Here is a 72,089-nt window from a genome sequence, read left to right on the forward strand (position 1 = left end):
AGGTAAATTATGTACAAAAATTAATCTTAACTTAATCACAAAAGTTTAGTAAGGTTGATGACAAAAATATTACTTAGTTTAGAATTATTTTTACTAATTGAATCATGAAAGATAATTATCAATTACGCAGATTCAATAACAGTATCAATATAGTATATTTCAATCAAAAAATTCCTATGTTAATAATGGAAATAGCATGCAAAGACTGGTCATAACAAACACAATTTCATGTCATCAATAACTAACATAAACGATGGAAAAACGATGAACACAGATCCACATGACTAATTCAAAAGTAAAGGAAGGTTTAGTGGGCACTGACCTTCTGCATAGCAGCAAACCAAGTAAGAAGTGTTCTATAGCCATTTAGCACTACAAGAAATCTGTCTTATTGTGGCGACTTAAGTCGCTACAAATGCCCCAAAAGTAGCCACAAAATACCTTTAGTGGCGACTACAAGGTTGTTGCAACAACAACCGTAACTAAATGTTCAAGTATTTCAACAACCGTAACTAAATGGGACATATTTGTAGCGACTTTACCCGCCACTAAAACTAAATAAATATGCTACAAAAGAGTTTCACAAAAAGAGATGTTAGAAGAATAACCTTTGGTGGCGACTAAAGTTGCCACTAAAACATTATACCTTCCAGTAGCATCTTTAGTCGCCACAATTCTTGATGTATAGTGGCAATCTTAGTCGCTACAAAAACTAATAGCATTTGTGACAAGCTTCAGTCGCCACTGAAACCACTTTTTCTTTCAAACTACAATAGCCAAAATTTCTAATAGATTTCAGATGCGACCTAACTTCCGAAAACCAATACACAAATAGATTTCTATTAATTGCCTACAACACCAAAAGCATCCATATTATTCGACAAACACCAAAAATATTTCTCAAGCTAAATATTATAAATACTTCCATTACTAAAAAGTTAATAAAATACTATACAATACTTTATTGTTCATATTGTCATTGTACGCATATAATAATGTCTAGAAAATAAAACACTAAGCGCCTTCAAACTCCTTGGTCGACGACATTTGTAATATTTGAGAGCCTTGTTCCTGTTATGAAGGGAAAAAAATACATGATCACTTTGACATTTCTCATAATATAATGTCAAAAGGTGTCCAAGATAACATTATTGTAGATGATTATGAAACACATTTAATAAGAGTGCGAAGGACAATATGACCAAGCAAAGTTTATGTTAAAACAATTAACATCTCTATATAATATAGTCAATCGAGTAGATCCACCCTTATCAAATTACTTTAATGAAATAAAAAACAGAAAAAGAAAATGGTATTCCTCAACAATAAGGTAATTATTTTCTACAAGTTGTCCATCTTCGGACATGTTACTAGTGTACAACATTATTACTTGTGTGCTACATGCTATTTATGCGATTTATCATAACTTCAGCACATAAGCATTTTTCTTAACTTTCTAGACAATGTGACACACTCTAAGACAAGCAATTCATAAAAGTAATGTTATCACACTCTCATTCAATGCTTAGGTACTCTTGTGTCAAGGTCGTTGTATAAAATGTGTCACGAAGTAGCTAGGCACAAAATAAATGCAGCAAGAAATAAAATTTCACATAGCTAGAGTTATTTTTTATTTTCTTACGCTCATAGCAGAAATAAACCATAAAGTTACCCTACACCCACTAGACAAGAAGCTTAATCCCCCACGACTAAAATCATTGGAGTCAATATTCAACCCTTAGTTGCCACAATATCTACAAATGGACCATGTTACATGGACTATAAACAAGGATGTATTACAAATATGCAAAAATATTAATTATACTAGTTGTAATTCAATCAACTCCGAGAAAAAAGAAATAAACAACAAGAATGTAATCCACACTTCCCTAACTGACCAAGCAAAGGGACAATTTGACCAGCAAAGATTTTGATAAAACAGAAGTTAGTAATAGGTTACGCCATTTCATCAAACTCGACTAAACCAATCCACAAATCCTTCAAAATACTATGCGATCAATTGAAATCAGTAGTGAGATGCACCGCAAATAGAGTATCAAGCATTCACCATCAAAAATGACAGATTCAAAATATTATGGTGGAGGGTGTTCAGCAAATGCCATCAACACAAAAGCAAAAATCATAAATATCATATGGTGGAGGGTATTATAAACAAGACCTTACTCAAGATTTTTCAAGCTCACAATTAAATCATTAAAGAAGTATTACAATTACGTGCCTATTTCTCATTCTTTGTTCCTCAATAAAGAATGATGCAAATTGTATATTTCTTGTTGATAAGGATCTCGAGTGATTAACTATGTAACTCTGACTTCTAGGAGAAACAAAGGCTTATCAGTTAGCTTAACCATATATATTCATTGCCAAGAAGAGCAGAAAACTACAACACAAGAAAATAAATATCCCCAACAACTTACTCGTAAATAATGGAGGAAAATATTATATCACAAATAATGAAACAGGTTTGTGTCCAAAATCAACTAAAGAAGCACTGATTTCAAGTCCCATACCCAGAAAAGAACCAACATAGAATAAAACACCACAATAAGACAGACAGAGCAGATTAGACATCAAAGTACATGCAAAATAAAAAACTAAAGAATCAAAGGGTTAGACAACATGGCATTCTAGTGAATTGAAAAACAAAAACTTTCAAAGGGGTAACTATGGTTTTATAGAACTTTTCAGAATATCAAACATATTAGTAGGATTTCAGGTATTGACACCAAAATATAAAAAAGAAATATATCAAATTAGAAATCATGACAAGAAGAAAGTAAAAAGGACCTTGAACAACACCATTCTTTCTCAACTTTGGCTTGCATCTCACAGGGAGCAGCAACTTCATCTTCCATTTCCTTTAATCGTTTCATCATCTCATCCAATTCCTGGTAATTAATCAGATCCACTCATAATCAATAATAATCTTTGTGTATTCATATATAATATGAAATTTGATATCCATGTTTTTGGCATAGGAGGATAGCAATTAATTTAATACACCAAACAGAATAAAACAACAATTAGGCTTCAACCCCAAACTACTTACGATTGTGTAACGATCCGACCGGTCATTTTGAGCTCTAGTGCGTCGTTCGGCGGTTTGAGACCATGAGTAGCTTCACTTCGAGTATTATGACTTGTACGTGTGGTCGGAATTGAATTTCGGGAAGTTCGGAGTTGATTTGGAAAGAAAATTCTAATTTCGGAAGCTTTAAGTTGGAAGAATTTACTAAGGTGTGATTTTTGAGTAAACGACCTCGGAATTAGATTACTCGCCACTAAATCCTTAATTTTAGGTGTGACTTCTATAGTCTCCACCAAATGTTGCCACTAAAAGTCCCTTTTCTTGTAGTGTAGGGATCCAAACTCAAGACCAATACAGCAATCGAACTCAACCTGAAGAAGAGAAAGAAAACAGAAAGATTAGAGAGTACTTAGTGAGGAAACCTTAACCTTTAATTCTTTTCTTTCTTTCTTTCGTGTTTTCAGATAGTATTAGATGTGTGTTAGGTGAGGATATTTAATGCCCCTTTTATAGTGGCATTCAAGTCTTAGGGTTCGGGTTGATTTCAAATCAGTAGTGGAAAGTGACGAAAGTAAGATGATGATAGAATAGGGGTGAAATCAGTGAAGAACGGAGGTGAAAACATCACAAATTACCTAGACACCAAGGTCGACCGTTGAAGCCTTTGGACTGCCGGTCAAGCCCTAATATCCAGAGATCACTGCATTTGACCTTTGGATAAAGAATGACAATGATGAAATCGGAGATGAACAACCATGCATGCCATTGATTTGAAAGATCGAACGAAGAACATGCGATTTTCAGTAGCATCTTTTAGGTCTAGGGTTCAATTTGGGGGATTTGAAATTTAGTGATGAAAACGGAAGTAATCATCTACATTCACGGATTAGGGGACAGATTGAGTGATTTGGGGTTTGAATCTGTAATCTTGCACAAATTTTTTCTAGGATTTATGATTGACGGGGTTGATGGGGATGAGAGAAAAGAGATAGAACTGGGAAAGAGAGGCGACCGGTTGGGTTGTGAATGCATAGGGTTTAGGGTCTCTAAGTATTAAAAATGAAAGATTGAATTTGAGCTGTTGGATCTCTTGATCAACGTCTCCAATTTTTTAGAAGGTGAGAATTGATAAAAATGATTATTAGGGGAAAAATAGAGACCGTTGGATATGTGTGATCCAACAGTTGAGATAAGGTCTGGCAAAAGGTCGTGATGGCACCTAACCCAACCCGCTAGGTCAATAAATTACAGTAAACACAATTCTAATAAAATAAAAGTGATCAACAAATTATATATCTGGATTCCATACAACATCCCAAGGACTGGGAATATCAATCATGAACTTTTAAGACTTAGAATTTATAAGCTGGTACGAAATAAATACATCATCTGTTCGAAGTCTACATAAACAAATTAGCGAAATCTAAAGCTACCAAGGACAAATGGAAGTTATAGCCGGAACGCAGGTACATCTTCAATGCCAGCTCCCACTTTACACAACAACTCCAGCTCCAAAATCTGCACGCAAGGTGCAGAAGTGTGGTATGAGTAGAACCGACCCCATGTACCCAGTAAGTATCTTGTCTAACCTCGGTGATGTAGTGACAAGGCTTTTTAGTTAAAATATACTCAGTGGTATAACCTGTGCAGTAGACTAGCAATAGAACAATACTAGAATGTAACATTAAAGAGTGCAAGAAACAAATATGTGAAGCAGTAAATGATTACTAGAATAAATCACAGTCAATTTTCCTCAATATCACGAATAATCCTTTCCTTAAAGCGATAACCAAAAATCCACGGTAGTAAATTCATAACTTTTATAGTGTGAGAAATGTACTCAATATATCAAATCAAATGGCACGGCAACACCATTCATGCAGTTATCTCATCCTCACCAAATATATGAATGTAAGTCAAATCAATTGGCACGGCAACACCCTTCGTGTATTTATCTCTTCCTCACTGAGCATATATATAACAGTAACAACCAGGTGAAAGAAATACCAATAACAATAACAATAAAGTGGGATATACACTGGAAGCAATAACGAACAACGCAGTGCATATGGGAAACAGTAACAGACTTGATAGGAGACATAGAAGTAATGATAGCATTTAAGATAGAGGGACATAAATTTGAATAACTAACATGGTAGTACGCTTAGATACAGATATAACAAACATGAAGGAAAGCATGATCTTTATAAGCTAACAAATGGAAGGCATGAATAACTAACATTGTAGAAGGCTTATACGAAAGTGCAACAAATGAGAAATGACATAGATGTAGATATGACAGACAAGAAGGAAAGCATGATATTTGCAAGTTAAACATATAGAAGGCATGGACAACACAACAACAACTGAGATAGAGGACTAAGACAGAACAACAACGACAAGTTACATAGAAAAAATAGGTGTGATAGTAACAGCTCAAGATAAAGGCATGAATGTATACACAAGGAAAAGATATCACAACATAATACATGTCTCTCTTCCTCGCCTGCACGAAAACACCCTTCGTGCCATGAAGACGTGATAATATAAAAACAATGGCACAATATCATCCTTCGTGCTTTTACTCTCATCCTCATATGATAATGTAAATAAAATGGCACGGCATCACCCTTCGTACTTTACTCTCCTCCTCACATGATAATATATATGAAATGGCATGGCATCACCATTCGTGCTTTATACTCTTCCTCACATGATAATGTATATGCAATGGGACGGCACCACCTTCATTCTTTACACTCTTCCTCACCAAGCACATGTATATCAATAACAAGTAAGGTAGGAAGCATGAATAACATCAAGAAGAGTTATTAAGCGAATATTCCAAATGAACATCAATCACAGCTTTCAAGCCCATAACAATTCAATAAACCGCAAGAACCTTATTGTTCAAGTATTTCAACAAGTCTCAAAATAATCTTCTACTCAAGTATAGAATCCAATATCTCAAGAATAACGGTTGTAGCGATATATTTATGATTACGTATAATGATGACCAAATTTAGCACCTCCATAATTTCAAAAAAGTCCGTCAAATATTAATCAAATTATAATAAGCTAAATCATGGTTTCTAGCATTTAACTTCATATTCTTAGAAATCTAGAAGTCAAGTAAGGCATGAAATAAGAAAGTCACATAATTCTACAAGGCACAAATAATCGTCTAATTTACCCCCGAGTATGTTTAACCACGGCACATGCATATACGCTCGTCACCTCATATATGCATCACCCCGCATGTAGCAAACAATATCAATTATTAGAAAAAATTCACCCAACAATGTTAGGCAAGACACTTACCTCAAACAAGCCAAATCGATACACTAGAAATACCATCCCGTTCAAATCGACCTCCAAACGGCTCAAAACTAGCCAAAAGCAACTCAAAATCATCAAACAATGCAATAGGAAGCAAACACAAACGATAAAGGTTGAATCTTTAATCAAATACTCAAAGTCAACCAAAAGGTCAAACCCGGGCTCACACCTCGGAACCCAACAAAACTCACAAAATCCAACAACCAATTCAATTATGAGTCAAACCATACTAATTTCACTCTAATCCTAGTTCGAATCGATGTTCAAAACTCAAAAATTCACTTTAGGAAAGTTTAGACAAAAAACTCCCAATTTCTCTTTAAAATTCATAATCTAAATGCCAAAATCGAAGATAGATTCATGAAATATAATCGAAACCGAGTATAAAACACTTACCCCAATCCATGTGGTGAAAATCACCTCAAAAATCTCCCAAATCCGAGCTCCCCAATTCAAAATGTGATAAAATAAGCAAAGCCTTCGAAATAGAGTACCTTATACACTGCTCCAGGTATACACTTCACGAACGTGGACGGACTCTCACATTCGCGATGAACAAACACTTACCTCCACAAAATGACCCTATGCATTTGCGGCACAGACCTCGCGAACGTGATGCACAGCAGAACCAGACCTTCGTGTAATTGAAGACATGACCTCCAACTTCAGCTCCACAACGCGAACGTGACACAACATTGCGAACGCGAAACACAATCACCTAACCTTTCGCAAACGTGTTCCATATATCGCGTACGCGAAGAACAAATTCACAGTAGACCAAAACACACTTCGCGATCGCGGCTGAACTTTTGCAATTGCGAAGAACACCAGAAGCAACAGGTAACAGCAAAAACCAGCAACATAAACATGGAGAAAAATTGTTTGAATTATATCTAAAACACGCCCGAGACCCTTGGGACTCCGTCCAAACATACCAACAAGTCCCACATAACATGGACCTACTCGATGCCTCAAATTACACATAACAACATCAAAACTCAGTACTGTATATGGCCAATCCATCCCAGGGAAGATCCATCCCAAATATATATGTATCGACTGACAGTCAGTCACTCAGTACTATATAAGGCCAATCTGGCCCAGGGAAAATCCATCCCTAAATATAAATGATTCGGGCAAGATCCATGCCCAGGGAAGATCCATCCCTCAATATAAATCCATTGCGCTCACTGTGGGTGTGCAGACTCTGGATGGCTCATTCAGCCCAAGCGCTATAATAAGCCTATCATGGCACAAATCAATAAAACATGTTGCGGCGTGCAGCCTGATCCCATAATATCCTCACAAAAATCGGGCCCTCGGCCTCACTCAGTCATCAACCTCTCCAGTCTCTCGGGCTCTCAGTAATCATAATAATCAGCCCAAAAAGCAATGATATGATGTATCAATAATGAACAATAGAGACTGAGATATAATATGCAAGTAAAACTGTGACTGAGTACAAAACAACAATTTAGTAGATGATTCAACATGTACATGACCTCTATGGGTCCCTACCGTGCCAACACATAGTATAAACATGATTTACAGTTCAATTTCTATAACACATGGAGAATATACGGATAACAACAGATTTTCCAACTATTCAGCTCCATGGAATTTACTAAGTCATAATTCCTACGGTGCATGCCCCGAGCCCACGTCTCGAAATCCGATAAAGTCATAAAATCCGAAAACCTATTCAACCACGGGTATAACCATACCAAAATTATCAAAATCCGACACCAAATCATCACTCAAATCCCCAAATTAAACTCTCCAAATCCCTAGCCTCAAATTTCTAATTTACACCTCAAAACCACACAATCTAGGTGGGAAAATCAATGGGGAAACATAATTATTTAACAAATTAAACTACAAGTGACTTATCTCAAGAATACCTTCGGAATTCCTCTCAAAATCACCTAATCCCTAGGTTGGAATGTTCAAAAATGAAGAAAATCTCGGAACCCTCATTTTAATACACAGCCCAGGCATTTCTGCACCTGCGGAGCCTGGGCTCGCACATGCGCTTCCGCTTTTGCGGAGCAAAACTCACTTCTTCGAAACTCACTTAACAGCCGAACCAAGCATACTTGCGGTCCCAGCTTCGCACCTTTGGTACCGCATATGCGAACCATTCCCCGCTTCTGCGACTCCCATGTTGTCCGTCCAAATCCGCTTTTGCGGTCGACCTCGGGCAGATACGGATGCGCATCTGCGGAAAGTTTTTCCGCGCCTGCGACCCCTAGTGACTTTCCTCCCCTTCGCAGCTGTGCAAGCTTAGCCACTTCTGTGGCTCCGCACCTACGGCCAATCCCACCGCAGGTGCGATGACACCAGATCTGCAGCACCTCAATATAACACTTAAGCCAAATTCAATCTGTTAACCATCCGAACTCCACCCTAGGCCCTCGGGACATCAACCAAACATACCAACAAATCTTAAAACACGATACGAACTTAGTCGAGCCCCCGAATCACCTCAAAAAATATCAAAACACGAATCGCACCCCAATTCAAGCCTATTGAAACTAAGGAGATTCCAACTTCTACAAACGACGCCGAAACCTATCAAATCACGTCTGATTGACCTCAAATTTTGCACACACGTCACAAATGATGCCACGAACCTACTCCAACTCCCAGAACCCCAATCCGAGCCCGGTAACCACAAAGTTCACTCTCGGTCAACCTTTTAAATTTCAAACTTTTGCCATTTCAAGTCTAATTCAACTATAGAAGTCCAAATCACAATCCGGACATGCTCCTAAGTCCAAAATCACCCAACAAAGCTAACGGAACCATCAAAACTCCATTTCAGAGTCGTTTACACATAAGTCAATATCCGGTCAACTTTTTCAACTTAAGCTTCCAACCTTGAGACTAAGTGTCTCAACTCTTTCTGAAACTTTTCCAGACTCGAACCAACTACCCCGGCAAGTCACATAGCAGTTATAATGTACAAAATGAGTAGTAAATGTGGGAATTGGGATACAACTCTCAAAACGACCAGTCGGGTCATTACATATAACCCCATGAGTCCATATATGTGTTTTGTTTTCAAATCTTAGTCCAAATTGACTCTCAAAACTCAAATCTTCATTTTTCAAAACTTTGACAACAATCCCTAATTTTCCTCATTGATTATCATAAATTTGATGTTAAATCAAAGATATAATCATGAAAAATAATTGGAAATTAATTATAATCACTTACCCATGTTTGTAGATGAACATTCCCTCTCCAAATTGCCTCCTACCGAGCCTAGGTTCTAAAATGAGAGAAAATAAGATACAATCCCGACTCCCAGCCCTTTTTTTCAGTTGTAGGTGTTGTATTTACGACATTGGGTTCGCAATTACGAACACTGATAGACTCTTCATAAGTCACAATTGCGACAATGTCTTTGCAATTGCGAGGCTGACATCTTTCGCAAAAGAGACCATGTGGTCGACCCCAACTCGGGCATGCTGACTTTGCAAATGTGAAGGGGGAAAGTCACATTTGCAACATCTGACCACCCCTTCTCACTTCGTAATTATGAGGCTGGTGCTTTTAATTGCGATATCAGAGCACCAGCACACCAGCAATTCTATTTCAACTCAAAAATCTTTCCGAAACACGTTTGAAACTCATCTGATCCCTCGGGTGTAACGACTCGGCTAGTTATTTTGAGTATTGTAGCCACGTTCCCCCATGTATTGCTTATTCTATGTTCATTTGTTATTGTGTGATTTGACAGGGTGGTTAGTTTGGTTCCGGGGATTTTTTGATATGAAACACTTATTCCCAAGGTTGGAAGCCAAAGTTAAAAGAGTCGAGCGAATATTGACTTATGAGTAAACAACTCCGGAATGGAGTTTTGAAGGTTCTGATAGCTCCGTATGGTGATTTTGCACTTAGGAGTGTGTCCAAATATTGATTTGGAGGTCCGTAGTTGGTTTTGGATTGAATTGGCGAATGTTGGAAAGTTGAAGGTTTGGAGAGTTGGTTTCGACATTTGTTTTAGAAATTGGAAGATCAATAGTTCATTAGGCTTGAATTGGAGTGTGATACATGTTTGTGATGTGATTTGAGGCCTCGAATAAGTTTGTATGATGTTTTAGGATGAGTTGATATGTTTGGATGGGGTCCCGGGGGCCTCGGGTGTGATTCGGATTGAAAACGGATTGAATTTTGGACTTGTGTAAGTGCTGGTGTGATCAGTTATGGTGCGTTCGCACCTACGGTAGGAGTGGCCGCAGATGCAGTACCACAGGTGCGGCGCTTGGGTAACAAAAGCGTTCTAAAGGGTAGGCAGTGAAGACCGCAAAAGCGGGTGATTTTCCGCAGAAGCGAAGGCGCTTCTGCGATGAGGAGTCTGCAGGTGCAGAGCTTGGCGGCTTGGCCTAGATCCGCAGATGCGGGCTAGGGGCCGCAAAAGCGGTCTCGCATGTGCGTGATTTTGGGCCGCAGATGCGGCTGGTCGAGTGTCTAGTGTTTCCCGCAGATGCAGACGTGTGACCGCAGAAGCGGTTCTACAGAAGTGGAGGTCATGACCACAGGTGCGGTTTCGCTGGCATAATAGATATAAATGATAGTTGGAGTATTTTCTTCATTTTTAGACTTTGGGAGCTCGGATTGAGGCGATGTTTAGAGAGATTTTCACCTAGATTGAAGAGGTAAGTATTTTTGATCACTTTTGTCCATGTATTTTGAATACCCATTGATTATTTCACCTATTTATCATGAATCTAAGTTAGAATTTGGGGATTTTTGACCCATGTATTGGAGAGTAAGATTTGAGGTTTGATTTGTGGTCGGAATTGGATGATTTTGGTATGGTTGGACTCGTTATTGAACGGATGTTCAGATTTTGCGAATTTTGTTGGGTTCCAAGGCATGGGCACGGGGTTGACTTTTTGAATTTGGTTAAAGAACTTAGCTTTATCATATGGGATCGATTCCTATAGCTTGTATTGACTATATTAATTTGTTTGTGGCTATATTCGAGTCGTTCGGAGGTCGATTTGCGAGGTAAGGGTTTGTTGGAGCATTGAGTTGCGCACTTTGAGGTAAGTAACCCTTCTAAACTTAGTACTGAGGGTATGAATCCCTAGATTTCATGTCATATGGTTGGTGTTGAGGTGACCCACGTTCTAGGTGACGGACGTGTGGGCGTGCACCATGGTGTTTATGATTTGGTTGATTTTGTGGTATTGTGTAGTTACCTAATCTTGTTCTATCCATGTAACTTCTACGTGTTAGAGTAATTAAGTTGTGATTCATGCTAGAAATCCTGTTTAGGCTATGTGCTTATTCTGTTGGGACCCATTGAGGTCATTACTGATGTGGATTTAATAGCTTAAGTTGCCATTTTGTACTCAGTCATATTCATTAAATTTCATATCATATCTTAGTCTCTGTTATCTTTCACAGTTACATCACGTTATCATTGTTTGGGGTGAGTGACATGAGTTATGTGACCCCGTGGGACTGGAGAGATTGATGACCAAGTTGGGGCTTCAGAGCAGTGTTGTGAGTGATGTTGTAGATCGGGTTGCACGCCAAAGCAGGCCTTATTGGCTTTATATATTATTATTATGGATTGGGCTGCACACCGCAGCAGGCCTTATAGGCTTTATCTATTATTATGGGATCGGGATACACGCCGCAACAAGCCATATTGGCTTTATATTAGCTCTTGGGCGGGATCCGCCTCTCCGGAATCTGACATACCAGCAGTGAGCGCAGGTACTGTACAGTGCTGAGTGATTGAGTGTGCTGAGTGATTGAGAGTGATGAGTGGGAGTGTGAGACAGTGAGGTTGAGTACTCTGAGAGTGTGAGTACATGAGTTTATCACTGTGATGCATTACATGTGACATGTAGACATAGAGATGTAACATTCCTCATGCTAGCTATACTTGGCATATTTTATCAGTATTGAGCATAAATTGTTGAACTTGAAAGCATGTCTAGATTTCTGTACTGTGTACGGATTGATTATAGGATTTCTCTGAGTTATTACTGTTATTTCCTTATTATATATGTACAATTATTACCTTGATTTAACTATACCTTTCTGAGCTCTTCACTACTTTCAGCCCAAGGTTAGTCCTGTTGCTTATACTACACTTTGCACTTCGTGTGTAGATCCAGGTACATCAGGATACGGCGGTTGCTAGACTTGGTGAAGTATCTACTTGGAGATTATTGAGGTAGCTGCTATGACGCCAGCAGATCTCGACTCTCATTCCTTTCAGTTTATTTAGTATTGTTCTATCTTTCAGACAGTTGTATTAGATATTTAGACTTTATTGACACTTAGTAACTAATGTACTCGGTGACACCCAGATTTTGGGGATTTTGTAGTTGAGTCGCAGTTATTCTTATCGATTATTTATGAGTTTTTTCTCTGTTAAGCTTATTACATCTTTCTTTAATTTAAAATGCGTAGTTATTTTGTGATTGTCGGCTTGCCTAGTAATATGATAGGCGCCATCATGACATGTTAAGATTTGGGTCGTGACAAGTTGGTATCAGAGCCTAGGGTACATAGGTCTCACGAGTCATGAGCAGGTTTAGTAGAGTCTTGCAGATCGGTACGGAGATGTCTGTACTTATCTTCGAAAGGCTACCAAACCATTAAGAAACTTCACTATCTTGTATTCTTATTGTGCGGATTTGTTGATTCAGGAAACTAAACTTTGATTATTCTATTCTCTCACAGATAGTGAGGATACGTGCGACTAGATCGGGCGGAAGGCCACTAGTACCACCAGCGAGGGCCGCGAGAGGCCGGGGCCACGGTAGAGGAAAAGGTGCAGCTCGTACAGTAGCTAGAGAAGCACCTGTGGAGGCACCAGTTGCTCCAACTCAGGAGCAGATACCAGATGTGGTTGAGCTGGTGGGACCAGCTCAGGCACTAGTTGTGCCCATTGTGATTCCAGGCCTTCAAGAGACTCTGCCCCATATATTGATGGTAAGAACTAGCCTTGCTAAGGTGGTTTCAGTTCTGGCTGCACCATCCATTTCTCAGGCCGGGAGAGGTGCTCAAACTCGTGCCGCCCGTATTCCAGAGCAGGTGGTTCAGAGACTTCAGACACCAGGGGTACTACCAGCCCAGCCGGTCGCAGTTGCTCAAGCCCAGGGTTGTCCACCTATGAGTGACGAGGAGCAGAAGAGGCTAGAGTGATTTTGGAGGCTCAGGCCTCCAGAGTTCAGTGGGGCTGAGTCAGAGGATGCTCAGGATTTCTTAGACAGATGCCAGCGGATCCTTCACACGGCGGGTATTCTGGAGACTAATGGAGTCTCATTTACTACTTTTCAACTGCCGGGGGCAGCCTTCAGATGGTGGGAGGCCTATGAGTTGAGCAGGCCAGCCGACACTGCACCACTTACGTGGCATGAGTTCTCAATTCTCTTCTTAGAGAAGTTTGTTCCACAGACCCGCAGGGAGGAGTTGTGTATGTAGTTTGGGCAACTACGCTAGGAGGTATATATATCAGTGACCCAGTATGAGATGAGATTTTCAGAGTTGGCTCGTCATGCGGTATGGTTAGTCCCCACCGAGAGAGAGCAAATTAGGAGGTTCATTGATGGCCTCAACTATGGACCGTGCTTCATCATGATTCAGGAGGTTGCATCAGGTGCTAGGTTTGACAAGGTGGTTGACATTGCTAGGCGGCTAGAGCAGGTTTGTAGTTAAGATCATTAGGAAAGGGAGGCCAGGAGGCCTCATGGTTCGGGTAGTTTCAGTAGTGCCTCATCTGGAGGACTGTCCCACCACAGCAAGGGTTGTCCTTATAGACCCGCTCAGATGGCTCGTCCAGTTCATCGTGGTGCATCAGCTAGCCATGGTTCATATAGTGCTCGTTCAGGTCAGTCATCTCTCAGTTCCCTCCCAGCTCAAAGTTCATACCGTGCTCCATCAGTTTAGAATTCATCGGTACCAGTTCCTTCTAGCAGTTATTTTGGTTCTCGGGGTCCGATTAAGTCTCCACATCCATTGATGGATCGGAGTTTCTTCGAGTGTGGAGAGTTTGGACATGTGAGGAACTATTGTCCCCATCTCTTGGGAGGTCCAGTTTAGCATAAGGATCAAGTTATGACTTCCGCACTAGTTACTTCACCACCCGCTCAGCCAGCTCGGGGTGGGGCTCAGGCAGCTAGAGGTTGCCCTAGAGGGGGAGGCTGATCAGGTGGCGGTCATGCTCGATGATATGCTTTTCCATCCAGGTTAGAGGTCGTTACTTTAGATGCAGTGATCATAGGTATTGTCTCAGTATGCCACATGGATGCTTCCATATTATTTTACTCTGGTTCCACTTATTCATATGTATCATCGTATTTTGCTCATTTTTTGGATATGCCCCATGATTCCTTAGTTTTGCATGTTCATGTATCTACGCTGGTGGGAGATTCTATTATTGTGGACCGTGTGTATCGGTCGTGTGTGGTGATCATTGGGGGAGTGGAGACGAGAATTGATCTCTTATTGCTTAGTATGGTTGATTTTGACGTGATTCTAGGCATGGATTGGTTGTCCCCATGTCATGCTATTTCGGATTGTTACGCTAAGACCGTGACGTTGGCGATGCCGGGGTTGCCTAGGATCGAGTGGAGAGGTTCTCTGGACTACATTCCCTGTAGGGTGATTTCACATCTGAAGGCCCAACGGATGGTTGGGAAGGGATGTATGGCATATTTGGCTTTTGTGAGGGATGGTGGTTCTGATACTCCTACTATTGATTCTGTTCCGGTAGTGCGAGACTTTCCGGATGTGTTTCCTGCAAATGTCGGGCATGCCACCCGACAGGGACATTAATTTTGGTATTGATTTGGTGTCGGGCACTCAGCCTATTTCTATTCCTCCGTATCGTATGGCACCAGCAGAGTTGAAGGAATTGAAAGAGCAGCTTCATGAGCTTTTTGGTAAGGGGTTCATTAGGCCTAGTGTGTTGCCTTGGGTGTACCAGTTCTGTTTGGGAAGAAGAAGGATGGTACTATACGAATGTGCATTGACTATAAGCAGTTGAACAAAGTTACGATTAAGAACAAGTATCCTTTGCCGCCCATTGATAACTGATTTGACCAGCTGCAGGGAGCTAAAGTGTTCTCGAAGATTGATTTGAGGTCTAGGTATCACCAGTTGAAGATTCGGGATTTTGATATTCTAAAGACGGCATTCAGGACCCGCTATGGTCACTAAGAGTTCCTAGTGATGTCTTTTGGGCTGACAAATGCCCCAGCAGCATTCATGCATCTGATGAACAGTGTATTCTAGCCATATCTTGATTCGTTTGTCATAGTATTTATTGATGATATCCTGGTGTACTCACGTGGCCAGGAGGTGCATGCACAACATTTGAGGATTGTACTATAGACATTGAGGGATGAGAAGCTTTATGCTATGTTCTCCAAGTGTGAGTTTTGGCTCAGTTCGGTGGTGTTCTTGGGGCACGTGGTGTCTGGTAAGGATATCAAGGTGGATCCAAAGAAGATTGAGGTGCTTCAGAGTTGGCCCACACCATCTTCAGCTACTGAGATTCGGAGTTTTCTTGGCTTGGCCGGATATTATCACTGCTTCGTGGAGGGTTTCTCGTCTATTGCTTCACCTTTGACTAGGTTGACCCAGAAGGGTGCCCCATCCAGGTGGTCCGATGAGTATGAGGAGAGCTTTCAGAAGCTCAAGACTACCTTGACCACAGCTCCAGTTCTAGCTTTTGCCTTCAGCATCGGGTTCTTATACATTGTATTGTGATGCTTATCGGATTGATATTGGGTGTGTGTTGATGCAGTAGGGTAGAGTGATTTCTTATGCTTCACACCAGTTGAAGCCCCATGAGAAGAACGACCTCGTTTATGACTTAGAATTGGCAGCCATTGTCCATGCATTGAAGCTTTGGAGGCATTATCTCTACGGCGTGTCTTATGAGGTATTTACAGATCAATGAAGTCTACAGCACTTGTTCAAGCAAAAGGATCTAAATTTGAGGCATTGGAGTTGGTTGGAGCTGTTAAAAGACTATGATATTACCATTTTGTATCATCCTGGGAAGGCCGATGTAGTGGCCGATGCCTTGAGTAGAAAGGCGGTGAGTATGGGCAGCCTTGCATATATTCCTGTTGGTAAGAGACTTCTTGCATCAGATGTTCAGGCTTTGGCCAATCAGTTCGTGAGGTTAGATATTTTGGAGCCTATTCGTGTTCTAGCTTGTGTGATTTCTCGGTCTTCTTTATATGATCGCATCAGAGAGCGTCAGTATGACGACCCCCATTTGCTTATCCTTAAGGACATGGTTCAGCATGGTGATGCCAAAGAGGTTTCTATTGGAGATGATGGGGCGTTGCGGATGCAGGGTCGGATTTGTGTGCCCGATGTAGATGGGTTACGTGAGTTGATTCTTGAGGCCCAAAGTTCATGGTATTCCATTCATCCGGGTGCTACAAAGATGTATAAGGAGTTGAGGTAGCACTATTGGTGGAGGAGAATGAAGAAAGATATAGTGGAGTTTGTATCTAGGTGCTTGAACTGTTAGCAGGTGAAGTACGAGCTTGTTTCACTCCAGGAAGAAAAATTTTCTTAGCCAAATACGTAATTTCCCTCTCGCTCATATGACTCGGTCTCTTGTGCCACAATTCTGATAAAATGTCACTTTCCACCAGATTTATGGATTCACTAAGAATAGAGTCTTGCGTCACATATAAATGAGAAGACTTGACTCCTCGAGCCACTATTAATGAGCCCTTGGTGAGCTTCCATTGGCCATTAAAGAGGGCATTATGATAACCTTCATCGTCTTATCTTCCTACGGAGATCAAATTGAAAAGAAAGTCTAGAGCATGCTTGACATTCTGAAAAACTAATGTTGAACCATTACTAGTTTTCAAACAAACTGTGCCAACACCAAAGACCTTAACCTCACTGGCATTGCCCATCTTTAAAACTCCGTAGTCGACATGTGTATAAGATGAGAAAAAGTATTTTCTTGGTGTGACATGTGAGGTAACTCTAGAATCTACTATTCAGCTCATTCCATGGGATACCAAATTGATGACGTTTTCATCATAAGCAAAAAAGAAGGTCATCTCGAATAATAGCAGCAACATTGTGACTTGCAAAATTTAAAATTGTAGGCAATCTTATATGCTCGCCCAGCCTTTTTGTGATTTGCATCAACTAGGATAATGCTAATTGTCTATAAGATGATGTGAAAAATGGTGGATATGGGGCTACTGGTTTTCACCTAAAATGTATGCACAGAATGCAATTACTGTCAATGAATTTCTCGTGAAGAGTTAGGTAGGGCGCATGTAAGTAAGAGATTATGGACTTGTATGAAAAAGAAGATGTCAAAGGTTTGCAGTTCACCTTTTCTTTATTTTGCAGGTTCCTCCAAACTCCACGGATAGCTTAGGCGAAACATTCTTACAATCGCGTGGACTCTTTCCATATGCAAGCGGGTGTTAAAATGGAGTAGGGGCTCTTCTCGGATATGTTTTGCTCTTTAATTTCTTTTTCTCTGTGGCCTTAACTTATCTCAATCGTAAGAATCCAGTTAACTCATGTTTTGCAATCTAATCTCTATTCCATATATACAAGGACAACATGTTAATTGAGTGTTAGTGCTGTTTGTGCAGCATTTGGGAAACCTCGGCCTTTATTTTGCAAAAATGAAGAAAGAGCTGGCAGCATCAACGAGGCCGATGCAAACAGGAAGAGGAAAAGAGGAATGATTCTTCCTATTGATCCCCTCAGTTTTGCTTTTGATGATATTAGATATGCAGCAGGTAGTCATAGCGAAGCGATGATTATTGTTCATTATGTCATTTTTGATGGGCCCACAAAATTTTATTGAAACTTTTACAAAAATAATATACATGTTCGCAAGTAATACTCAAGCCAATGCTACAGATGATAAAAGCTAAACTCTTTTTGCTATTTAAGTTTATATGGTGCACAAAATAAAAGCAATGTTGTGACTCCAGAAAATGAAAGCTCAAGGAATTACTGAGGATTGGCTTGAACTCTTGAAAGGTGTAAGTGGTGCTTTTAGGACTGGAGTTTTGACAGCTCTGATGGGTGTTACTGGAGCGGGTAAGACGACCCTAATGGATGTCTTAGCTTGTAGGAAAACTGGCGGATACATTGAGGGAAGCATCACTATATCGGGATACCCCAAAGAGCAAGAAACATTTTCTCGAATAGCACGATACTGTGAGCAAGTTGACATTCATTCACCATGTGACAGTAAATGAATCCCTGCAATATTCTGCTTGGCTTTGATTGCCTCGGAAAGACTGCAACTAGAAAGATAAACTAGTAATGCTTATATAAACTGGCTGCTAATAAACTAGATACCGATGCTGCAGATGTATATTGAAACGGTCATGGAACTTGTAGAGCTAACCCAATAAGAAAATCAGTAGTCGGGTTGCCTGGAGCGAATGGTCTACCAACTGAACAGAGAAAGAGACTTACTATTGCAGTTGAGCTTGTTGCCAATCCCTTCATTATAATCATGGATGAACCAACCCCGGGATTAGATGCTAGGGCAGTTCCAATAGTGATAAAGACAGTTAGAAGCACAGTAGATACTGGTCGAACAGTTGTATGCACCATTCATCGGCCAAGCATTTTTTATGAGGTCAGAATATTTACTTTAAATAGATTTTAGAAATTATAAGTAATCTTCTTCCAAGAAAAGAAGGCTAATTATCCTAAAACAAACTGCAGCTGCTTCTCCTGAAAAGAGGAGCTGAAGAAATATATGTCAATCCATTAGGACGCCATTCTTCTCAGCTTAATTACCAAGTATTTCGAGGTGATAAAATAAACCTAGGTAGAATAATTGGCATCATAATGCCGGCTAGGTACTAAAACTAAGGGCTCTTTTCTTATTTGCCTCAGGGAATAAAAGAGTCCCTAAAATCAAAGATGGTTATAATCCTGCAATATGGATGTTGGAGATCACTACAGCAGCACAAGAAGCATTTCTTGGAATTGACTTTGCAGAATTGTACAAGAACTCAGAGTTGAATAAGTACGAAATCTCTTGAAACAAAAATCAAACTCTAGTTGAAACTGTGGAATTACAAATATTTAATCATGATTCTAAGCTAGATTGATTTACAATATAATTCAGGAGAAATGAAGCATTAATCAAGGAACTAAGTGTGCCAGCCCTAGTTTCAAATGATCTATACTTCCCTACAAAATACTCTGTCTTTCTACACACAATGCATAGCGAAATAGCACTGGTCATACTGGAGAAATCCTCCATATACAGCTATCAGGCTTCTATTTTATGATCTTCGTTGCTATAATGTGTGGCACAAAATTATGGAATCTCAGCTCCAAGAGGTAAAAAATAAATACAAGATACACTACAAGAAATGTTCCTGATTTTCAAGATTTCTGTTTCTCTTAGTTTCTAGACTAATGTTTGCTTGCACCATATTTTAGGAGATGGAAACAAGATTTTTTCAATGCAAAAGATTCTCTGTGTGCTGCTGTATTGTTTCTTGGCGTGCAAAATTCTTCAGCAGTGCAGTCTGTTTACCCTTAAAATTGGATAATAATTAAACTTCTAATGTGGTTTTAAGAATACGTGATTGCACTTAATACTAATTGATAAATATGAAGATTAATAACAAAAATGAACTATAAAGTAAAGCAAGCTAGTGTTAGAATGGAACTCATCCCTCGAGTTTGGATACCTTCGAACTGGTTAATGCGAGAACAATTAAAATATAACAAGCTGATGAACAATAGTATAAATGAGAAAGAGAATTATATTGCTTTGATATCTGTGAACAATGTGTGTTACAAATGATTAGAACTCCCCTTTAAATAGTAGAAGAATTCCCCTTATGGTATAATTCTAATTACAGAAAGAAATCCCATGATAAGCTAATTAACCTTTTTCTGATTTGATCCGTTTCGAGATTTACGCCATGATCCTTGACCAGTCACGGATATCTCGACTTCCTGTTATTGTGCTATCTTCAATCTTGCTCGATGTCTGTCTCATTTGGCTTCGATCGCTACTAGCCTCGATCTCGATAGGTACCTCAATTTTGAACTCGGTACCTTATCCTCGTGATTTAGTCTATTCCGTTACGAGGCCATCCTTTGATGCGACCTCCCGGTCTTGGTCAAATAGTAAAATCGGGTGGTCCCAATTTTAACCGTATACAGATAGTCCCCTCGTTTTTTGGAGTGAAATGACAAGAAACGAATTGAGCCTTCGATTTTCTATCTCGACATGTCATGACGTCATCCTCGTGACATAAGCAACGGGAGTGATCGAAACGTCCCGTCGGTGCAGTTCCCTAAGTCATTAATGAATGTCAGTTGGTGGTCGGCCACTACTGCCTTTGAACCATCACCGTGAATCCAATAAATAGACCCCTTCCTCATTGATTCAAACTTTACTTTCACTTTCTTCTAATCTCCAAAGCTTTTACATCTCCTAAGTTCTTCCCTTTTACAAATCTTCAGGTTTTGCTATTAATTCTTTCTCAAACGCCAGGTCCTATTATCTTCCTCTTCTTCAAACTTACAAAACAATGGAAAAAAACGTCGAAAACAGTACCATAAAAAGAAATTGCTTCATCTTCTCAATCGGCCGGCAGAAAAATACCGGTGGACCCCTCTTGAGGAATGCATTCCTGGGGGGTGCGCTCTAAACTTTGATTTCAAGACCGATAAAGCCTCGTCGATTCCTGGTCGATGCGAGCCAATGTCGAGGTATATATGCTCGATAAGTGAGGGATACCTTAAGTAGGTAAAGAAAGACTGCAACTGGGAGGGCAAAGAGGTGGTGATCCCGACCCCCAAAGAAGACATCACCACCCATGTGGAAGGGTTTCTAAGTGTTTACACTTACCCTTTCACGCTGGTCCCCCTCAACCCCGTCATTGTTGATTTTTGCCATCAATATCAAATAACCCTAGGCCAAATCCATCCTTCCTTTTGGTGAATTGTTATTCTTCTCTGATTCTTCGTGAGCAAAGTCGAGGGGCTCCCTTTCACCCTCGATCACCTTATCAGATTGTATAGCCCCTGCCTCTATCGAGGCAGGTTAATAAAACTCTAACATCGGGCTACCAAAGTGCTATTCTTGAGCATAGATGAGGACAAGGATCGAGGCTGGATGGGCCGGTTCATTCGAGTGAGGACTTCTGACCTAATCCCAGCCGATAAGATGCCATTTCCTGAGAAATGGAACATGAATCATAAGTACCGTCTCACTGTTAGCTTCCATGTATTATTTGTTCCTTTATATTTTCTCATTGATGTCTTTTTCCATGATTTAGCAGTCGCTTGGATGCCTCGTGCGATTCCCAACCTCGAGAGCTGGGTTCGGAACCTAGTCTCGACCTCTACATGCACCGAGCGCTCATGGCGCGATTTAGCAAAGGGCCAATGGGAGGCCAAGACTCATGGTAAGCCCACTTTTTGTGTATTTGATGATTTGATTAAGATGCCCTTCTTCTACTTATTCAATTTTCTCGTGTACAGGCTTGGGCAAGGATGCGGTCATGAGGCCTCCGTCTGATGAGGAGGAGACTTCGACCCCGGTCATGAGGCCACCGTCCATGTATTATTTGTTCCTTTATATTTTCTCATTGATGTCTTTTTCCATGATTTAGCAGTCGCTTAGATGCCTCGTGCGATTCCCAACCTCGAGAGCTGGGTTCGGAACCTGGCCTCGACCTCTACATGCGCTGAGCGCTCATGGCGCGATTTAGCAAAGGGCCGATGGGAGGCCAATACTCATGGTAAGCCCACTTTTTGTGTATTTGATGATTTGATTAAGATGCCCTTCTTCTACTTATTCAATTTTCTCGTGTACAGGCTTGGGCAAAGATGCGGTCATGAGGCCCCCGTCTGATGAGGAGGAGACTTCGACCCGGATAAGAAGAGGAAAAAGACCTCAACCTTCGAGGATCCAAAGTCTAAGAAGAATCTGGTTCGTAAGCTAAAGAAAGACATCGTTACCCTGCCTTCGGATGTGATTCAATGGCTAAGGGAGGAAGAAGAAGAAGATGAAGACAATGGCTCAGAATTGGTGGCTCGCGTGAAGAAAACCATCGAGGCCTCAAAGTCCACTGAGTCGGTGGTGGTCGAGGAGATTTCGCCTCGAGCCGAGGGGGTCTTTGAAAAGGACTCTGGCAAAGTCCCCGAGTCGTCGAAGATCGAAGATGCCTCCCATCGAGGTGAGCAAAAGGCGGGTATGTCTGAAGGGGCCAGCTCCAAGGCCCTTCGCAGTGAGGAAAACGCCCCAAGTGGCTTACTTGGGGTAATAGATATTGGAGACTCGCCGATTCTCCCTGCATTTTCCGAGGAGGCAATTTGGGAGGCCCAAGCTATGAGGACTCCCAAAGTAGACAGGGCCAATGGAGGGGAGGACCCCTTCCGTGGTTACTTTATCGGGGTCGAGGATGCTACCGACCTGAATGAAGCATCAAGTCTCTTCGATGAAGCTCAACAAGCCTTGAATTGGGTGAGTCTCAACTTCTTTTGTCGATATCATACTTAGTTTATTTCTTCTCTTCCTGTCTAACTTCCCTTCTTTTTTCCGTATAGGCTTTGGCTCTCCATCAGGAGGTGTTTTCAAAGTCCCGAGCAGAACTGAGCCGATGTGAGGCCGACCTCCGAGGGCTCATGGAGGAGAGAAATGACCTTAAACTCCTTAGTGGGCAAAAAGAAGAGGAGATCAAGGACCTCCGAGTCGAGTTGGCCAAGGCTCACCAAGATCAGACCGACTTGATCGAGCAGGTAATGAAAATCTTAAAAGCCTATGAGCTTGATTCGGGAACGGTGGCTAACATATCAATCTCACAGCTCTAGCAAAAGGTCGAGAGGATCGAGCAATTCCGCGAGAAGGTCGACATGATGAAGGCGGAGAACTTGGGATGGAAAGAAAGCATGGACCGCTTTGCTGCTGAAAAAGAGGCTGCTCGAGCCCAATTGTCATTGGTCGAAAGTCAGCTTCGATGCATGAAGGATAAGAGCTCAGCTCAGGCAAAGAAAATAAAGGAGCTCGAGGCTCGATTGGCTTCCAAACTTGCAAAGGCCCAATCTGAAGCCGAAAAGGAAAAGGCCGAGGCAGAGGCGATCGTGGCCGTCTACCGGGACGATGCTGAAGCCGCTCAAGTCCAAGCGAGAGAAGCAGCCGATACCACTCAAACTCGAGCACATTGGATTGCTGAACTCGCCAAATGCCAATCTCGGAGGGAAACCCTCGAGAAGATCCATGCTCGAGGTTTCGATCTTACCGACGACATAATAAAGGCTAAAGAGCATGAAGCTGATGCTAGAGCGCTGGCCATTTCGATGATGATGATGATGGCAGCAAGAGCGGGTCTGAGAATGGGGAGGACCTCGATGGAGAAGAAGCTGCCCCTGAGGAAAATTAGGAATCTTAGGCTTTTTTATTTTTTGTGTGGGACCCTGATCGATCTTTGTAAATATTTTCGTATAGATAAAAGATCTTTTTTCTCTCTGACTTGTCTTTATTCTATTTCTTGCCTCGTGAAAATTCTATTTCATTCATGCCTTTATGCCTTATGGAGATTTTGCTCACAAGTTTAGGACTTTAGGCAACTAGACCGAAGTCGGACCAGTGTAGTCTTTAAAATTGAGTGAGTACTTGCTCGAACTTGAAGTAGAATGACCCTTAGGTTTTAGTTGAGTAAGGAAAATTTCTCGAACTCAAAAAATAAAATGGCCCTTAGGCTCTTGAATTAGGCCGATATGGCCTCAAAAGAATGGCTTTTCCCCTTTTTCGGCTTAAAAATTAATCATAAAAATTTGTCAAGCCTTAGCACGAGATAAATTTGTACCCATTAGGTTTTTCGAGGATTGGTGTTATCGAAGTCCTTTGCTTTGTTATGCCTTAGCACAAAATCGTCCGGGAGTTCGAAAAATTCGCTACCCCTTAGGGTTTTTTGAGGGTCGATATTATCGAGACCCTTAGTAATTCAGCCGAGGGTTGCCTTTTTTAACCGGTTTATGAGAATATTTGAAGGCCTATTTTATAACGGAATTCGGACGTCTCCAAACCGTGTTAATTTGGCCGTAGCCTTTAGTTTGGGATTTGCCCCTTAGGCTTGTTTCCCTGCTATACTTCAAACTCGTTCGAAGTGTTAGTCCCTGAGTGGGGTGGCCGTGGCCTATAAAATCGAGGATTGCCTTTTTAAGGTCTTATGATTTCGAGGTTTAGTAATTCGATCATGTCGATTTTTTGGACGGCAGTCCCCGAGTATAGGGTAAATTGCTTGAACTTCAGTTGTGATCAGCCCTTAAGCCAGTTTCCACAATAGATCATAAGTATGAAATTGTAAAGTATAAATTTCTCTAAAGCATGGAACATCTGGTAAGGAAAAGTACTTCTTTCAATAGATTATATATGCGTACATATTTTGCCATTAGGGCTCGAGTAATCTACATGGACACGGTTCATTTGACCGTTTGGTCCTTTACCTATCGAGACCCTGTCGACATGAAGTATTTTCCTTGTAACTATCCGAGGGTGATGCCCCCAGTATTCGAGGTTGATTGTAAAGGAGCCTCGGATACTGTTGAATTGCTCTAAGATAGCACGAACAATGGTTTCCTCGTTAAACACCTCGCCGGAAAAACCCATTTGGGACAAAAATCGGTCTAAGGGAAAAAGAGTGCAACACGTACATTCATACCTAGGGACTTTGTGTTTGAAGAATCCTTTGGTGTCTTCGATTAAACACCTGCAAATGGTTAGTATAAAATATAAACGAAAATGGAGAAGGTCGTACCTTAGCAGTATTATCATTTGAGGAGTGATATGTTCCAATTGTTTGGTAATTGTTCGTCGTTCATCGTGCCAAGTTTGTAGGATCCCTTTCCAATGATATCGAGGACCTGATACGGTCCCTCCCTATTCGGGCCAAGTTTTCCTTCGTTTGGGTCTCGAGTATTGAGGGGGACCTTCCTTAGAACCAAGTCCCCAATTTTAAAGTGTCGAAGATTGGATCTTCGATTGTAGTACCTTTTGATTCGTTGTTTCTGTGTGTCCATTCGAACGAGGACGGCTTCCCTTTTTTCATCTAGCAATTCGAGGCTTGTATTCATAGCCTCGTGATTTGACTTTTCCATTGCGTATCGAAACCTAACGCTAGGTTCCCCGACTTCAACCGGGATCAGAGCTTCGGCACCATATACTAAAGAGAACGGTGTTTCTCCCGTACTAGATTTTGACGTTGTTCGATACGCACAAAGGACTTCGAGCAATATTTCTCTCCATTTTCCCTTAGCATCGTTCAATATTTTCTTTAGATTTTGAATAATGGTCTTATTTGTCGATTTGGCCTATCCGTTCCCACTAGGATGATATGGCGTCGATAGGATCCTTTTTATTTTGTGATCTTCAAGAAACTTTGTCACCTTGCTGCCGACGAATTGCTTTCCATTGTCGCATACGATCTCGGCAGGCATCCCGAATCGGCATATAATGTGGTCCCAGATAAGGTCTATGACTTCTTTCTCTCTAATTTTCTCGAAAACCTGTGCTTCAACCCACTTAGAGAAATAGTCAGTCATAAATAAAATAAATTTAGCTTTACCTGGGGCCGATGGTAGAGGGCTGACGATATCCATTCCCCATTTCATGAATGGCCATAGGGATAAGACTGTTGCTCTCCGGGTTGGTGAATCATCGGTGCATACCTTTGATATTTGTCGCACTTTTGAACAAACTCTTTTGTATCCTTTTCTATATCGGCCCAATAGTATCCTGCTCTGATGACTTTGTGAACCAATGATTCGGCACTGGAATGATTTCCGCATGTGCCCTTGTGGATTTCTCGTAGGACGTAGTCGGTATCTCCTGGTCCCAAACATATTGCCAATGGTCCATCAAACATCCTTCTATATAGTGTTCCATCTTCGGCCAATGTGAATCATGCGGCCTTCGTACGTAGAGTCATCGATTCCTTAGGATCCGATGGAAGCTTCCCGTTCTTTAGGTACTCAATATATTTGTTCTTCCAATCCCAGGTCAGACTTGTGGAGTTGATTTCGGCGTGGCCTTCTTCGATTACTGACCTTGAAAGTTGTACGACAGTCCCCGAGCTAATCTCGTTGTCTTCGACAATGAGCCCAAATTTGCAAGGGCATCGACCTCGCTGTTTTGTTCTCGAGTTACATGTTGTAGGGTCCATTCTTTAAACCGATGTAGAGTCGCCTGTAGTTTGTCCAAGTACCTTTGCATTTGATCTTCTCGAACCTCGAAGGTTCTGTTGACTTGGTTTACCACAAGTAGGGAGTCACATTTGGCCTCGATGACTTCCGCTCCCAAACCTTTAGCTAGCTCGAGACCTGCAATCATGGCCTCATACTCGGCCTCATTGTTAGTTAACTTGAAAGTTTTGATAGCTTGTCTAATTGTATTACCTGTGGGCGGCTTCAAAATGATGCCTAGCCCGGACCCCTTCACGTTCGAAGCGTCGTCTGTGAAGAGGGTCCACACCCCCGATGATGTACCTGACTTTAACAATAGTTCCTTTTCAACCTCGGGTATGAGGGCTGGCATAAAGTCGGCCACGAAGTCCGCTAAGATTTGAGACTTGATGGTCGTTCGGGGTCGATACTTGATATCGTACCCACTAATCTCGACTGCCCATTTGGCCAATCGGCCCGAAAGTTCGGGCTTATGCAAAATATTGCGAAGGGGATAAGTAGTCACTACACAGATCGGGTGACACTGAAAATATGGTTTTAATTTCCTAGAGGCGCTTATTAGGGCAAGCGCTAATATTTTTAAGTGTGGGTACCGGGTCTCGGCCTCACCTAAAGTTCGACTAACATAGTAAACAGGAAATTGTGTACCTTGCTCTTCTCGAACTAGGACCCCACATATCGCGATCTTCGAGACTGCTAAGTACAAGTAGAGTTGCTCGTCCGCTTTCGGAGTATGAAGTAGTGACGGGCTCGAGAGGTATCGCTTTAATCCTTCCAATGCTTGTTGGCATTCTGGGGTCCATGCAAAATTGTTCTTCTTTTTGAGAAGTGAGAAGAACCTGTGACTTCTATCTGAAGACCTCGATATGAATCGGCCTAGGGCGGCTATGCTCCCTGTTAATCTTTGTACGGCCTTAACATTGTCCACGGATGTGATGTCTTTGATTGCCTTGATCTTATCGGGGTTGATTTCGATCCCCCGATTTGATACCATAAAGCCGAGGAACTTGCCTGAGCCGCCCCAGAATGCACATTTCTCCGGGTTGAGTTTCATGTAGTATTTTCTTAGTATATCGAAGGTTTCCTGCAAATGTGTCAAATGGTCCTCTGCTCGCTGGGACTTAACTAGCATATCATCAATATAAACCTCTATTGATTTGCCTATTTGTTCTTCGAACATTCGATTTACTAAGCGTTGATAAATGGCACCAGCATTTTTTAGTCCAAACGGCATTACGTTATAACAATAGGTGTCGTACTTAGTGATGAACGATGTCTTTTCCTGATCCTTCGGGTTTATTTGTATTTGATTGTACCCGGAGTATGCATCGAGAAAACTAGGGATATCGTGGTCGGCCGTTGCAACGATCATGCGATCGATATTCGGCAGAGGAAAAGAATCTTTAGGACATGCTTTGTTTAAATCTTTATAGTCTACGCACATTCTAAGTTTATTTCCCTTTTTAGGGACTACGACCACGTTTGCTAACCATTCGGGATATTTTACTTCCCGAATAGATCCTATTTTGAGAAGTTTGGCTACCTCATCCTTGATGAATGCATGTTTTACCTCGGACTGGGGCCTTCTTTTTCGTTTTACCGGGCGGAACTTCGGATCCAAGCTCAGTCGATGTATAGTGATCTCCGGCGGGATCCATGTCATATCTATGTGGGACCAAGAAAAACAATCCATATTATTGATAAGAAATTTAATGAGTTTTTCCTTGAGCTGGGGAGTTAACCCCGTACCCAGGTATACCTTTCGATTAGGTAGATGCTCGATCAGTATGACTTGCTCCAGCTCTTCGACTGTCGATTTGGTGGCGTCAGAATCCTCGGGGATTATGAAGGACCGAGGGGTCCAGTAGTCATCGTCGTCGTCCCTTCCCTGGTTCTCCGACTGATCCTAGGCTGGTGGTTGTGGTTGCTATTTAGCTTCATGTTTTCCTTTGGACTCTGATCCCTTTGTTGACGAAAGCGCCGATACCGGTATTACTTCGTCGACCACGAACATCTCTTTGGCAGCATGTTGTTCCCCATACACCATTTTTACTCCATCCGATGTTGAGAACTTCAGCATTTGGTGAAGGGTTGAGGGGACCTCCCTCATGTTGTGAATCCATGGTCTTCCGAGCAGTGCATTGTATCTCATATCGCCCTCGATCACATGGAACTTTGTTTCTTGAATAGTTTCGGCTACATTTATTGGTAGGATGATTTCATCTTTAGTTGTTTCACTCGCCATGTTGAAGCCATTGAGAATACAAGTTGTGGGTACGATCTGATCTTGTAGGCCGAGCTGCTCCACGACCCTCGATTGAATAATATTGGCCGAGCTTCCTGGATCAATTAAAATACGTTTAACCTAAATTTTATTCATAAGGATAGAGATTACCAAAGCATCATTATGGGGTTATGATATTCCTTCTGCTTCCTCATCATTGAATGATAAAGTGACTTCTGGCACGTAGTCTCGAGTTCGTTTTTCCCTATTGATTGATACTTTAGTGCGTTTGAACACAGGCCCTTGTGGAATATCGACCCCACCAACGATCATGTGAATCACGTGTTGTGGTTCTTCCTGCTCGTTTTTCTTGTTTGTATCCCTGTCTTTGAAATGGTTTTTAGCTCGGTCGCTCAAGAATTCTCGAAGGTGACCCTCGCTGAATAGTCGGGCCACCTCCCCCCTTAGTTGTCTGCAGTCTTCAGTTCTATGACCATGTGTACCATGGTATTTGCATATTTGATTGGGGTTTCTTTGGGATGGATCGGTTTGTAGGGGTCTGGGCCATCTAGTATCTTTAATTCTCCCAATGGCTGACACAATACTTGATGCGTCGATGCTGAAGTTGTATTCTGATAATCGTGGTACTTTTGTGGGATCGGCATGTTTATCGAAGCCACTTTTGCTCATGATCCCTCGAGAGCTATGTCCTCGGTCGTTCCTTCGATCATTTCGGATTGGATTGCGTCCTGCACTGCTGTTTCTTCGATCTGCGTTGTATGGTTGGTACCGATCTCTGTTCGACCGGGGTTCTCTGTCGATATCCCTTTGAGTTCTGTCGATGGGCCTGTTTGGATAAACGGAACCGGAAGGTGTCCCCAATTGATCATCTTCGACCCTGATCTTTGACTTGTACCGATTATGTACATCGGCCTAGGTTACCGCTGGATATTCAATTAAATTCTACTTTAGCTGTCGTGATGCCACTGGACTTCATTTGTTCAAACCTTGAGTAAAGTCTTGAACAACCTAATCGTCTGTGATCGGTGGTAGTTCCATGTGTTCTATCTGGAGCCGAGATACGAATTCCCTAAACATTTCATTGTCTTTTTGTTTCACCTTGAAGAGGTCCGACTTCCTAGTCGCAAAGTTTATTGCTCCTGCATGTGCCTTTACGAAGGAGTCTGCAAGCATGGCGAAGGAATCGATGGAATTAGGCGGCAAATTATAGTACCATATCATTGCTCCTTTCGACAAGGTTTCTCCAAATTTCTTCAGTATAACAGATTCAATCTCATCGTCTTCCAAGTCATTTCCTTTTATTGCGCATGTATAAGAAGTGACATGCTCATTAGGGTTGGGAATACCATTGTACTTAGGAATTTATGGCATTTGGAATTTCTTCGGAATAGGTTTCGGAGCCGCACTTGGAGGGAAAGGATTTTGTATGAATTTCTTTGAATCCATACCCTTTAGAATCGGCGGTGTCCCCGGTATTTGGTCAACCCGGGAGTTGTATGTCTCAACTTTCTTGTCATTTGCCTCAATTTTCTTTTCTCCCGATTCAATCCATTTAGTGAGCTCCTTGAGCATTTTCATAACGGCGGGGTCAGTCCCCGATTCGTTGGCGTTTGACCTTTCCGGCACAGGCTCGGTCCTGTGGACAACTTCTGGTTCGATCCTACTCGGTGTTCGGTGCTGATTTTGTAGTTGTGCTATAGCGGCTTGTTGAGCATGTAACATTTCGAATATCAATTGGAGGCTAACTTCACCATCTTCTTTGCCCTGCGTACCTCGACCACCTGATCGAACTTCCCTGCATACGCTACCTTCGGGATTAATGCCCAAATTTGCATTTAGGGCGGCATGTGAACTGACATCGATGGGATTTGCAATTGGTGCTCCCTCAAGGTCAGCCTGAGGTGCCTCGATCCCTGGGGCAGCTATATTGTCATTTTTCCCGTGAAATCCGAGGTCGTTGTCACCATGTGTAGGTGTTGCTTGTGAGTTTGACATGTTTATCCTGAAAACAAAGATTCTTACGAGAATAAGTGTAAAGCAGTGTGTGTTATTAGAATCAGTATTAAGCAATCATTATTATCCTTGGCCCCACGGTGGGCGCCAAACTGTTTATCCTTAAAATTGGATAACAATTAAACTTATAATGTGGTTCTAAGGATACGTGATTTCACTTAATACCAATTCATAAATATGAAGATTAATAACAGAAATGAACTATAAAGTAAAGCAAACCAGTGTTAGAATGGAACTCAGCTCTCGAGTTTAGATACCCTCGAACTGGTTGATGCAACAACAATTAAAATATAACAAGCTGATGAACAATAGTATAAACGAGAAAGAGAATTATATTGCTTTTATATCTGTGAACAATGTGTCTTACAGATGATTAGAATCATTAGAACCCCCCCTTAAATAGTAGAGGAATTCCACTTATGGTATAATTCTAATTACAGAAGAAAATCTCATGATTAGCTAATTAACCGTTTCTGATTTGATCCTTTCCGAGATTTACGCCATGATCCTCAACCAGTCATAGATATCTCGCCTTTCTGTTATTGTGCTATCTTCGATCTTGCTCGATGTCTGTCTCATTTGGCTTCGATCGCTACTAGCCTCGATCTCGACAGGTACTTCGATTCTGAACTCGGTACCTTATCCTCGCGGTTTAGTCTGTTCCGTTACGAGGCCATCCTTCGATGCGATCTCCCGGTCTTGATCAAATAGTAAAATCGGGTGGTCCCGATTTTAACCGTATACACTGTCAATTATCTCCATAGAGAGGACAGTTTTCCTTAGGGAAAGGGCAGCGGGGATGTATTCTGCTCTACCTTATGCTTTTGGACAGGTCCATATTAACCAGCCTTTCATAAAAATAAGGTAATCTATTAACCAGCCTCATGGAATATTTTTGGTTATACAGTTTATGATTGAGCTCCCTTACCTATTCCTCCAGACAGTCGTATAGTCTATGCCATGATAGGATATGAGTGGACACTTTCCAAGTTCTTTTGGTATCTCTTCTTCATGTACTTCACCTTGCTATATTTTACGTTTTTGGGGATGATGACAGTAGCTGCTACTCCTAATCATACCCTTGCCACCATCGTTTCATCTGCATTTTATGTACATTGGAATCTTTTCTCAAGATTTATCATTCCAAAAACAGTAAGTTACATTGTAGTATTCTTTTGTACAACAAATGTATACACAATGATTGTAGTAATTTGAATCTATTACTAATATTTGTTCTAAAAGTTTTCATCGAGTGATCTCATTCCACACTGTTGTTTTAACACCGAAAAAGAAAAAAGAAACTAACAACTATGTTCTCCTTTTTTTATCTGGATTATAACAGAGTATTCCAGTTTGGTGGAGATGGTACTATTACGTTTGTCCTAGATCTTGGACATTATTGGACTAATGGTCTCACAGTTTGGAGACATAAAGGACAAGCTTGATAGCAATGAAACAGCGGAACAATTTATAGAGTTACTTTGACTTCAAACATGATTTTGTGGGATATGTAGCCCTCATTCATGTTGGATTTTCTGTTGTTTTGGCTTCGTATTTGCATATTCAACCAAGGCATTTAACTTCCAGAAAAGATAGATTAGTCCGTGTATTGAGATAGGAAAAGGGCTTTCGGGTCGATAGAATGTATACATTACGGTAATTTTATAAATTTCTACTTTTCTTTTTACCATCCTTTCTCCTGTTTTGTTTTCCTCTATTTTACAATGGAAAAGCTGTAATGGATATTCATGTACCCTGTAGACCACATTTATACTCCTCTAGATAATAAGCTGCAAAACCTCTTGCCATGAGAAATCTAATCACTTGTTTTGGAAGGCTGAAGCAAGGGAAGCTTTCTTCCCTCAACATATAAGTAATGGTTCATAAGTCTTGTATGAGGATTTTAATAAAAGGACGTTGGACCCAATTCAACCATAAGAAAGATCGCTCAATTAGCAGGATTTTCCAAGTTATATAACAAGACTATATCTGATACACGTGAGATTCTAACCCCTACGCGTCTAGAGCTGGACATATAGAGCATCGAGTATCATAACGTGGGTGTGGCCCAACATTGGGTAGACCACATGAACACCTTCAAATCAAAACTTAATATATCTAAGAAAATGATACAATACCAGTTAAAACGCGAACAGAACAATTTCTTGCTCAATTTTCTACCAAAGAGACAATTCAAATTTCCCAATAGATGATGCCCTCAGGATTATCTCTAATTAATCTAAGCTGTGGATTCCCATCAACAACAGCATACTATAGTTTCACAATCAGAACAACAATGTAACATTCGTAGTGCAATAATCATCCAGGAATTATGTAGTGAATTTTAAAGGCTTACGACCGACACAAGCATAAAAAGTCAAAAACAATGCGGATTGAGTTCATCAGAAATATATATACATGGAATTATTCGAAACCACAAAAAAAAAACATCTCATAAAGTACCGACCAACTGGATGATAGACGTTAGACCTCCAGTTCACTCTCTCAGCATCCGACTGAAGACATATGAGTCCATTAGAGCATCTTCTGCAATCTGAAGTGATGAGACAGCTTGTGCTGCAAGAAGTCCAGCAGAAAGTCTGGCAAACTCCCAATTCCCCACATCAAACCATTGATGGTGACCATTCCCTGCCCAAGGTACAGAAGAGACCATCCACGTGGTATTTTCCTGCTCACACATGCATCCATACCTGTTGGGACCAGACACCCACTGTGTTCCTTCAACTGAATATTTTGGGAGTTCTTGATGAGGAAGCATGGCTCTATATCCGCCCATAAAAAAATCAAAATTGCTACCAATATCCCATGGGTTTGATTCTTCATCCTTCTCCAGCAAAAGCTTACATGAATCATCTGAGTCCTCACCTACTAGGACATGCAGAGCAACTGCCTCAGCGATTGCAGCACCCTCTTCATCAAGCTTTTGCTGTTCTTCTTTCTTTTTCTGTTTCTTCTTTTCTAATTCGGAGCGGATGGCAGCTGAAGTAGCCAAGGCTTTCTCTAAGCGCCTCTTTTTTTTTTCAGCCTGTTTAATCCGATCCAACTCATCCTTTACTTGCTTCTTGTTCCCTTTTCTAACAGCAGGTGAAGCTTTAGCACATTCCATCTCTACAACTATTTATTTCCGTTTCCTTCTATACTTTGTTATTAATACTATAGCAAAAAACTAATGATTCCAAATATGAAAACTGTAATGAAACCAAAATACTAAAACTGCAGCTACACCCACTCAGGTATATAGGAATACCTCATTTTGCGCACAATACAATCCCAAACAGAAACAACAGGGGACTGAAGAAGAGAAGACTGGTAAGCACTACCAGACCTGTCCCTCACCATTCTTCCCAGTTTCTCACAACCCTTGCGTTTAACCATCTCCCAGCAATACCAAACTAATATCGCCACTGAAATTTAATATATTATCTGTTCACTCTGCTTCAAACCACTCACATGGCCTTCCCTCCTACAAGCAGACAAAAGAAAATATGTAAATAAAGTACATTAGAATGAAAGACATTTCCAAAATGGAATTAATAAAGTTCATACTACATCATGTGTATCACAAAGAAAAACCTAGACAGGTCAATTAATGACTCATGAACCTCCATAAGTAAGATGCATTACAACAGTTATCTTCCTTGTCTGGAGAAAACCGAACTAGATATCACTAACACTTCCACCACCACAACAACAATGGAGAGAAAGATACGAGATGAACAGCTTGATAGCTACATTAGCAAATGACTATTTCTTGAATGGAAAGAATGCACCTGGTAAACCCAAGCCATCCATTTGAGTATATTTCGAAATTGACTGGCTAGGATTAACGTTCCACCATAGATATATTTCTTAACAAAGCATCAAAATCCCTGGGTAAATGACAGACAATTAACATCACTTAAATCATTTGCAGGGACAAAATCCTCCATGATTCCACAAATTGATCTTATGAACACCTGGAGGTATTAAGAGCTTCCATATCAGCTTACTATCTCAAAATCCCATCATGCATTATAATTTCATCCCTTTGATGAAAAAAAAGAAAGGAAAAGCAACTCCTAAATATAATTTAGTTGTTTCATAAGACAAAATTTTAGTCAGTCGTAGCGGAACTAGCTAACAAGTTTCAGAAAAAAAGAAAAGAAACACTCAACTGAGGAAGCAATTTGAAAAAACCCCAATTGTTCCCTTTTTCTTTACAAGTCAAAAAAGCCCAAGTTTTTCTCATACAACAATAAGTTAGCCATCTGTAGCTGAATTAGCGTACTACTTTCCAGAAATGGTTTGCCGGACGTGACCAAGTTACTCTGGAAAAACTTTAATTGTTTCAAAAAATAAAATTATAGCTAGCACACAATGAAATAAAAACAATGAAACTAGCATACAAATTATCAAATTAGATGCATTAACAAGACTTACTTGTTTCATTAAAAAAAAACAATTTAGCCATTCGTAGTTAGTTGGAATTAGCATACTATTTTCCCAAACAAGAACGCCATGGGGGAAAATGGGGTTTTTTTTTTGGGGGGAGGGGGGGGGTGGGGGGGGGGTAGCAAGGAAGGAAATTAACAAAACCCCAATTTTACAAAATTGAAATCATCTTAAGATGCCTACTGAAAATCAACAGAAACCCAATTCATCAATAATCAGACATAAACAACAAAAAAGAGAAACCAAAAAAAAAAAAAAAAAAAGAACCCAATTCAACTTTAGTTCATATCCAAATTGAAAAAATGTAATTCAGATAATCATATTCGACCCACATACAAAAGCCTCAACTTTCAACAAAATTAACCATTTTTACACGCTAATATGATCAGATCGCACATACCCATTACCCCCACATAACCACCAGATTATAAAACTTACAGATCTTAATTAAACATAATGGAAGATTGTATAAAAGAAAAATAGCAGACCTGTTGGAGAAACAAAGAGGAGATGATATATATTTGCAGAATCGTACTATGGAAAGGTGTATGAATGGATCTTATATTGATAAGGCACTCAAAATTCAACAGAAAAAGGGGAGAGAGAGAATGAGACTGAAATATTATTAAGTGGGCGTTTGGACATAAGAATTGTAAATTAAAAAAAAAAAAAAAAAAGGGTGACAAAGTGAAAATAGTATTTGAAAATTAGAGTTGTGTTTGGAGATGAATATAAATTTAGTTGTTTTTGAAGTTTTGTGAGTGATTTAAGCGAAAATTTTAAAAAAATAATTTTTTAGAGTTTTTTAAATTTTCAAAAAAATTTAAAATATATTTTCAAATAAAAATTAAAAAAATTATGACCAAAGTCTAATTTCAAAAAAATTAAAAATTTATCGAAAAAAGATAAAAAATTTCTTACATCCAAACGGGCTCTAAAACTGGTCGAATGAATAAAATTGCTAGGAGAAGGAAGGGTGAAATGGACACGTGGAAGCTTAGAATAGGTGAATCAAGAATTTGTGTCCTTTCTAAATGATGAATGGACGGGTCACACGGGAACAGCTCTTATGAAGTGTGGATATGGTTTGGGATGAAGTATTGTTCCTTGGATTTTAATTGATTTTTTAAAGGAAATTTTACCTTACGTAGCGAAAGTTTATACCTTATTTATTATAAATAAAAATTCTTTTAAAATATTATTTTCTATAACTACTTTTTACTTTTTATAGCAAAATATATATTTATGGTATACACTACCGTTAAGGTATTAAATATGTTGTCTAATATTTTTCTCTCTTATTCTTTCAGTTATTCTTTCCCAAAATCACCGCGAGATACTGCCTCGTAGTCTCAAATCGTAAATGAATCACAACGGCACGGCAGAAATTTCGTACAAATAATAATAAAAGCACGGCAGAAACCTCATGCCACAATAACATCTGCACGGCAGAAACCTCGTGCCACAATAACATCTGCACGGCAGAAATCTCGTGCCACAATAATATCCGCACGGCAGAAACCTCGTGCCACACAACACTGAATACCACAACAACAACGACAATAACACAAGAGTACAACAAGTAATTCAACTCAGGAACTCCATAACACAAAAAACAAAAGACGGAAGAACGAACTCATAAGGAAAGACACAACAGGATATAATGGTACAACATAGAAATAGCTCAACAAGGAAGGGATAATGTGTAGCAATGATCCCACATAAGTACAATTCAACGATAAGAGGGAGAACATGAATCAATGACTCCAATTAAGGGTAAGTCAACAATGATAAGGGATAATAAATCTTCACTTAGGGTGGAGCAATTACGGAAGTGATTCGGCAAATTCAATTAAGGATAAACATATTATGGAAAAGATAATAATAACTTCAATCAAGGATAAACAATTACGAGAAGGATAGCATAGCAATAAAAGAGGCAACAACTTCAGTCAAGGCACATAAGAGTTTAATCGGCAATAAGGGTAAAATATGGAGCAATTAATTTCAATTAAGACACGTAAGGGTGATTTAGTAAATGAGAGATTTAATATAGCAAAAAACTTCATATCTAATGAACATAAGAACCTAAGAGCCCTAAATAGTCAAATTTTCACAAATAAGCCCAAGCACGTACTCGTCACCTCGCGTACGCGGACTTCACATGACACAATTAGCACCAAAGGCTCAAATCCTAAGGGGTAGTTTCCCCCACACAAGGTTAAGCAATATACTTACCCCAAAATCACACTCAATCAATCAATTAGAAGGTCCTTCCCTCGATTTTACAACTCTGAACGGCTCGAATCTAGCCAAAATAATTTCGTATTATAAATATAACTATAGGAAAAAAATTTAAATAATGAAATAATGATCTTAGCTAAGAATTGAAAAATCGCTCCAAAAAGTCGAACCAGGCCCGCGCCTCGGAACCCAACCAAAATTAGAAAAACCAAACACCCATTCGATAACGAGTCCAACCATGCAAGAATTACCAAATTTCGATAACAAATCGACCTCCAAATCTTAAATTTCCGTTTTTGAAGAGTTTTACAAAAATCCCAATTTCTTCCATTAAAACTCGAATTAAACGATGAATATAACCATTGATTTATGAAATATAGTTACTTTAGGATATAGAATATTTACCCAAGTCGAAATCGTGAAGAAACCCTCAAATCCCTCAAGAACCGAGCTCCAAAAATTCCAAAATGAAATAAGAAAAATGACCAAGTTCGATCCTTTAACAATCAGTCCAATTCCGCTTCTACGGACATATTTATCGCGCTTGCGAGCCCACTTCTGTTGGAATCATACGAAATTGTTGAAATCATCATACGGAACTGTTGGAATCATCAAAACTTCATTTCAGAGTCGTTTGCTCAAAAGTCAAACTCCGGTCAACTATTTTCATTTAAGCTTCAAAACCAAAATTGTTCTTTCAATTTAATTCTGAATCTTCCGAAAACCAAACTCCACCGCACACGCAAGTCATAATATATATTACGAAGTTGCTCGGGGCCTTAAGCTGCTGAACGAGATGTTAATTCTCAAAATGACAAGTCGGGTCGTTATATTCTCCCCCTCTTAAACAAACGTTCGTCCTCGAACATGCCAAGAATCATCGAGAAGTCATCAAATCATTGAATGTATTCATCTTACATACACCCGCGGGTGACCCCACGTTATCCCAATCCACATAAGCCCGACGACACCACCTCAACTGAAATTTACCCCTTCCACCAATACCAATAAGCCTTAGAACCGAAATTCTCACCATCTGATCATCTCCAAAAGACCCGATTCCTACATCCACACCCGGTATCAGCCTCTATCAGCTGCAACAACTTATGCCTACACCCACAAGGTACAACCACACGACGTAACACATCACACATATGCCCATAACAACATCTCTGACCAACATAGCTGCCCGTAATCTAATCCAGTGCCAGCAATTAGCCTCATATCCGTTAGAACTCTGTTTCAAACCTCCACTAAACCAACAACGATGGAAGAAAAATGAAGACCTCATAACTACTCACCCGAATCAACAGTCACATCTAACACCACCGGGACACACACCTCGCAAGCTAAAACTCAATAAGCACAACACGAACATGACTGAATATATAAGGGAACACATGAAAGAACTATCAAACAAGCCCGGCAGGCACCACTCCCTATCAGTACCATACTACAAACTGATTACACAAGGGAGAATCAAAACATATGAACAATTCACAAGGATCTCATCCTGATATAACTCCACCGCGGCATGCAGCCCGGTTCAAACACATCAAAACACATGACACCACGAGGGTCTCACCCTCATCTCTGAATCGCAAGTATAATATGCATCATATCAATCGAAACCTTCCACTAATTCGATTACGACCACAAAATCACAACACATGCTGAACTTCCACACCGGTAGAGCATCTAAATCACAAATCATAGCCTATTGCCCAAAAATCACATCAGAACTACCGAAATAAATAACGGAAAGACACCTCAAGTCTTCTAGCTCTCAATAATAAATTAAAACAAAATGGTAGACACGGGCTACCACTATAGAATCTCCCATTGGGGGGGAGGGGGGGGGGATAAACACATAAGTAGAGTACTAAATCACGAAACTCACCCACATATGAAGCAAAATAGGAGGACTCACCCCGATAAGCAGAACCGAAACAAAATACGATGACGCTCCTCTATAATAATTCGAAACCATAACTGTACGGCATCATCTAGTGCAGCGGCCTCAGCCCTACTGTAGAAAACATATCGATGGGCCGGGTCTCCTCCTCTTAGGTGCCCTCAACTCGCCTGACCTGTACCCCAAGATGGCGGTGCAGGGATATTAGCAACTGGGGCCGAACTCATAGCTTGAATACCCCGCTGTGACACATCTGTCCGGAGTCTGGAACAATCTCTCACCATGTGGCTGGTATCTCAACACTTAAAGCAACCTTTCTGCTGACTGATGAGTGGTGATTTTACCATTTATTTTAGTCTCTTTTCTTTAGTTTTTGTGTCTTTTAATTATAAAATGAGGTAATTTATGGTGTGCATTGCTAGATTTTCAGGTACAATGACTTTTGAAGAGAGTTGAGACCAAATGGAGTGGAATTGAGCAAAAATGGTTGAACAATTGCAAAACTGCTCCCAGTGATCTCGCACCTACATGAGAATTACCGCTTCAGCGGACTCGCATCTGCGAGTAGAACACTGCATCTGTGGAATAGGAAAGCTTCGCATCTGTGCTGGGCCATCCGCATCTGCGAAGGCGCTTCTGCGGAATAAGTCTGCTCCTGCGTATGCGCTTCATGGACCGCTTTTGCGGAGATTCAACCATCTACTCAATTTTGCATCTGCGTGCATAATTTTGCATTTGCGTTGATCCTTCCGCAGGTGCGGCCAACAGACTTCAGCTCTGGACAGATTTGGCAATTCACATTTTCCTTATCCCAAACCCACAAATACACGACCTAGCTCATTTGTAAAATATCTTTTGGCTTATTTTCAGTCTCTTGACAAGAGAACACAAGTTTTGGAGCTAGGGTTCTTGCACACACACTTGTGTCTTGAAGATTTGAAGCTTTTGGTTGAGAATTTCTTGCCCATTTATATTCATTTCTTCATTTCCTTGCTTTGTGTTGAATATCTAAGTGTGTAGTATTTGTTTCATTACTTGAATCTTGTTTATGGGAATATTCATATTTAAAGTGTGGATTAAATATCTTGTTGTGCTTATGTATTGAACGATTTTTATTTATTATGAAATGAGGTATTGTTTCTTTAATTATTCTTGTTCTTTAATATTTCCAAAGGGATTAGCTAACCAAGGACTCGCCCATTCACTTCGAATTAATTTTGGGAAAGATAATTCGGGGTTGGAAAAGATTAATTAACAAGAACTTAAGGCGTTAATCCTCACTTTATATATTCTACCTAGGGATAGGATTGAACTACTTGTAGCCATATTCGGGTGTGCCTAATCTCTTAATTGTTTTAGGGATAATTCAATTAGGATGTCTTGTTAGTCTTCGGAAGAAGCTAATATAGAATTATTACCCGAGGCTAATTAACATAAACTCGCTCGTATTTGTAAAATCGTGAAATACATTGGATTGTTACTTGAGTGTAATTCCCATTACATCCATGCTTGTAGCCATTGATCATTTTACTTGCCTTTTAGGTTAGTTTATATTATGGCATTTAGCTATAATATTTTCACAATCACCCCTTAAGTGTTTGGCTTAGCATAACAAGTGATAATTATCTTACACGCCTAATCGCCTACATATTGTTCTATGTGGGATTCGACCCTGACTCATAGTTGGATAAAATATATTGCATGCGATCATGTCTATTTACTTTTTAGTAGTGGATTTCGACGTCATCAAAATTGGCGTTGTTGCCGGGGAATAATTTGGCGTATTTAGGTTGTTTGAGAAATAAGTGTACGTGCTTTGGTCCAAACTTGTAAATATTTATGTAATTATTTTTCTCATCTTTGTCTATTTTTCTTGTTGTTTTCTTGATTGTTTCTTATTTATTTTCTTAGTTTGGAAAAATGCCATCGCATAATGAAAATTGGACGGATGGTAGTTGTTCATACTTTGATGACCCTTGTCCTTATTGTGGAGGACCACACTCATGGCAAAATTATTTAAATTCTCCCGGGAGCGGATTGTGTGCACAATCTCAAACCCATGAGTGGAGTTTATGTGATAAGTGTGGTAGTCAAAATGACCATTGGGATAATTGTGCTTATTTGCTCTTCCTTTCCCCGAACCCCCGCTACGATGATTCTACTTTTTGTGATGCTAATTATAGGGAAATGGAAGTGGAAGAAATTGAGCATGGTTAAAATGGAGAGTTCAGGCTCATGATAGAATTCCTACTTGAAGGAGGAAACAAAGAGCAAAATGCCTTGGAGGAGCTTTTGAAAAATAGTCTCCAAAATGATTTGGTGCTTGAAAGGTTGAACTCACAAATGAGAGAAATGCTTGAAGCTTTAGAGGTCCAAAAAGCCTCGGAAGTAAATGATAGCCAAGAACCTTCCTTAGAGGTTAAAGCCGAAATCCTTCTTTGGCACTTGATCAAAACCAAGAAGAACTCTCAAATGCTCAAAATGAGAGGATGATGCTCATTTTGGAGGCTATTCTTGAAAATAAGGAGAAGCACAACTTGACACTCGAGGACTTGAAACAAGTTTTGACTCAAAATGATGAGAATATCCGCACTTTGGAAGCTCAAATAAAAATATTGGTTGTGGCTCACTATGCCCACCAACTTGAGAGTGTGGAAAGAGCTCAAGAAAAGTCCAACTTCGAGGAAGAAAGTGAGCTTTATTTTGAGGAATCAAGAATTGAACATCCGCCAACCGACTCCATGCTTGTTAATTGTCACGACCCCAGTTTCCCTCCGTAGGATGTCATGATGGCACCTAGTCTTCTAAGACTAGGTAAGCCTAACACTTACTGAATTATTAGAAGTAATCAACCATCCACGAAGAATATGAAATAAAAATCTTATACAAATTTCAATTCCCAAAACCGGTAGTACAAGTCATAAGCTCTACTGAATTTGCTAAAAAAACCCTCTAAATACAACTGTTTCAAAATTGAGAATAAACAGTGCAAATATAATAACAGAAGGTGACTTTGAGGCCTATGAACGCAGCAATAGGTTTACCTTGAGTCTCCATAGCAAGATCCGTACAGCTAGCTAGCGATTGACTGACTTCGAATTTTCTGGATCTGCACAAAAATATGCAGAAGTGTAGTATGAGTACACCACAGCGGTACCCAGCAAGTATCAAGACTAACCTCAGTGGAGTAGTGACGAGGGACAGTAAAGACACCTACTAGACTAGATAACCTGAACAAGTATAGGTATAGAACTAACAGAGTACGATATCTCTACAGAACTACCATAATGACAACAATAATACAGGGCTTACGATATGAAATAGAAGCAACAATCAGCAGCGGAACACCACCAGTAATAACACAGTTTAAATGTGAAAAACAAATAAAGGGAAGACAAGTAGCAATTGATAAGAATAACCGCTTCCGCACCAGGTTTATTCCATAATCTCCACGAGGTACCATACCTCAAAATATTCACAAGTCACGGGTCCCACTTTGTGAACCCTAAACACTTGGCATCTTGTGCCCTCATTTCAACTGATAACTGCATGGACGACTCACGTGCTAATATAACCATTCTCACATAGAAGGCAAGTAGACGAGGGTGTGTATAAATGTTCAATAATATCAGGAAACATCTTCTTAAATCGATAGGAGTGATTAATTACGTGTATGCTTGTGCAAGTGTTCTGACACAGTTCAAGCCAACCAGTAAGTGTAGAGAAAATGAACAGCACGTAAGAATGTCCCCCATAATTTTTCACAAGATAAACTCACACATGTTGGTACGCCACTACACAAATATCAGCAACAAGAATGCCCCCAGGCCATCACAAGTCATCACAGATCAATCCCTGACATAGCCACGTGCGCAATAATAAAGTAAATGCCCGCCTTGTCTCGCCACACATGCATAATAATATTTCCACCTTGTCTCGCCACATGCGCAACCCACATATATAGCCCGCCTTGTCACGCCGCATGTGCACATATCAATAGTAACAATAGCATGGCAGAAACCTCGTGCAACACAACAACAACCGCATGGCAGAAACCTCGTGCATCACAACACTGAGTATAACATCAACAATGACAATAACACAAGAGTACGATAAGCAAATCAACTCAAGAGCTTTCGATCACAAAGAAACGGTAGAACAAGTTCACAAAGAATAAATACAATAGAGAATACTAGTCATAATAAGAATAGCTCAACAGGGAGTAATAATATCTAACAACGATCCCACAAAGTACAGTTCAACAACAACGGAGATAACACGAGTCAATAATTCCAAATAAGGATAAGTCAACTAAGATATAGGATAACTAAACTTCTTTTAAGGTTGAGCAATTACGAAAGAGATACAACAAATCCAATTAAGGGTAAGCAGTGGAAGGATAATCATAACCTCAATTAAGGATGAGCAATTACATAAGAGATAATTATAATTTCAATTAAGGAGAAGCGAAGGAGGGATAGCATGGCAATAGAAGAGGTAACAACTTCAGTTAAGTCACATAAGAGTCAAATAGGCAATACGAGTGGATCATGAAGCAATTAATTCTAATTAAAACATGTAGAGGCGAAACTAGTAAATGGGAAACTTAATCATAACAAAAAAACTTCATATTCAGTGAACATGAGGACTTAAGAGCCCTAAAAGGTCAACTTTCCACAAATAAGCCCGAGCACGTACTCGTCACCTCGCGTACACGGACTTTACATAACACAATTAACATAAAAGACTCAAGTCCTAAGAGGTAGTTCCCCCCACATGAAGTTAGGCAAGATACTTACCTCAAAGAAGATAGACCGTTACTCTAAAATGAACTTCTCGAGTGAAATAACCTCCGGACGGATCAAATCTAGCCAAAATAACTTCAAAGCATAAATAAAATTCATAAGAAACTATTCCGGATAATAAAAATTCAATCTTTATCAAAACAAAAAAATTAACCCAAAAGTCGACCCCCGAGCCCACACCTCGGAACCCAACAATTTTCACAAAATCCGAATACTTCATTCCGATACGAGTTCAACCACACCAAAATTATCAAATTCCGATACCAATTCGTCCCTCAAATCATCATTTTACATTTTGAAAGTTTTCTTCAAAATCCCCATTTTTCCTCAACTCAAAACACTAATATAATGATAAAAATAAAGATAGAATCATAGAATATAATAAATTCTAGGTGAATAACACTTACCCAATTGATTTGCTTTAAAAACCCACAAATAATAGCCCAAAACCGAGCTCTAGAACTCCAAAAATGTTAAAAATGGCCAACCCTCAGGATAGAGTACTTTTATATTCTGCCCAGTGATTACTACATCGCGATCGCGGAATTTCAATTGCGATCGCGAAGAGGAAATGGCTACTGCCCGAAATTAGTGCTACGCGATCGCGAATAAACATGTGTGATCGCGAAGAAGGAAATTCTGATGGCCCAAGAACTGAGCTACGCGAACGCGTGAAGCAGTATGCGAACGCGAAGAAGTGAAGTGCACACTTACGTGATCACGGATAGAAGCATGCGAACACGAAGAGTAAAGATTATCTGCCTCCAAATTTCACACTACGCAATCGCGGAAGAGCTGGTGCGATCGTGATGAAGGAAACCATCAACCACCAGAACAATAATCCAAAATCATGGAGAAATGGTCCGTAGCCCATCCAAAACACACTCGAGGCCCCCGGGACCCCGTCTAAACACACCAACAAGTTCCATAACCTAGCACGGACTCGCTCGAGGTCTCAAATCACATCAAACAATGTTGAAACTATGAATCGAACTCATGAACTTTCAAATCTTCCAACTTTTAAAACTCGCGCCGAAACCTATCAAATCAATTCGGAATGGCGTCAAATTTTGCAGGCAAGTCCCAAATGACATAACGGAGCTGTTACAACTCTCAAAATCGCATTTTGACCCCGATATCACCAAAGTCAACTCTTGGTTAAACCTCTCAACATTCCAAAACTTTAACTTTTTCAACTTTCACCGAAATGCTTCAAATTACCCTACTGACCTCCATATCCAAATCCTGGCACACGCCTAAGTCCAAAATCACTATCCAAAACTGTTGAAATTATCAAAACTCCATTTCGGAGTCGTTTACACAAAAGTCATATTTCGATCAACTCTTACCGCTTAAGCTTCTAAAACAGAAATTCTTCTTCCAAATTGACTTCGTATCATCCGATAACTGAACTCGACGATGCACACACATCATAATACGTAATATGAAGCTGCTCAAGACCTTATGTCACCGAGCAGGACCTTAAATTCTCAAAATGACCGACCGAGTTGTTACATTAGTGGTGCCAAGAAAAATATGGAATTAGAGTAAACCGATATAATTGAAAATATGGTTGAAGTTGCCTCTAGTTCGGGGGAAAAAGAGGATGTCAAAATCCAAAAAAAGTTGCAAGTTGAGAGTTCGATATCTCATTCCAAGCACTTTTCAACTTTAGACTTGTATGGTGATATGGGAATTGAGCCATGTGAATACATGTGGGAGTGAAAAGAAGAAAGACAAAAGCTATACATCTTGCAATTTGAAAATTCAAGAACACAAAATGACTTTCCTCACATGAAAGCCAAGAAATTCAAAGTGAAGAAATTAAAGTTTGGCTTGATCATCTACTTATCACCCTCCATCGCTCGTGGTCACAAACTTGATTCCAAGTTAGGTGCCCGGTTCATATCTTCCAAGATGTTAAATGCGATGCTTGGTTGGAGGCAACCCATCGTTTTCAAATATTGTTGTTAGATTTTTATTTTTGTAGAGTAGTTGTTTTTGTTGAACATTTTGATGTGTGTGTGTCTTAAAGTACAGGGAAAGTGAAGAAAAAGTGGCTAAACTTGCTTTTCTATGGCAAAACTAATGCGATCGCATACTGGTTATGCGGACCGCATATTGGTCGCAGAATGAGTCAGAAGTTCGTAAGCTTTGGTCGCTCAAAAATACGGTGGAATGCCAATTCTGCGGATCGCATGATGGTTATACGACCAAAAATGTGATCGCACATTGGCCAAGCACACACCCGTCATTTTTCAAATTTTGAGTTCATTTTTGAAATTTTTTTTTAGAACAACTTAGCATATTATTTTTGACTAATCTGTCAAGTTTCAGATTTTTTGGAGTTGAATTGAGGAGTTTGAGGTGTTGGAACAAGCCAAAATAGTGGCTACCATGTTCCGCCCAGCAGAACTCTGGTTCAACCGCACCTGCGACCATATTTGCGCATATGAAGCCTCACAGAAGCGCCAGTTGGAGCGCAAATGCGGATGCTTCACAGAAGCGACTCATTAACCACAAAAGCGCAGGCGCATAAGCGATTAAATCATCGTAGATGCGACACGTCGGGTAATTTTAAAGAGTCCATATCGCTCTCTAGGTAATACCATCTCTCTTTCAATCTCAACTCCCCAACCCAAAATGCCTCTCATCTCTCATGCTATTGCTCTTCACCACTGCTCTCACACTCAGGCAACACAGCTCCTCTCTTCTACTTTTATTTTCTTTTCTTCTTCATCTCTTCTCCATGGCAGAATTCCCACAACCTCGTTTCCTTCTAATTAATGTTAATATTAGGGGTGAGGAAACTGGTTTAATGTAGTCGTGTGTGCTGTTGTTGTTTAAAAACATTTGGGAAAATCTGAGTACCTAATTTGTTCAAAAAGGCATAACATTATCTATGCTTGTAATGTGTTCGACAAATTGTCCGAAAGAAATTTTGTTTCTAAGTACCTTAAAATAATGTTTAATCAAGTCGTATGTTTATGTAGTGAACTAATTTAGAATTCTTGAGTATAAATTATGTGCCAAAATCATGTTTGGAATTGAAAAGAATCGGCAGTAGTTGGGTTTGTAAAACCCCTGATGAACACCGCATAAGCGAAAACAATTGTCGCAGATGCGGCCTCGCACCTGTGATGCCTTCTTTGCAGGTGCGATTTCTGATCAATTATGCAAGTTTGTAGAAGCGGTATAATTTCCACAAAAGCAGAACCGCATCTGCGAGGCTTTTCTGCAGGTGCGGTGACTGAGCATTTTGTGCACAAATAGTAGCTATGCAACTTTGGCTTGCTGGGCATGTTTAACTAGATTCATTGGCCTAATTGCATTATTTTGAATTGTTTAACATGATTCTAATGCTTGACTAACTTTGTTTTGAATTTTTTAGGTACTTTGAGCTTAAAATGGACCAGAACAAGAACGAAAATGCGGCGGTTGATCATGAAATTGAAGAAGTGGCTGAGGATTTGAACTATGATGCCAGCAGATTCATGTCTTCCGAATGCCAAAACCGGTATTATGATGATCTCCTAACGGAGAAGTTCAAACTTGAGAAAGGAATTGCCAATGACAAAGTAGCCGAGCTCCTTCCAGATTTCCATGGCCGGCTGGTTTCAAGTGGCTAGACCTGCTTCATCCCCACTCCATGAAAGGCCAATGAAGAATGAGTTAGGGCATTTTATGCCAACCTAAAGCGTACAGATTTCCAAAACCATGAACTTACAATAAGGGACAAGACTATGAAATTTGGAGTTGAAGAGATAAATGATGTCTATGGGCGTCAAAATCATCCGCTCGAGCCAATGCGAGAAAGAGATACATGCGACAATGGTGATTGGCTAGTCTCAAAGCTTTGTCCTACAGGTCAAACAGTAACTTGGGCTAAAAAGAAAAAAGGCATCAAATGTTGTGATTTCACAGTTGAAGCAAAAATGTGGTTGTATATCGTTGCGAGCAGAGAGTCTCCTTGTGGGAATGTGTCTGATATCACATATACTAGGGACCTGATAATTGCTTGCATCCTTGATGGCATTCCAGTGAATGTTGGTCATTACATCGTTTAGGATCTAAAGGAGTATGTGCTTCAAGGTGGCTTGACATTGATATTTCCATCATTGATTACAAAGTTGTGCAGGCGTGCACAGGTTGAGGAATGGAATGGAGATCATTTGATACCGGAAGACAAGCCGTTTCACCCATTGAGAGTAACAGGAGAAGGTAGTGTGGTAAAAATCAAGAAGAGGAAAATGGAGATTGCTGTAGGTGAGGGGTCCTCCTCACAGGCAGCACTGCTGAGGGACCATTTGGGATGTTGAACTCACAGCTTGTCTCCATCCATGACTTAGTGTCACAGCTCCCTAGTGGGGCCTCACACTCCCAGCCTACGCCCGAGTATTTTACTAGGGAAGAAATGAAGACCTACCTAGAGAACCAGAAGAAGCAAGCAGAGTCGCATGAGAAGTTGGCAGCTTCTGTTAGCAGGCTCGAGGTAGCCTATGGCAATATGGCCAAGGCACATGTAGATCTTCAGGCAGACTTCCACAAGGAGAAAGATAAAAATAAGAAGAAGAGCAAGTTCATGATAAAGATGTGGAGAGGCATCAAGGCCATCTTCAAATGGGGGCAACCGAACAGGAAGATACCGGTCGAGGACACAGATGATAGTGAAGAGTATTCCTTCCTATCGAGTGCTGTTGATGCTGATGCTACCGATGATGATGAGGCGGAGAGCTTTACACGGCAGTGCTTAGCTTTTTCACGCAGTCTGCTAGTCTGATGCAGACCTCAGGGAGACCCTCAAACTACTTTTATTTTGTCTTGATATTGTGCAGTGAGGACACTGCAGTGTTTTTTGTTGGGGGTGGCTTTAGGGAATATACTTCATTTGTACATTGATGCTTAACTTGTGCCCTTGCCGGGCTTATGCTTTTGTATGGATATTGTGTGCTCTTGCCGGGCTTGTTCTACTATTGTTTATCATGTGCCTTTGCCGGGCGTAGTTTGTGATTGGTGATATAATTGTGGATTTGTCGCTTTTGTTATTTTATTTTATTTTTCTTTCTTTCTTTCTTTATTTATTTATTTATTTATTTTTAGTTTATTTTATTTTTGTTCCTTTAGTATTAGTTGCTTTTGTTATTTTATTTTCTTTAGTAGTTTTTAGTTATTAAAATTTTATTCCTTTAGTGTTTATTTTATTTTCTTTAGTAGTTTTTAGTTTATATTATTTTTATCTCTTTAGTAGTAATATACTTTTCAATAAATTTTCTTGGATTTTTTTTATGCTACGGTTCTTTCCCGAGGAATATTTTTGTGTTGAACCGGGTGACTTTTCCCTATGATGGATGACATGACAACTTTCTTAAGGGAATTAGTCTTGTTTTGTTATGTGGAGACTTTTGAATTATTTGGTACTAATAAAATTAGTCTCTTGGATGTGATGTGTGAATTAAGAATACCCCTCCAAATTGTGGTTGTAAATTAGAAAAGTAAGTTGCATGGGGAAGATTTTTTTTTTTTGTGATAACTTTTTGGCTCATTTTGTGACTTTTTGCCCACTATTTGACATGATATTGCTCTAATTGTTCTTATTAAGAAGTGAAATTGATCCTTCTTGCTTAGTTCATGTGCCATGTGTGTTAGTTTTTGTTAAAAATAATTCTTGTGTTTACTTTTATCATCTAGAACTTGTCCGGTTGGTCTTTCAATGCTAATATTAATTATGTTTGGTTGGAGGGATGACCTTAGGAATTCTTTGTGATCTTTGAAAAAGCCTCTTTAGCCTTTCAAGCTTACCATTGCATAAATATTATCACTAGTTTACCCCGTTTGAGCCTTTAACCTTTTCTTTGGCTACCTCATGACAAACCTTTACCCTTTTGTGAAATAATTCCCTCTTTTGAACCCGTCCCTCCTTGAATGTTGAGAATGAGGCTAAAAGACTAAGTTGGGGGTGTTGGTATTAATTGGGAAATGGTGAATATGTACATTGTGTGTAAAAGCAAATACCTCAAAGTTGTGTTAGATGAAGATACTCAAGCTCCAATAGAAAAGCAAAAGAATATATATATATATATATGGAGTCTTGAGAAAATTAGAGAGGTACTTTAAGGTAGTTCTATGTTGGTAACTAAATGTCAATAAGGAGTATGTGGTTTAAAAAGAAGCAAAGTGCAAAACGAAAGACAAATGTGAGTAGTGTTCAAGGAGGGTGTAGTCACTTGTATCCCAAATGCTTATCCTACCCTTTCCTAAGCCTACATTACAAGCTTGAAATATCCTTGTGGGATCTCCAACCGAATGTTCTTGAATAGGCGGCTAAAATAAGGGCAAGCTTATGGCATGATATTTTGTAACACTTAAAATTCTTTGTAGAGAGTGAGTGTCTTTGTACATTTGTCCCTTGTGTTGTTATTGTAAATATGGTGATTTTGAGATTTTCTTTCTTGTGAGGGTAGATGGATTATGATGGATTGGTGACATTGATATATTCTGAATTGAGTAAATTGAGCATATGTAGTAGACTAGTGCTTTTGAGTCACTTCTTGAGGCTTGGTTGTTGTCACTTGATAAATTTGAAACTCCATTGCATTCTTAAGATCGAGTTTTAATTGAGGGAGTTATTTGGTTGAGTCACATGCTTGAGCCTAATTATTAGTACCAACCAAAGCCATAAGTGCTATGCTTAATTGGAAAATATGATTTGGAAATGATAGTGATGCTAATTGTGCTTTAAAGGGTATAACCTCATTGAAGTTTTGGTTTTGATTTGCTTGAGGACACACAAAAGCTTTAAGTTTGGGGTGTTGATGAGTGGTGATTTTACCATTTATTTTAGTCTCTTTTCTTTAGTTTTTGTGTCCTTTAATTATAAAATGAGGTGATTTATGGTGTGCATTGATAGATTTTCAGGTACAATGAGTCTTGAAGAGTGTTGAGACAAAATAAAGTGGAATTGAGCAAAAATGGTTGAACAGTTACTGCTCCCAGTAATCTCGCACCTGCGTGAGAATTACCACTTCAGCGGACTCGTATCTGCCAGTAGAACACCGCATATGCAGAATAGCAAAGCTTCACTGGGATCGCATCTACGCTGGGCCATCCACATCTGCGGAGGCGCTTCTGCGGAATAAGTCTGCTCTTGTATATGCGCTTCATGAACCGCTTCTGCGGAGATTCAACCATCTACTCAATTTTGCATCTGCGTGCATAATTCTGCATCTGAGGAGCCGCATCTGCATTGATCCTTCCGCAAGTGCGGCCAACGGGCTTCAGCTCTGGACAGATTTGGCAATTCACATTTTCCCTATCCCAAACCCACAAATACACGACCTAGCTCATTTGTAAAATATCTTTTGGCTTATTTTCAGTCTCTTGACAAGAGAACACAAGCTTTGGAGCTAGGGTTCTTGCACACATACTTGTGTCTTGAAGATTTGAAGCTTTTGGTTGAGAATTTCTTACCCATTTATATTCATTTCTTCATTTCCTTGCTTTGTGTTGAATATCTAAGTGTGTAGTATTTTTTCCATTACTTGAATCTTGTTTATGGGAATATTCATATTTAAAGTATGGATTAAATATCTTGTTGTGCTTATGTATTGAACGATTTTTATTTATTATGAAGTGAGTCATTATTTTTTTTTAATTATTCTTGTTCTTTAATGTTTCCAAAGGGATTAGCTAACCCTAAGACTCGCCCATTCACTTCGAATTAATTTTGGAAAAGATAATTTGGGGTTGGGAAAGATTAATTAATAAGAACTTGAGGCATTAATCCTCACTTTATAGATTCTACCTAGGGATAGGATTGAACTACTTGTAGCCATATTCGGGTGTGCTTAATCTCTTAATTGTTTTAGGGATAATTCAATTAGGATATCTTGTTAGTCTTCGGAAGAAGCTAATATAGAATTATTACCCGAGGCTAATTAATATAAACTCGCTGATATTTGTAAAATTGTGAAATACATTAGATCGTTACTTGAGTGTAATTTCCATTACATCCATGCTTGTAGCCATTGATCATTTTACTTTCTTTTTAGGTTAGTTTATATTACCGCATTTAGCTATAATATTTTCACAATCACCCTTTAAGTGTTTCGCTTAGCATAACAAGTGATAATTCTCTTACACGCCTAATCGCCTACATATTGTTCTCTTTGGGATTCGACCCCGACTTATAGTTGGGTAAATGATATTGCATGCGACCATGTCCATTTACTTTTTAGTAGTGGATTTGGATGTCATCACTGAGCGATTGGGAGGATAGCTGTCCGATACAGGTACCCTGAGACCCATGGGTACCTAGAACTTCGTGCGAAACCTGAAGTGCAAACTGAACTGACTAACCCATACAACCTCTACCATGCCATACTCTGCCTTCAAAATAGGAACCAATAGGTCCCTCCGATCTACGAGGCCTCTTTAGCCTCACCGTCCTCTATCTCCTGACCCCGCATGACTCCTAATCGGTGAGCGATCTCTACCACCTGCTAAAATGGAACATCCCAATAAACCCGTGGACTCGCTCTCTAACTATAGAACCAAAATAGGTGCATGTCTGGGCAATTCACCGAATTTATTGGCATACTCTGACACTGACATAGTGCCCTGGTGTGGCTGCTCAACTGCACGCGCCATGCATTCCAAAGGGTCTGGGGACCAAACTCTTTCAAAAACATTTATGAAAATTGAGCCTAAGTTGGTGGTGTTGCATCGCCCGGTCTACCCTCTTCATAAACTTGCCATGATTCATAGGCTGCTCCTGATAGGTGAAATGTAGTAAAGGCAACTCCGCTCACTTCCACAATGCCCATGGTGCAGAAAATACAGTGACACTTTTCTAGAAATACCTAGGCATCCTCGGTAGCTGTGCCACTGAAGGTAGGCGGACTATACCTCTTAAATCTCTCAAGTCTCTTTTGTTCTTCTTCTGATGCCTCTGGCCTGACCTTAGGCTGAACCGGAATAACAGGCTGTGCCGGTACTATACCCAAAACCTGACCAATGTGAACCTACTGCTCTGGAGTACGGGCGGTAGGAGTCTGAACCCCTCCCCCAATCTGTGAAATATTTGGTGAAATGGAGATCAATCCCGCCTAAGCTAATGTACCAAACATGTTCAGGAACTGTGCTAAAGTCTCCTGAAGTCCGGGAGTAACAACAGGTGCTTCTGGTACTTGTCCCCTAACCGGAGCTACTGGCCGCTCCTCAACGGCTGCTCTGACGGGTGCTCTAGCTGTAGTACGTGCTCTTCCTCGGCCTCTGCCTTTTCCTCGACCTCTAGCAACGTCATCTCTAGGGCAGCGTTGTCGGTAAATTTAGTTCGTGTTCTCACCATTTGTGAGAGAATTGAATGACAAGGTTCAAACTCCAAGATCAATAAAGTCGCATGATAGGAATGAAAGAAGTGAAACTGTCCTAATAGTTCCATAGCCTCTCGAAGATAAGTACAAACGTCTCCGTACCGATCCGCAAGACGACTAAACTCGCTCATGACTCGTAGCACCTATGAACCTAGAGCTCTGATACCAACTTGTCACGCCCCAAATTTCCCTCCATAGGATGTCGTGACCGCACCTAGTCTCTAAGACTAGGTAAGACTAACACTTACTCAATTAATAGAAGAATTTGACCAACAATTAATAATGATGAAATAGAACCTTATTACACAAATTACATTTCCTAAAATCGGTAGTACAAGTCATAAGCTCTACTGAGTTTACTAGAAAAATCCCTAAATTAAATTATTTGAAATAGAAGTAAACAGTACAAATACAAAATTAGACGGTGGCTCTGAGGCCTGCGAACACGATGACAGGTTTACCTTAAGTCTTCACAACTCGACCAACCAGCTAATAATCAACAATAATTGTGGCACCTAGATCTGCACAAAAATGTGCAGAAGTGTAGTATGAGTACACTATAGCATTACCTAGTAAGTATCAAGACTAATCTCGGTGAAATAATGATGAGGGACAGTCAAGACACCTACCAGACTAAGCATCCTGAACAAGTGTGAAGGTGAACTAGCAGGGAAATAATATTAATATGAAGCTAAGCAGGATAAGAAACACAAAACAATACTTGCAATGATACACTAATAACAACAATATTTAACGAGAAGCAGTCAAGTAGTAATGTCGTAGAGTAAGCTGGACACAGTCTAAGTCCGGTGAAACCAAATAAAGGAAACCCGGCAATAACTCAATAAGAACAACCACTTTCTTACCATATTTGCTCGATTATTTCCACGAGATACCGAACCTCAAAATCATAGCTCACTGGTCCCAATTCTTGAACCCTAATCACTTGGCATCTTGTGCCCATATTCCAATTCATAACCGCACGGATGACTCACATGCCAAGAGAACAACTCTCATACATAAGGCATATAGTTGAGAGTACATGCAATGGTCAACAACGTCAGGATTCCTCTTCTTAAATCAATAGGGTGATTTAACTACATGTATGCTTGTGCAAGTATGCTACCACAATTCAAGTCCACCGATAAGAGCAGAGATAATGAATGGCACAAGAGAAATGTAATGACCCGGCCGGTTATTTTGAGAGTTGTAGCCCCGCTCTCTCATTTACTGCTCATTTTGTACTTTATAACTTTTATGTGACTTGCCGGGGTAGTCGGTTCAGGTCCGGTGTGATTTCAGAATGAAATGAGACACTTAGTCTCAAGGTTGAAAGCTTAAGTTGAAATGATTGACCGAATATTGATCTTTGAGTAAACGACCCCGGAACGGAGTTTTGATGTTTCCGTTAGCTCTGTTAGGTAATTTTGTACTTAGGAGCATTTCCGGATTGTGATTTGGAAGTCCGTAGTGGAATCGGGCTTGAAATGGTGAAAGTTGGAATTTTTGGAAAGTTTGACCGAGAGTGGACTTTTGATATTGGGGTCGGATTCCGATTTCAGAAGATCGAGTAGGTCTGTAATGTCATTTGTGACTTGTGTGCAAAATTTGGGGTCAATCAGATGTGATTTGATAGGTTTCGACATCGTTTGTAGAAATTGGGAGTTTAAAGTTCATTAGGCTTGAATCTATGTGTGATTCGTGTTTTTGATATTGTTCGAGGTGGTTTGAAGGCTCGACTAAGTTTTTATGAGGTGTTAAGACTTGTTGGTATGTTTGGTTGAGGTCCCGGGGGCCTCAGGGTGATTTCAGAAGGTTTTCGGATCAAAGTTTGAGTTGGAGAACTGCTGAAGTCTGCTGGTGTAATCACACCTGCAGAGCTTTGATTGTAGGTGCGAGCTGAGGAGCGCAGATGCGGCCAGAAATGGGGAGGATAGTGCTAGCAGGTGCGAATATTTTTCCGCAACTGCATGGTCGCAGGAGTAGAGTGATTGGCGCAGAAGCAAAAGTTTGCACAGGTGCGATGGGCAATTTCGCACCTGCGATGGTGCAGATGCGGGGGAAAGGACCACAGAAGCGGAGGCCCAGCTCCAGTGGTTCACCACAGAAGAGGAATTTTGGTCGCTTCTGCGATGCCACAGATGTGGTTAAGTGTCCGCAGAAGCGAAAGTGCTGGACAGAATATTTAAAAGCAAGGGTTCGCGATTTTGGCTTCACTTTTAACATTTCAAGCACGGTTTAGGCGATTTGTGATTGGGTTTTCGAGGGGATTATTGAGGTAAGTCACTTGTGCCTATTTATGATCAATAATATTGCTTCCCCATTGATTTTCCCACCTAGTTGGTTTGTATTTAAGGTGGAGATTGGGAGTTTGAGGCTAGGGATTTGGAGAGTTTGATTTGGGGATTTGGGTGACGATTTGGTGTCTGATTTTGATGAATTTGGTATGGTTGGACTCGTGGTGGAGTGGGATTTTGGGTTTTGTGAATTTTATCGAATTCCAAGACGTGGGCCCGGAGGCCGGCTTTTGAGCCGATTTTTGATTTTGATTAATAACCTAGCATTTTCTTATGAAGTTGATTCCTTTAGCCCGTATTGATTTTATCGCATTGTTTATGGCTAGATTCGAGGCATTCAGAGGTCGTTTCGCGAGGCAAGGGTGTGTTGGAGTATAGATTTGCTCGTATTGAGGAAAGTAACAGTTCTAAATTTGGCTCTGAGGGTACGAAACCCCGTATTACATGTCATGTATTTGGTTTTGAGGTGACGCATATTCTAGGTGATGGGCGTGTGGGTGTGCACCGTAGGAATTGGGACTTGGTCAAATTTTATGGAACCGTGTAGTTGTATAATCTGTTGTTACATGTACATTCTCCATGTATTAGAGAAATTGATCCACAAATCATGTTTAGACCACGTGTTGGCATTATAGGGACCCACAAAGGTTGTGTACATGTTGAATTATCTGCTAAATCGCTGTTTGTACTCAGTCACATTTTATTTGTATATTACATCTCAGTCTCTATTGTTCATTTTTTATGCATCATATCATTGCTGTCTGGGCTGCTTATTATGATTTCTGAGAACCCGAGAGACTAGAGAGGTTGGTGACTGAGTGAGGCCGAGGGCTTGATAGTGAGGTATTATACTATAGCACGTGAGTTGTCCGTGTGGATCCAGATATTATTCTATAGCACGTGAGTTGTTGATGCAGCACGTGAGTTGTCCGTGCGGATCCAGATATTATATTATAGCACGTGAGTTGTCCGTGCAGCACGTGCGTTGTCCGTGCAGATTATAGCGCTTGGGCGGAAGGAGCTCCTCCAGAGTCTGCACACACCCTAGTGAGGACACGTACCTATTGAGTGCGAGTGCCGAGTGCTGAGTGCTTGTCACGCCCCGAACCTAGGAGCGAGACAAGCACCCCGCGCCTCACCTAACCTGGCGTACCAAATTGCGACTAAGGGACTCTGAACACATAATGTCATACTTTGGCCATGGGGCCATCTTGCAAGACAATTTGCGAAGCAAAATATAAAACTGAATGGAAACTAGCACTAACTAAATATCAATATAAAGCTAGGCCGACAAGGCCGTCATAGCTACTACAGCTGACAAACCACCAATTTATACAAACCCAACATACTGCACTAACCAACAGGATATGCCTACAAGCCTCTACTGATAGATGTACTGTGATCGGAACAGGGCCCCGACCTACCCATAACATATATACAGATATACATAAGATGTACACAAAACTCTAGTCCTGGCAACTCTGAAAGACGTGGAGCTTACCGATCAGGCGGAACTCGGAAAACACCTACTGAGGAGGTCTACCCGTCTGTCTGTCTGAACCTGCACGCATGAAATGCAGCGCCCCCAAAAAAGGGACGTCAGTACGAAATAATGTACCGAGTATGTAAGGCAATAAAATAACTGAAATCTGAAACTGAACTGATAATATGATAACTGAAATTAACTGGGAGTCAAAGATGATCTGGAGATATACTTACCTGCTGATACTGACTCAACTCCTTCAATATAGTAAGTAAAATAATTGTACGGCCTTATAAGGCTCGGTATATATATAACTGCTCTGCCATAGTAGGCTCGCTCATAGGCGCTCGGCCATACTAGGCTATGTATCTCGGCCATGCTGGGCTCGCTCATAGGCGCTCGGCCACAGTAGGCTCGGTATATAACTTTCCATCTGATCAGAGGTTGCCCAATAGGGGCCTGCCCATCGATTATAGCTCGATGGTAATGAAAATACTGTAATACTGTATATATAGGCTTGCTGCTCTCTTGACTGAAAGAAGACAATACTAAAATTGAATATAGAGTCTCGATAAGGAATAATATTGTAACTTATGAGACTAGAATAGTGTGAATAAATTCATGAATATGAACTTCTCTTTTTGTCTCATTACTAACACATGTAGCTACGAGATCATGACAAAATGAAGGAAGGCTTAGCCTTAACATACCTTATCACAATCTTTTCAATCACCAAGTTGAACTCACCTCTTCGCACCTTAATCTACAAGAATGATAATAATACTATCGTTAAGTTACGAAAGGTACAACTATCGCACAACGAACGACAAACCTATTTTGTATTAAAACGGGCAGCATCTCCCCTATAATATGCCCTTCCTCCAACTTCAAGATAACACCAACAATACAAGGACAGAACAATAACAACATATATACATCATTTTCCAGCCCTATATACACCATCAAATACTACAAAACAGCCCAACACACCCCAATCTCTTCGTACACAAAACGACCACCGTAGTAGTGTCAAACGACCCGAAAATGTTATGACGAACGACCAGCCAACCACCCTACATTTATATGGTGTTTATAAACCCCCTTCCTCCTCCAAAACTCCACAAAATAGTAATAAAACACGCAGCCCAACAGCAACACAAAACAGTCCACAAAACAGTCCGCTACAAGTGAATAACTCGAACTCACGGCTTCCGATCACCATCCCGTGAGTTCTTACAAGTATAGAACGACTTACCATGAATTTACAGAAGAAAAAAATGGATGAAAGAGAGCAGTAAACTCACCTTATTTGTTGGATAACTCAGCTCCTATCTTGGTTCTTCAAACTCTAAGTTTTACCTCCAATTGGAACTTGAAAGAGAGAGAAAATCAATTAGGGTTTGTGGGAAATTTTTGGGAGGATTCTTTGCAGAGCTTATGTCTGGTTATTATGCTCTATTTTAAGTCTAATATATGAAGAAAATAGGCCCTTAAAAGGCCTCTTTGGACGACCCGAAATGGCCCATGTTTGGGCTTTCATTTAAGCAAGTAGGTGACACACCTACTTGTCACCTAGCAGCTTGCGCAGTATCGCAAAAATGCACATATCTCTCTACTCCGATGTCGTATTGACAAATGGTTTAATGCGTTGGAAAATAGACTCATAGATCTTTAATTTGATGGGTGGAACACCCCATAACTCTAAGTATATTGGGAGAAAATTGCAGTTACATTTGACCCAAAGTTTCAGTAAAACTTATGAATGTAACTTGTGATGACTTTCATCGACTTTTGTTCCACAACTCTCTTGACTTCAAAACATAACACACGGATGTCATACGACTAATATAAATCATAACATAATCTCCTTATCATGTTAAGCACCCTAGTCTCACCCCAAAGGTATATGTTATAACATTCCCAACTTGTCGACTTTCGACGAAACATTATTTTCTTCAATTGCTTTAGCTTCTGAACTATCCAACCCTCTTTGTACTTGTTGTTCATGATCTTCAATATTTGTAACCTCAGAGGTAACATGATTAACTTACTTTATATACTTTTAAATATTATCTCATTTTTTTGTCCTACATTAGTTTGCTTACGACGCATTTTTACATACGAAAATATAGGGTGTAACATCACTCCCCCTTGGGAACATTCGTCCTCGAATGTTTACTCTTGGAGACTTTGGAAACTTTTTCCAGAGTATCCTTCGTACACTAGGTTAAAACCAACCTGCACGTAGCCAGAAACATACTATGCATGCCACACATGGCCTATCTTTATAAATAGCAGCAATTTGCCTCACCGACCGTAAATCATAAATATTGAAAGTGACAAATAAAAGCTTACCTGATGACCTGCTAGCCTACATAGAGCTATGTTGTAGCGTCCCATCTCGAACCATATCTTCATTTTGAAATAGGTGGGGGTATTTAGACTTCATTTCTTCCTCCGATTCCCACGTCATCTCTTCTACATTCTTGCTCCTCCATAAAACCTTTACGGAAGCTACCTCCTTATTTCGTAGATTGCGGATTTGTCGGTCTAGGATGGCAACTGGAATTTCCTCGTATGACAAGTCCTCTGTAATCTGTACATCATCCGTGGGCACCACTCGGGTAGGATCGCCAATGCACTTCCGTAGCATAGATACGTGAAAAACCGGATGGACAGACTCCAATTCTGAGGAAACTCTAACTCATAAGCTAGTTGGCCCACTCTCCGAATGATCCTATAAGGCCCAATATACCGTGGGCTAAGCTTTCCTTTCTTGCCAAACCTCATCACGCCCTTCATAGGTGATACCTTTAAGAATACCCAGTCATTAATCCTGAACTCTAAGTCTCGTCGCCGCACGTCAAAATATGACTTCTGACGACTCTGAGCTGTCAACAGTCGCTCCCGGATAACCTTTACTTTCTCTACGGCCTGCTGAACCAGGTCTGGCCCATGTAACCCAGATTCTCCAACATCAAACCACCCTATAGGAGATCTGCACTTACGCCCATACAAAGCCTCGTACGGAGCCATCTGGATACTGGAGTGGTAACTGTTATTATATGCAAACTCGATAAGAGGTAGATGTTCATCCCAACTTCTTTTAAAATCCAACACACATACTCGTAACATATCCTCGAGCGTCTGAATTGTGCGCTCGGCTTGTCCATCAGTCTGTGGATGAAAAGCTGTGCTGAGATTCACCTGAGTCCCTAGACCTCTCTGAAATGACCTCCAAAAATGTGCTGTAAACTGAGCCCCACGGTCAGATATAATAGAAACTGGTACTCCGTGTAGCCGCACTATCTCCTTAATATATAACTTTGCATAATCTTCTGCTGTATATGTAGATCTGACCGGTAGGAAGTGAGCTGATTTCGTGAGCCTATCGACTATCACCCATATGGAATCGAACTTACGATTAGAACGAGGTAAACCCATGATAAAGTCCATGTTTATCGCCTCCCATTTCCATGTCGGGATCTCTATAGTCTGCATTAGCCCTCCGGGCTTCTGGTGTTCTACCTTCACTTGCTGGCAACTAGTACATTGGGCGACAAACTCAGCAATGTTCTTCTTCATATCATTCCACCAGTACATATCCTTAATGTCATGATACATCTTCGTCGATCCAGGGTGGATGGAATACCATGAATAATGTGCCTCTGACATAATCCTGTCTCGTAGCCCTGCTACATCTGGAACACACAAACGACCCTTGTATCTGAGAACCCCATCTCCCTTGAGCTCTAACAATGGCTTCTTCTGCTGCGGAACTTGCTCTCTCAACTCGACCAACTCTGGGTCCTCGTACTGCCTTTCCTTGACTTCAGCTATGAGGGATGATTTTGCAGTGTTTTGGATTACAACTCCACCATCCTCAGAATCTACTAACCGAACCCCCAATGAAGCCAATTGATGAATCTCTCTAGCTAATTGTCTTTTCTCGGGCTCTACATGTGCTAAGCTACCCATAGATCGGCGACTTAAGGCATCTGCTACAACATTAGCTTTCCCTGGATGGTAGAGAATGTTAACATCGTAATCTTTCAATAACTCAAGCCATCGCCTCTGTCGCAAATTCAACTCTTTCTGCTTGAAAATATATTGTAGGCTTTTATGATCAGTAAATATATCAACATGAACACCATATAAATAATGCCGCCATATCTTAAGTGCATGGACAACCGCAGCTAACTCGAGGTCGTGGGTCGGATAATTCCTCTCGTGCTTCCTCAACTGCCTTGAAGCATATGCAATTACCTTCCCATGTTGCATCAGGACACATCCTAACCCGACACCTGATGCATCACAATACACGGCATAACCCTCTAGACCCTCTGGAAGTGTTAGAACTGGAGCTGAGGTCAACTTGTTCTTAAGCTCTTGGAAACTCCGCTCACAAGCCTCTGTCCATTGAAACTTAGTTTTTTTCTGTGTCAACTTCGTCAATGGTGCCGAAAGGGAAGAAAAACCCTCTACGAACCTCCGATAGTATCCTGCTAAGCCTAGAAAGCTACGAACCTCTGTCGGAGTGGTAGGTCTAGGCCAAGATTTCACGGCCTCAATCTTCTGAGTGTCCACCTTTATCCCTTCATCTGATACAATATGCCCCAAGAATGCTACAGACTTCAACCAGAACTCACATTTAGAAAACTTAGCATACAACTTACGATCACGGAGGGTTTGGAGTACCGCTCGCAGGTGGTCCGCATGCTCATCCTCTGAACGGGAATAAACCAGAATATCATCAATAAATACTATCACGAACAGATCTAAAAATGGCCGGAATAGGCTATTCATCAAGTCCATAAATACAGCGGGTGCATTAGTCAACCCGAAGGACATGACAAGGAACTCGAAGTGGCCATATCGGGTCCTGAAGGCTGTCTTCGGAATATCTTTTTCCCGAACTCTGACCTGGTGGTACCCCGACCTCAAATCAATCTTGGAAAAGCATCTAGCTCCCTGCAACTGATCAAACAAGTCATCGATCCTTGGAAGTGGATACTTATTCTTAATAGTTACCTTGTTCAACTGCCTATAATCGATACACATCCTCAGCGAGCCGTCTTTCTTCCGCACAAATAGTACCGGTGCACCCCAAGGTGAGGTACTGGGCCTAATGTAACCTTTCTCCAGCAAATCTTTTAACTGCTCCTTCAACTCCTTCAATTCGGCAGGTGCCATTCTATACGGAGGGACGGATATTGGTTGAGTTCCTGGAAGCAAATCGATGCTAAAATCAATCTCTCGCTCTGGAGGAATACCTGGAAGCTCATCTGGAAACACATCTGCATACTCTTTGACTATGGGAATAGACTGAAGTGTAGGTATCTCAGCATCTGCATCTCTAACTCGCCCAATATGATAAATGCACCCTTTTGCGATCATTTTCCTCGCCTTCAGATAGGAAATAAACCTACCTCTGGGTGTTGGTGTATTACCTACCCATTCAAGGACTGGCTCACCCGGAAAATGAAATTTGGCTACCTTTGCTCGGCAATCAACTGTGGCATAGCAAGCTGCCAACCAGTCCATGCCCATGATAGCATCAAAGTCCATCATCTCTAGCTCAACTAGGTCAGCTGAGGTCTGACGACTACAAATTGTCACCGTACAACCTCGGTAAAACCGTCTAGCAATAATCGATTCTCCGACCGGTGTAGATACCGCAAAAGGATCACTTAGTATTTCAGGCACTATACCAAACTTCCTCGCGACAAATGGGGTAATATACGATAAAGTAGATCCTGGGTCTATCAAAGCATAAGCATCGTGAGAGCAAATGGTTAATATACCTGTCACAACGTCTGGTGAAGACTCCTGGTCCTGTCGACCCGCTAAAGCATAGATACGGTTCTGATTACCACTTGAACTGGAACCTCTACCTCTGCCTCGACCTCTACCAGCCGAAGACTGAGACTCACGCCTTGAAGGATGCACGGACATAGACGATCCTGTAGCTGAACTCGCTGGTTGTGCCATTCCCCCAGAATCTCTATTTGGGCAATCTCGCATCATATGCCCCGGACGCCCACATGTATAACAAGCATCAGAACCTGCTCGGCATTGACCCAAGTGTCCTCTACCACAGATGTCACACCGCGGAGGAAATGACCATGTCTGCGCAGAACCTCGTTGTCGCTGCAAACCCGACGCCCGTGAGCTCTCACCTGGTCCTGACTGAGTATAGCGGTCATACCCGTAACCCTGTAACTGAGGTGGCGGAGGCCTAGGTGGCCGTCCGAAGTACTGGGTCCTATAACTACCCTGAGATTGCTCCTGAGACCTGGGAAATCTCATCCTCTTACGTTGCCCTTGCTCAGCCCTCTCTGTACCCTGCTGCCGACGCCTACCCCTTTCTATATTCTGGGCGAATGCCTGAATCCGGGAGATATCCATACTATCCTGCAATGCAGCGGTGGCACATGCCTCGGTTAACTCTGGGGCTAACCCTGCTATAAACCTGTGAATCCTGTCCCGCATAGTAGAAACTATGGATGGTGCATATCTGGCCAATGAGTCAAAACGGAGACTATACTCTCGAACACTCATATTACCCTGCTTGAGGGCTAGAAACTGATCGACTCGAGCCTGTCGGATCTCCCGCGGTAAGTACTGGTCAAGGAAAGCATCTGAAAAATTCTCCCAAATAGCTGGAGGTGTATCACGTCCCCTGGACCTCTCCCATCCCTCATACCAAAGGATGGCTATATCTCGGAGTCGAAAAGCTGCTAGCTCAACTGCCTCTTTCTCCGTGGCATGCATAACACGAAAGATCCTGTGAAGCTGATCTATGAAATCCTGCGGGTCCTCCCTCTGATCTGTCCCCGTGAACTCTGGGGGACTCAAAGCAATAAACTCTCGGACCCTTGAACTCCCAGACCCCTCAGAAGTTCCTGCACTAGCTGATGCCCTAGCATGTTGCTGGGTAGCTACCAACTGTGTCAACAAATGCACCGCACTCCTTAAGTCCTGATCTGATGGAAGTGGAGGGGGAACTGGATGTGCGGTTTCCCTAGGAATCTCTGTAGTTGGTGGAGGAGCCGGTAATGGCTGAGTAGGGGTCTCGCCTTGAGCCTCAGACTGGGCCCCATCTACTGGGGGTACCCTGCTGGTCCCCTCACCTGCTGCTGTATCTCTCCTCTGGCTAGCCGTAGTCTTCCTAGTCACCGTCATCTGTGCATGCAAACACCAACACATAAGTTTAATTCAAATTTCCTATAACTCAGTTCTATAGCACGATTTAGATTTCAAAGAAGGGTAACTAACTCCTAAATGCCCTGTAGTGCCCTGCTTATATAATGTGGTGCACAACACATCTATAAACAAGACTCTACTAGACACAGCTTGTAGACTCCCTAGGATAGAACTGCTCTGATACCAAGTTTGTCACGCCCCGAACCTAGGAGCGAGACAAGCACCCCATGCCTCACCTAACCTGGCGTACCAAATTGCGACTAAGGGACTCTGAACACATAATGTCATACTTTGGCCATGGGGCCACCTTGCAAGACAATTTGCGAAGCAAAATATAAAACTGAATGGAAACTAGCACTAACTAAATATCAATATAAAGCTAGGCCGACAAGGCCGTCATAGCTACTACAGCTGACAAACCACCAATTTATACAAACCCAACATACTGCACTAACCAACAGGATATGCCTACAAGCCTCTACTGATAGATGTACTGTGATCGGAACAGGGCCCCGACCTACCCATAACATATATACAGATATACATAAGATGTACACAAAACTCTAGTCCTGGCAACTCTGAAAGACGTGGAGCTTACCGATCAGGCGGAACTCGGAAAACACCTACTGAGGAGGTCTACCCGTCTGTCTGTCTGAACCTGCACGCATGAAATGCAGCGCCCCCAAAAAGGGACGTCAGTACGAAATAATGTACCGAGTATGTAAGGCAATAAAATAACTGAAATCTGAAACTGAACTGATAATATGATAACTGAAATTAACTGGGAGTCAAAGATGATCTGGAGATATACTTACCTGCTGATACTGACTCAACTCCTTCAATATAGTAAGTAAAATAATTGTACGGCCTTATAAGGCTCGGTATATATATAACTGCTCTGCCATAGTAGGCTCGCTCATAGGCGCTCGGCCATACTAGGCTATGTATCTCGGCCATGCTGGGCTCGCTCATAGGCGCTCGGCCACAGTAGGCTCGGTATATAACTTTCCATCTGATCAGAGGTTGCCCAATAGGGGCCTGCCCATCGATTATAGCTCGATGGTAATGAAAATACTGTAATACTGTATATATAGGCTTGCTGCTCTCTTGACTGAAAGAAGACAATACTAAAATTGAATATAGAGTCTCGATAAGGAATAATATTGTAACTTATGAGACTAGAATAGTGTGAATAAATTCATGAATATGAACTTCTCTTTTTGTCTCATTACTAACACATGTAGCTACGAGATCATGCCAAAATGAAGGAAGGCTTAGCCTTAACATACCTTATCACAATCTTTTCAATCACCAAGTTGAACTCACCTCTTCGCACCTTAATCTACAAGAATGATAATAATACTATCGTTAAGTTACGAAAGGTACAACTATCGCACAACGAACGACAAACCTATTTTGTATTAAAACGGGCAGCATGTCCCCTATAATATGCCCTTCCTCCAACTTCAAGATAACACCAACAATACAAGGACAGAACAATAACAACATATATACATCATTTTCCAGCCCTATATACACCATCAAATACTACAAAACAGCCCAACACACCCCAATCTCTTCGTACACAAAACGACCACCGTAGTAGTGTCAAACGACCCGAAAATGTTATGACGAACGACCAGCCAACCACCCTACATTTATATGGTGTTTATAAACCCCCTTCCTCCTCCAAAACTCCACAAAATAGTAATAAAACACGCAGCCCAACAGCAACACAAAACAGTCCACAAAACAGTCCGCTACAAGTGAATAACTCGAACTCACGGCTTCCGATCACCATCCCGTGAGTTCTTACAAGTATAGAACGACTTACCATGAATTTACAGAAGAAAAAAATGGATGAAAGAGAGCAGTAAACTCACCTTATTTGTTGGATAACTCAGCTCCTATCTTGGTTCTTCAAACTCTAAGTTTTACCTCCAATTGGAACTTGAAAGAGAGAGAAAATCAATTAGGGTTTGTGGGAAATTTTTGGGAGGATTCTTTGCAGAGCTTATGTCTGGTTATTATGCTCTATTTTAAGTCTAATATATGAAGAAAATAGGCCCTTAAAAGGCCTCTTTGGACGACCCGAAATGGCCCAAGTTTGGGCTTTCATTTAAGCAAGTAGGTGACACACCTACTTGTCACCTAGCAGCTTGCGTAGTATCGCAAAAATGCACATATCTCTCTACTCCGATGTCGTATTGACAAATGGTTTAATGCGTTGGAAAATAGACTCATAGATCTTTAATTTGATGGGTGGAACACCCCATAACTCTAAGTATATTGGGAGAAAATTGCAGTTACATTTGACCCAAAGTTTCAGTAAAACTTATGAATGTAACTTGTGATGACTTTCATCGACTTTTGTTCCACAACTCTCTTGACTTCAAAACATAACACACGGATGTCATACGACTAATATAAATCATAACATAATCTCCTTATCATGTTAAGCACCCTAGTCTCACCCCAAAGGTATATGTTATAACATTCCCAACTTGTCGACTTTCGACGAAACATTATTTTCTTCAATTGCTTTAGCTTCTGAACTATCCAACCCTCTTTGTACTTGTTGTTCATGATCTTCAATATTTGTAACCTCAGAGGTAACATGATTAACTTACTTTATATACTTTTAAATATTATCTCATTTTTTTGTCCTACATTAGTTTGCTTACGACGCATTTTTACATACGAAAATATAGGGTGTAACAGTGCTGAGTGCTGAGTGAATGGCAAGGTTGAGTGGCTGTGGCCTTAAGAGGATACATTTGATTTTATTATTGTTGCATTAACTACCATGTGTCATTGTTTGAAATTTCTGAAAGATATTACACTCTGTTTCACTTGAACTATTCATGGAATAACTGTTGGCCTAATTTATCGAACTTGAGAGCATGCCTACTTTCTTATGTTGAAATCACTCTAATTGAACTATCATTGTGAAGCTCGTCACTACTTTCGGTTGTTTATTTAGTATTATTACTTGCTGAGTTGGTTGTACTCATACTACACCCTGCACTTCGTGTGCAGATCCAGGTATTCCCGGACATAGTGGGTGTTGATTTCCGCGCACAGTTGATCTTCCGAAGATTTTGAGGTAGTTGCCGGCATTTCGCAGACCTTATTTCTCCTTCCCTATCTTTCCACTTATTGTATTTGGTTTCAGATTTTCATAGACAATATTTTTCGCACTTGTGATCTATAGATGCTCATGTACTCAGTGACACCCCGTTGTTGGGAATTTCCATGTTGTATTATGGATATCTATCCTGTTTATGGGAAGTTGTTATCATTAAACTATTTTAAATCCGTTTTCTGTTAAGTGTTGGAGTTATTTCATAAATGTCGGCTAGCCTAGTACCACGATAGGTGCCATCACGATAGGTTAGGATTTTGGGTCATGACAAGAAACAATCACCAAAAAAATGTACAGAGTACTAATGTCACGCCCCGAGCCTGGGGGGGGGGGGATCGGCACTCGGTACTAAGGTCTACCCACCTGTCTGTCTGAACCTGCACGCATGAAATGCAGCTTCCCCAGAAAAAGGGACGTCAGTACGAAATAATGTACCGAGTATGCAAGGCAATAAAATAACTGAAAGCTGAAACTGAGCTGATAATATAATAACTGAAAGTAACTGGGAGTCAAAGATGATATGGAGATATACTTACCTCCTAATACTGACTCAACTCTCTCAATATAGTAAGTAAAATAAGTGTCCGGCCCTATAAGGCTCGGACTGCTCCGCCGTAGTAGGCTCGCTCATAGGCGCTCGACCATACTAGGCTCTGTATCTCGGCCATTCTGGGCTCGCTCATATGCGCTCGACCACAGTAGGCTCGGTATATAACTTACCATCTGATCAGAGATTGCCTAATAGGGGCCTGCCAATCGATTATAGCTCGATGGTAATGAAAATACTGTAATACTGTATTTATAGTCTCTCTGCTCTCTAGACTGGAAGAAGACAATACTCAATTAAATATGAAGTCCTGATAAGGGGAATACTATAATTTATGAGACTAGGATAATGTATATAAATTCGGGAGTATGGAATTCTCTTTATGCCTCGTTATCAAACACATGTAATTACGAGATCATGCCAAAATGAAGGAAGGGCTTAGCCTTAACATACCTGGAGTAGGGAAAAATTCGTATGATATTCTTGAGAAGGATTACACCGTACTACCTTAGAATCAAAAAATCCCGTTGCTATTATAATATGGAGTCTCGTATGAATTTCCAAATCCCCTCACCTTCGTTCTTGGCTTTGCCTTTCTGTATAACTCCCTTACCAAATGGAGTTTGATATTAATTCAAGATAAGTGTAGGAATGATTATCGTTCTTAGCTTTGCATTCTGTATAACTCCCTTACCAAATGAAGTTTGGTATTAATTCAAGATAAGTGTAGGGATGATTATCGTTCTTGGCTTTGCATTCTGTATGACTCCCTTACCAAATAAAGTTTGGTATTAATTCAAGATAAGTGTAGGGATGAGTATTGTGACTTCTCTTTCTACGTGTTTGCAAGGAGTGGATTAGGATATTATCCATGTGTCCTCTTAATTCAATGGTCTAAAGTCAAGAGTCACTTATCCAATATTCCTCCACTTGCTGCCACGTGAGGGGGGGCTTTGTCCCTACCTACAATTATCCACAAATCCTTAATTACATGGTTAATATCCCATTAAACCAATAATTAATCAATTACCCATATAATTAAGAATTATCTCAAATTACTTAAAATACTACTCATTTTTAATACGCTTTATACATCATACTATCATGGTCATGTGGTACCTTGTATGGCACTAGTCCATAAATACGGGGTATTATAGCTTGGACCGTATTTTATCCCAAATTACCAAACTTTGACGAAACTCATTTTCTTCTATTTGCTTACCCTCTGCCCTTTACGAATTTACTCATCACGTGTTTGAAATAGCATAATGTTTATAATCCCAAAATAACCTCATTCCCCAACTTACATCGATTAACTTACGACGAGACTTTAACGTATGAAAACGCGAGACGTAACAACTAAAAGCAGCAATGAAGTTGAAACAATGACTAGCACAACAAAGTAAGCTACATAGAACCAAACAAATAATGCAACACGGAGGAAGACAATTAATAGTATGCTAAGAAAACAACAATCAGAGACAAGTGCACAGAAAAAAGGGATATGACAAATGAGCCCTCTCGAGGTACTGCCTCGTAGTCTAAAATCATAAATGAATCACAACGGCACGGCATAAACATCGTGCAAACAATAACAACTGCATGGCAGAAACCTTGTGCCACAATAACATCCGCATGGCAGAAACCTCGTGCCACAATAACATCCGCACGGTAGAAACCTCGCGCCATAATAACATCCGCACAGTAGAAACCTCGTGCCACAATAACATCCACACGACAAAAACCTCGTGCCACAATAACATTCGGACAATAGAAACCTTGTGCCACAATAACATTCGCATGGTAGAAACCTCGTGCCACACAACACTGAATACCACAACAACAACAACAATAACACAAGAGTACAACGAGTAATTCAACTCAAGAACTCCTAAACACAAAAAAAAGACGGAAGAACGAACTCACAAGGAAAGACACAACAAGAAATAATGGTACAAAATAGCAATAGCTCAACAAGGAAGGGATAATGTGTAGCAATGATCCCACATAAGTACAATTCAATGATAAGAGTTAGAACATGAATCAATGACTTGAATTAAGGGTAAGTCAACAATGATAAGGGATTACAAATCTTCACATAGGGTGGAGCAATTATGGAAGTGATTCAGCAAATTCAGTTAAGGATAACCAGATTATGGAAAAGATAATAATAACTTCAATCAAGGATAAATAATTACGAGAAGGATAGCATAGCAATAAAATAGGCAACAACTTAAGTCAGGGCACATAAGAGTTTAATCAGCAATAAGGGTAAAACATGGAGCAATTAATTCCAATTAAGACACGTAAGGGTGATTTATTAAATGGGGGATTTAACATAGCAAAAGAACTTCATATCTAATGAACATAAGAACCTAAGATCCCTAAACGGTCAAATTTCCACAAATAAGCCCGAGCACGTACTCGTCACCTTGCGTACGCGGACTTCACATGACACAATTAGCACCAAGACTCAAATCCTAAAGGGTAGTTTCCCTCACACAAGGTTAGGCAAGATACTTACCTCAAACCACGCTCAATCAATCAATTAGAAGGCCCTTCCCTCGATTTTCTAACTCCGAACGGCTCGAATCTAGCCAAAATAATTTTATACTATAAATATAATTATAGGAAACTAATTTAAATAATGATCTTAGCTAAGAATTGAAAAATCGCTCTAAAAAGTCGTCCCGGGTCCCGCATCTCGGAACCTGACAAAAATTACAAAAACCAAACAACCATTCGATAACGAGTCCAACCATGCAAGAATTACCAAATTCCGATAACAAATCGACCTCCAAATCTTAAATTTCCGTTTTTGAAAAGTTTTACAAAAATCCCAATTTCTTCCATTAAAGCTCGAATTAAACGATGAATATAACCATGGATTTATGAAATATAATCACTTTCGGATATAGAACACTTACCCAAGTCGAAGTGGTGAAGAAATCCTCAAAATCGCCCAAGAATCGATCTCCAAAAATCCCAAAACGAAATAAGAAAAATGACTAAGTTCGATCCCTTAACAATCTGTCCAGTTTCGCTTCTGCGGACATATTTGTCGTGCCAGCGAGCACGCTTCTGCAAGCAAAATCATGCTTCTGCGTTCTCTCTGCTTCTGCGAGCACTGTCGCAGATGCGAAAGAAATTCCGCTTCTGCGGGAAACCACCAAGCTGCCAGCTTCCGCTTCTGCGTGCTGGAATGCGCTTGCGCTTCTGCGGAAAAGTTGCCACTTCTGCGGCCTGGTCCATCAGCCTCTGCCCAGCTTCCCTTTAGTCTCTTTTGCGAGGAGAACCTCGCTTTTGGAAGGTCGCTTCTGCGAGGCCGCTTCTGTGATCAAGCTTCCGTAGAAGCGATTGCACCAGCAAGTCCAAAATTCCAGCATTTCCTTAAGGTCAAAAATCATTCCGTTAACCATCCGAAATCCACCCAAGGCCCTCGGGACCTTAACCAAATATTCCAACACATCCCAAAATACAATACGAACTTAGTCGAGGCCTCAAACCACATAAAACAACGTCGAAACTATAAATCGTACCTCGAATCAAATTATGAGTTTTCAAATCTTTCAACATCTATAATTTGCGCCGAAATGTAATTTATGAGACTAGGATAATGTATATAAATTCGGGAGTATGAACTTCTCTTTATGCCTCATTATCAAACACATGTAATTACGAGATCATGCCAAAATGAAGGAAGGGCTTAGCCTTAACATACATGGAGTAGGAAAAAATCCGTATGATATTCTTGAGAAAGATTA

The 72,089-nt window shown here is 40.6% G+C and overlaps 1 protein-coding gene and 1 pseudogene across 6 annotated transcripts; one reads left to right on the forward strand and one right to left on the reverse strand.

Annotated features, from left to right (window-relative positions):
* Positions 1–17,584: 17,584 nt before the first annotated feature.
* LOC107801910 (pleiotropic drug resistance protein 1-like) lies at positions 17,585–32,617 on the forward strand (annotated as a pseudogene).
* Positions 32,618–33,171: 554 nt separating this feature from the next.
* On the reverse strand, positions 33,172–35,938 carry LOC107801911 (uncharacterized). 6 transcript variants are annotated; one of them, XM_016625324.2, is made up of 3 exons: positions 35,801–35,927; positions 34,652–34,750; positions 33,172–34,344 (listed from the first exon to the last, which is right to left on the reverse strand). In XM_016625324.2, exon 3 carries the CDS (start codon positions 33,985–33,987, stop codon positions 33,358–33,360), a length of 630 nt encoding a protein of 209 aa, XP_016480810.1. In that variant the 5' UTR covers positions 33,988–34,344; positions 34,652–34,750; positions 35,801–35,927; the 3' UTR covers positions 33,172–33,357. The 6 variants fall into 6 exon arrangements, 5 of the variants coding, with proteins under 5 accessions (XP_016480810.1, XP_075098083.1, XP_075098082.1 ...); XM_075241982.1 differs by having other exon boundaries at positions 34,506–34,750; XM_075241981.1 differs by having other exon boundaries at positions 34,484–34,750.
* Between the last annotated feature and the right edge of the window lie 36,151 nt (positions 35,939–72,089).

Source organism: Nicotiana tabacum, chromosome 21 (genome assembly GCF_000715075.1).
Source record: "Nicotiana tabacum cultivar K326 chromosome 21, ASM71507v2, whole genome shotgun sequence".
NCBI lineage: Eukaryota > Viridiplantae > Streptophyta > Magnoliopsida > Solanales > Solanaceae > Nicotiana > Nicotiana tabacum.

Excerpts from the sequence above, each read along its gene's own strand:
- LOC107801911 (XM_016625325.2), bottom strand. The coding sequence starts at position 33,987 with ATGGAATGTGCTAAAGCTTCACCTGCTGTTAGAAAAGGGAACAAGAAG.